This window comes from Rhinolophus hipposideros (genome assembly GCF_964194185.1).
Source record: "Rhinolophus hipposideros genome assembly, chromosome: 8".
Classification (NCBI taxonomy): Eukaryota; Metazoa; Chordata; class Mammalia; order Chiroptera; family Rhinolophidae; genus Rhinolophus; species Rhinolophus hipposideros.
This window is the reverse complement of record NC_138054.1, coordinates 70414050-70486138: the sequence shown is the minus strand read 5'-3', so window position 1 is coordinate 70486138 and position 72089 is coordinate 70414050.

The following is a 72089-nucleotide window of genomic DNA, read 5'->3' as shown; positions in this document are numbered from 1 at the left end:
CAGTGAGATAAGACCCTAGTGTTCCAGCTTCAAACCCCAGCTCTTTCCGTGCCACCAGGATGTGAGGGGCTGCAAGGTGTCTTCTGCCCGATCCCCCATTCCCATCGTGCTCAGGCCTGACCACTGTTCCCCAGCGCTGCCTGCCTCCACCCCCGCCATGAGTCTGTGTGTGGGGGGACTTGTGCCGGCATCGCAATCTGTGCAGGACAAATGACTATCTCTTTCCTATCTGGATTCTATTATTTTTCAGTTTATCCTGGTCAAAAAGCACAAGAGGAACGTCTGGAGGAAAAAAGTATAATTTTTGATAAAATTGAAAATATATATCATTGTTTGGGGCTAGGGACTTGGGGGGCCCTGGAGGCTAGTTCCTCCTGGTTGATTGCTCAAGGTCTGGCTTAGCCCATCTTTGCACACAGGGCTTCTCTGTCCCATTGGATCCCCAGGGGATCTCCCTTTTGTCCTTGGGGCTCTGTCTAGGACCTGGTCTCCAGGATGTGTGTGTGTTAAGGGGCTGGGGAAGGGGACAGAGGTGGAGCCGGAAATCCTCATTCTTTCCTGTGGACATGGCCCGTTTCAGATATTTCTGGGAACTCCAGATTGTTCCCTGTAGGAGAAATACCCACTTCAGTGAAAATCGCTGGGGCGTACTGAGTCTCTACTACGTACAGGTGCTCTTGCACGCACTTTTCATGTGTTCTCAGGAATTTTCATCTTCTTTATTCTCACACCAACCCTGTTTATTAGGGACCATTGTCTCCATCTTATACATGAGGAAATGTAGGCACAGAGAGCTTAAGGAATTTGTCCAAGTTTACGTAGCTAGAGAATGGCAGTACCATTCAAATCCATGTAGTTGAACCCCAGAGCTCACTTCTCAACCACTAAGCTATAAATCCTCCTTTCTTGGAAAGAGAAAGGGAAGAAGAGAGGGAGAGAGAGAGGGAAAGAAAATGTGCACATAAGTGAGTATGTAAGTGATTATAATGTATGTCTCTGTGTAGGACTGTGTATAGTGCATGGTTGTGTGTGTTCCTTTTGTACCTGACTGTGTGTAACTGTATTTGTTCATGCATTTGTCTACCATTCACCCACTCACATCTCTCTCTCTCATTCTATCTCTGTCTCTATCTCTCTATCTCTCTACCATCCATCTATCATCTGTTTAGCCATCCATTATCTACCCATCTATCCATCCATCCATCCTCTATCATCCACCTATTATCTATCCATTATTAGCTATGCTTCCATCCACACATTCCCTCTCTCTCTCTCTCTCTCTCTCTCTCTCTCTCTCTGTCAATCTGTCTATCCATCTATCATCATCATCATCATCTGTTTTTAAGTTTGGGGTCACATGCATGTGGGGATGCTTCGATGTATATTTTTGCACACATCAGAATGTGTATGATAGGTGTCACTATGTTTCGGGGGGCCAGACATATGACCCCCTCCACTCGCTCACTGGAAACCTTTCCCCCACACCTGAAAAGCCACATGAGGGAGAGGCCCAGCCTCAGCAAGCTTGCCCTGGGCCCTGGCTCCCCCTGAGCCCCAGCAGAGAGTTAATTAAATCCCTTTCCCGCCAAGTGTGCTAATTAGTGCTAATGGTTGGGTTTCAACTCTGCTGGCTGAAGAGTTTCCTGCTGCGTGTGTATGTATGTGTTTATGTGTGCAGGGGGGTGTAGCAAGACTTCTCAGCTTGAGAAACTTATAGGATAAGGAGAGGGGGGCTTCAGAGAGCTCTCTGCTCTTCTCTCCTGCGTCTCCTGGTCCTGGCAGAGCTGGGAGTGTGGCAGTCCTTGGCCTGAGGACGCTGGCTCCGTGTGTGTGTGTGACTGAGGGTGTGCTTCTGTGTGTGTGCGTGCTGCGTGTGCCCATGTACACAAGGGACTCTATCTATGTGCCTTGCTGTGCACATAATGACCATTATGAGAGTGACAATGACATGAGTGGTGCCCCCCGGGGCTGTGCAAGGCAGTGGCCCTGATTCACAGACACCAAGTTTGTGTGTTGGTGACATGTGCATGATTGTGTGTTTCTGGGTGTCCTTTGTGTGTCTCGAGGTGCACCTGAATGTGGTTTCAGTGAGTGTGTGCCTCGGTGTGTGTGTGTGTGTATAACAAAGAGTGAGGAGCAGCAGGGCAGCCAACTTCCGGGCCTGACTGACACCCCTTGCAAATAAATGTGACAATGAAATATAGTCCTGGAATTGCTTTGGATGCTCCGTCAAGCAGGCGATGCGGAATAGGTGAAGTTGTAAAATGTTCCCCGGGGAGCCGCGGTGGCTGAGTGACAGCATGTTCCCCGCTCCCGTCTCTCTACCTGGCTCTTCCTCTGTGAAGCCCTGGGGCTGACGGTGCTCATCCTGACCCACAGACGGAGAGAACTGGGAACCCTGTTTTCACGGCCTGTTTGAAGGGTGAAGGGCAGAGTTGATCTGTCAGGTGTTCTTTGTTTCATGTTTGTCTTGTCACTCTTCTCAGAATGGAGAATCCCAGAAGAGGGCTGTGTCCAGTCTCCTGTATCATGCCTCAGACTGGCTCCCTGATGACAGGGCCAGGTCTCCTCCCTCAGACTTGGCTCTCTGAGGACAGCGCCAGGTTTCCCCCTCAGACTGGCTCTGTGAGGAGGGCTACAACTCTCTCCTTAGGCTGGAGCTCCAGAGGGCAGCTCTGTCTCCCTCTCTGACTGGGCTGTAATCCATTAGCCCAACGGGGAGTCTTGTTAAAAGTCTCCCCAAATAGCACAGGCTGCAGTGGCCATAGGTAGAGGCTGTGGTGAGGACAAATGAGAGACACAGAGAGAGAGAGAGATGCTGAAGGACATGGGGCAGGTTAGGGAGGACGCATGACAGGGAGACTCTTTTCCCTCAAGCTGGGTCCTCTGTCAGGGACATATTTGGGGGGTTACTGCCCTTTCTGGGAAAGTTCCTGCATTTCTCTCTCTGCACAAGGGTTTCCAGGCTGTATGCTGAGGCCACACACACAGGCGAAAGTTCTTGCCCCCTGTCCTGCCTCTCCCACAGCTGCAGCCTGGGACAGAGCCCATCTCTGCTCCGAAGCAGGCCATAGCCTGTCCCTTGGCAATGGGGTACCTTCTGTTCAGAGCCTAGGAGACCATGAACCCCATATGGGCCTGGACCATGGCTTCTTCACAGCAACAGCCCCAGCTCCTGGCATATAATAAATGCTCAATAAATATTTGTTTCACAAGTGTTATTTGATACTAGGATCCATTCTCCCATAGCTGTGGCTTCCAGCTTTGTGAATGGCGTGAAAAAAACTAAGACTAAGATTGCTTGGCTGTAGGAATGTCCTGGCGGTTTTAGCAACAGGTAGCACATGCTACAAGATAAATCAACGTCTTGGGTCCAGCCTGACTCAGAGAGAAAGGTTTTCACACAGACACTGTAAGCCTTCAAGGGACAATGACTTTCATATCTCTTACCAATTTCATTTCCATCCAATCTGACATCCTGGCCTCAACAGGAGAGACAATATGTGGCTATGAATTTTGCTTTTTGTCCTGGAGGCTCTGAGCCTAACCTTCAATCTTCTAAATAGTCCGTGAATTGACCCCCTCAGTGCCATCAGCCAAACTTGAAAATTCCAGAATTCTATACCGTGCATACCAGACAGGGGAAAACTGACACATTCTCACCTTTCCACCCATACCCTCGTTTACAGGTGGCCATAGTTAGACCCCAGGCTGGATGCCTCTGGGTTTAACAGAGGGATGCATTCTGGCCAGTTAGTTGGAAAGAAAAAGAACAAAGCCTATCCGTTATGCAGATGTGTGATCATTTAAAACCACTCTGGCTCTCCTAGGAAGACAACGGGGTGGGAGCCAAGTTGGAAAGTGTCTGCCCATGCCCAGGTTGCTGCTGATTCCATTTTACTGTGAGACTAGTGTATGATGAATAATTGTATACCTCCACAGAGCAAATGACAGATGGAAGGTGTGTGCAGGGAGGCCTAGTGCGAGGGGTCAAAAGCCCAGGGTTTGCCTCTTCTGCTTCACAGTAGGATGGCCTCAGATCAAGTTACTTAGCCACTCCGTGCCTTGGCACTTACTGGATAGGGTGTTTTGTGACTATGAAAGGACATGATGTATGCAAGGTGCTAAGTCTATTGTCAAACAAAATATTAGTTATTATTATATTGCTACATTCAGGTATCTGCATGCACGCAGTGTGTGTGTGTGTGTGTGTGTGTGTGTGTGTGTGTGATGGAAACAGCACAGGTGTGTTGTGATGGACATCTGTGCATGCGTGTGCATGTGACGGCCTCTGTGTATGTCGAGGTCTGTAGATGCAAGAGCAGAATGTAGGAAAAAAATACTTGGCTGGGAACTGCGTACTGTGTTTGGTTTCTATTTGTACTCTACACTTATTATGGATGACATGGAGCAGGCCGTTTTACCTGTTTCCTCATCTGTAAAATTGTGCTAAAAATGATCGTGAAGATAATAGTGAGGTGTAGTGAGTGCTTGCTATGTGCCGGGATACTAAACCTTCTCCTGGCCACTCCACAGGGTTGTATTAAGACGCGTGCAAAAATGTTATCCCGACCAAGAGGTCATGGGCATTCAGGAGGGGAGGTCACTGGTTGTAAACATGTGAGTGTGTGTGCACAGCTCAGTGTCTTTCTCTAAATCCATTTCCAGGCCGGGCTAAATAAACACACACTGTGTATAGACAATTTTACCCACCTTGATGTACACACACACACACCCATGTGGCCACACTGTGGTTTTGGTTTCACACATGTGCTCATGCACATGTACCCAAGTCATTGCACACTCATCTACGTACCCCCACAAAGGTGTATGCACCCCTCACACGTGCATTCTGGCACTGGCCCTGTTCCATCCACACACTCACTCACACTTGCTCACTAGCACAGGCACACCCCCGACAACTGACAGAAAGGCTAAACAACAGGCTAGTCCCCGGCTGCCCTTTATAACTAACCAGTGTATTCATTTACTCAGGCTGCTGCCACAACAAAGAACCACAGACTGGGGGGCTTCAACAACAGAAATTTACTGTCTCACAATTCTGGGGGCTGGGAGTCTGAGATCAGGGTGTCGTCAGGGTTGGTTCTCTCTGAGACCTCCTTCCTTGGCTTGTCGATGGCCGTCTTCTCCCTGTCCTCACATGGTCTCCCCTCTGTGTGTGTCTGTGTCCAAATCTCGTCTTCTTATGAGGACACCAGTCATATTGGATTAGGGCCCACCCATATGACCTCACTTTACCTTAATCACTTCTTTGGAGATCCAATCTCTACATACAGCCACATTCTCATGTACTGGGGGTTAGGACTTCAACAAATAAATTTTTTTGGGGGGGCGGGGGACACACAATTCAGACCAGAACCCTGGGAGAAAGAAATTCTCCAGCACAGTGTTCTCTGTAGACAACATCTTGACCCAGCCCTGTTTCACTTTTCTCATCTGTGAAATGGGGATAATAATCGTATCTACCTCATAAAGTTGTTCTGAAAATTACATCAGTTAACCTGTGGAAGTGGTTAGGGTGGTACCTGGTGCACTGGAAGTACTCAATAAACATTAGCAGTTGTTACGATCGTTTATGATTACATATTATTGAGTTTGACATTTGCCACATTACACGTGAGGCGGCACCTATAAAGAACAGTAGGTCCAGGCAGCCAGGACTGTGAACAAGGCCCAAACCTCTGAGGTGGGCTTCCTGCTTAGCCCTGATGGGCTCAGAAAACTGTACCCACCTCTGTTCCTGAGGAGATGACCTTGAAGTCATATCACCTAGACTCTCTATCTCCTTTGCTCAGAGGGAATTCTCTCTGTAACTCCCTGTTAAGCACTTCAGATTTTGTTAGCACACTTCCAGTAATGGGGAGCTCATTTCCTCCCAGAGCAACCTTGACAGAAAGTTCTTTCTGGCTTCTGCCCTGAACAGCAGTATGTCATTCTGCCCATGCTTCCGACTTCTGCCCTCTGCGGCCACACAGCAAGCCTGTTCCCATTTGTAAATAGTTTCCCTTGAACTACAAGCCTCCAATGTATTTTATGTCACATGAGTTGTAGCACAGCCAGGGCCTCAGCCTATCCAAATGAGGCAGACTTTTAAAGAAAGTGTCACTAGCTCTATTATTTTCCTTGATTTAAAAATGTAATACATGATCATTAAAAAATTCAGACAATACGGAAAAATATGAAGAAGAAAGTAAAACTACCCATCACCCCAGCAACCAGAGATAACCAATGGTAACATACTTTAATTTAATTTTTGAACAGGCAATACATTCACAGAGTTCATAATTAAAAATCATAAAAGGGCATTCAGGGAAAAATTTCCCTCCCACACCCCTATCCTCTAGCCTTAGTTCTCCTCCCCACAGATGAAGAAAAAAGTTATTAATTTTTTATGTGTATTTCCAAAGATATTTTAAGATATGTTAAAGGATATTTCAAGATGTATAAGTGTGCACACACACTTTTTATTTACTGTTTTGCTTGCTAAACAGATATGGTGGAATTCTTTTCCTATCGGTTTTCAAAGAGAAGATCTTTTACCTTTTCTTGTTACATTTTATCTTATTAGCCCAAATGCACTGTTTTGGACTTTAGGCATCATTTGACATTCTTCTATTGGTCCTTCCAGCTTTATGACATCTTGTCATCTTCAGATGTATTTGCAATGACCCTCTCCAATGAAATGAACCATTTAATGAACCCTCAGCACCGCTTCCATCAACACATGACAGTATTTTACCCAGCCCACATTTTACAAAAATCAACGTTGCCCTCCCAGGAGAGCATCAAATGCATTTCTGAAATATCTTTAGTGTTCTTCGACTCATCATCTCAGAAATGCTATTCGATTTGGAGGTTAGCAGGACATATGTTTTTAAAGTGAACCATTGTTGGTTCCTGGTGACTGCTCTTTTCTTCCTGAAATGTTCACAAATGACCACGACGACAAAACAACTAACATAGTGAGTATTCATCCCCCTACAAGCCATAGTTATGAACTCTCTACATACGTTATGTTGTTTACTCCCCCAAATAACCTTATAAGCAAGGTACTATCATCACCTCCAATTCATAGGTAAGGAAACAGTCTCAGAGAGGTGAAGTGATTTGCTTGAAGCCACACAGCTCGTAGGAAACTGCACGGTGCCTGGAACCCCGGCCTGTGGGAGCTAGCCCGCAGAGCCCACCCTCTGAGCTGCCCCACTCTGCGGCCAGCATGATCACATCAGCTGAATAATGCGCTGCGGAGTTTTGCCAGGGATCGGCATCACGTTCCTGCCCCTGCATAGCCACCACCCGTTGGGCCCGCTTGGCACAGTGATCCAGACTTCTTCAGGGGGCCTCCTCTTTACCAGGCTTCAGAGGGGGGCTTCCCTCACTGGGTGACCCATGCTCTATCCCTGTGAATTTCCTTAATGTAGTTTTCTGGAAAGAGTTTTAATTCATAGGAACTGCAGTAGGAGGTTCTTATGACCTTTCCTCGGGGCCACTGGGACTGAGGGGCTTGGGTGCAGTGTAGTAAAGCCTCATGTTAAGGTGGTTTGGATTTTAGCGAGGTTTTGCCCTTACTGCTGTGTCACCTAGGACAAGTTACTTAACCTCCCTGGACCTCAGTCTCCTTATCTGTAAAGTAGGGAGACTAACAGAGACAGTGTGTGGAAAATGCTCAGTGTCAAGGAGGCTGTCAGTAAATTCACCATCATCATTATTGTGGCCATGCCAACCTCATTTGTCAGTTGTCAGCTCTCTGTCTCGTCAAATTCCTCAATGAGTTCTCCAATGGTGCGGTTCAGGTCCTAGGCTGGGCAGGGCGCTGCTAGGGCTGTAGAGACCAACAGTTTTGGTTCCATCGTTGAGGCTTCCGGTGTGGGGTGTGATGGGGCAGCCAGGCCTGAAGAGAGGGACCTCCCAGCCCCCACTTGTCCCTTCCCCATCTGCCTCAGAGGAAAAGACTGCTTCGTCTTTCTGGGTTTCTGAGTCTCTCCTATGGAGACACTGGCCTTGTGCCCTATCTCCCTTCTTGAATCAGGGCTCTTCTGGGAAGGGACCCCATAGCCTTCCTCAGACTAAACTCCCCCCTTCTGACTGGGACCTCCATTGGTGGCTGTGTGTCTTTCCCCTCCACCGAGCCCTCCACCCCCACCTCACAACAGGAGTGGGGCTGCTCTGTTCTGACTGCTGTCTTGTCACTCTCATGATGGGGATACCCAAGGAGACAGGCTATGCCTCCCCAGAGCAGGGGTCCCCAGGGACACGAGTTGGGTCTTCCCCTTCAGGCAGCTCCGTAAGGGTCAGAAATGTATCTCTCCTTTCACCCTTGGAGATGCTCAAGGATAGAGGCTGTATCTTCCCCCGCAGTCTGGGGCTCTTGGTCACCTTCTGTTTAGATTGGGGCTCCCCTCCGGGTCAAGTTATGTTTCCTCCCTTGTGCTGGAACTCTTATGGGACAGGCCTGTCTCCTCCCTCCGGCTGGGGCTCTGAGGTTGGGCATTTGTGGCCCCTGTGGCTGCCTCCCCATACCCTGGCTAGCAGTTCAGTGCCAGGCAAGTAATTAAATTCCTGCACAAGTCAATTGTGGAGTCTTAATGAGTCTTGAGTAATCTCAGACCTGTGTGTTAATTAAATAGCTGTCCTGGTTCTAATCCCCCGGAAGTTAATCATGGGGGAATTAGCAGGTGTCAGCTGGGGAACTTCATTAAGGTGGTGAGGGTGGGGACTGGCCAAGGGAGGGAGGGAGCCAGGGCTGGAGTGGAGTCCTAGGACTGGGTGGTTGATCAGAGGGGTGGGAGGCACACGGGGGCAGGCGTCCCAACCTCCTGTGGGCATCAGCACCGGGTGATCACACCCTTAGTCCTTGCTAACCCCTTCAGACCCTCTGTGCTCCTTCACCCCTTAACCCCCAGCCTGGCCCAGCCCAAGCCTGCCTGTCTCCTGCCCTGCCTCAGTTTCCAGTTCAGGAAAGCTCAGGAAGAGGTAATCACATACAGAAAGTGCTGGACACACAGTAGGACGAGCACAGGTGTGCTCTGCAAACATGGGTTGTCTCGATCCTTCTGGTGTCTGCTCCCTCCCCCACCCTGCCTCCAACCCTCTCTGCCCTCCTCTGTTCCTTGACAGACAGAACCTGTAGGGAGGGTGTCACCTGCCCGGCCCCTCGGGCTTCCAGTTGATCTCACCAATGAAGCTTCTGTTGGATGGCAGTCTGTTGGTCCCTTTCACCCTGCCCACACCCCTGCAAACTGTTCAGTCATTAAACTGTCTCCTGGAACCTTTTGCATGAGCAGTCTGTTTCCTTCCAGAGCCCGGACTGAGGTTTTGAACAACCACTCCAGGCTTAGAATGGGGCTCCGTCAACTGTGTTGGTCTCTAAAACATGGCCACACCACACATTCTTTGCCACGCCTCCCAGTGAGAGTTGGAATATATTTTCCTTCCCTTTGAATTTAATCTGGCCCCTGACAGCTTTTACAACCAGCAGCAAATGTGACACTCTGTAACTTTCACGGCCAAATCTTAAAGAGATCTGCCTCTTCTGCTTTTGTTGCTTGTAACGCTTTCTGGTGAGCCAGTTGCCATGTCAGGCGGCTGACTATTCTGAGACCACCATATTGTGAGGAAGCCCAAGCTGTCACATGGGGCAGGGGGGAGAGAATGAGAGAGAGAGAGGGAGAAAATGAGAGAGACAGAGAGGGAGAGAATGAGAGAGAGAGAGAGAGAGACCGTGTAGAGCAGCACGGAGGCACCAGACATGTGAGTGAGGGCTTCTTGGACCTTCTAGCCTAATCCATTTGTGAGCTGAATGCAACCAGTACATGACATCAGCTGAAGCCGTACACAGCAGAAAATCTACCCAGCTGACTCCTGAGTTACAGAAATAGAATAAAGTGTCATAGAATTATAGAAATAATAAAACGCCTTAGTTTCCTAGGTCTGTTATAACAAACGACCACAAACTTGGTGACTTAAAGTAACAGAAATGTGCTGTCCCTCAGGTCCAAAATCAAGGTGTCAGCAGGTTGGTTCCCTCTGGAGGCTCTGAGGAAGAATCCATGCCTCTTTGTCTCTAGTGGCTGCTGGCAACCTTGGTGTCCCTTGGTGTCCCTTGGCTTGGGGCTGCTTAGCTCCGATCTGTGCCTCTGTCTCTACATGGCCACCTTCTCTCTGTATCTCTGTTTTTTCCTTTTCTGTCTCTTCTGAGGCTACTTGTCATTGGATTTAGGGCTCACCTATCCACGATGATCTCATCTTGAGAGCTTTCCTTTCCTTATATCTACAAAGAAACTTATTCCAAATAAGGTCACATTCTGAGGTTCTAAGTGGATATGAGGTCTGATAATTAAGTTCGTGGACTTGTTGCAACGATGTTGCTAATTTTTTTTGATATCAGAGGGATTATTCATTATGAATTTGTACCAACTGGACAAACAATTAATCAAATTTACTATTTTTTTTAAAGATTTTTATTGGGGAAGGGGAACAGGACTTTATTGGGGAACAGTGTGTACTTCCAGGACTTTTTTCCAAGTCAAGTTGTTGTCCTTTCAATCTTAGCTGTGGAGGGTGCCGTTCAGCTTCAAGTTGTTGTCCTTTCAGTCTTAGTTGTGGAGGGCGCAGCTCAGCTCCAGGTCCAGTTGCTGTTGCTAGTTGCAGGGGGCACAGCCCACCATCCCTTGTGGGACTCGAGGAATCGAACCGGCAACCTTGTGGTCGAGAGCCCCCTGGCCCATGTGGGAATCGAACTGGCAGCCTTCGGAGTTAGGAGCATGGAGCTCTAACTGCCTGAGCCACCGGGTCGGCCCAAATTTACTATTTGGAAGTGCTGAAAAGGCTGCCTGAAAAAGTTAGACAACCTGAACTTTTTGCCAACAATTCACGGCTCCTGCATCACAACAATGCACCAGCTCACACGGCACTGTCTGTGAGGGAGTTTTTAGCCAGTAAACAAATAACTGTATCGGAACACCCTCCCTACTCACCTGATCTGGCCCCCAGTGACTTCTTTCTTTACCCGAAGATAAAGGAAATATTGAAAGGAAGACATTTTGATGACATTCAGGACATCAAGGGTACTATGATGACAACTCTGATGGCCATTCCAGAAAGAGTTCCAAAATTGCTTTGAAGGGAGCACTAGGCGCTGGCATCAGTGCATAGCTTCCCAAGGGGACACTTCGAAGGTGACCATAGTGATATTCAGCAACGAGGTATGTGGCACTTTTTCTAGGATGAGTTCATGAACTTAATTGTCACACCTCGTATATCTTTTGAGGGCACAATCCAGCACATTGCGCTGGATAAAATGGCCCACTGGGACTTCCGTGAGGCCTAAGCTGGTGGTCCCACCTGGGACATGACGATCAAAGTCCAGTGACTGTCAGACCACTGCTGATCTGCGTTGTTGTCCTTGGCATCTTTTCTCTCTCCCCTGGAGGTAGAATCAGGGTAATTTCTCTGGCTATATCCAAGCCATGGCCATGTAAGCTGACCCACACAGCCTGACCCAAGTATAAAGCACTTCACTAGATAGGCAGTCATCAAAGGTCCCCTTTCCCCACCACCTCTGTTTTGGTATCCAGTTCCCATAGGAAAACATGAGATTTTGGGTTAAAAGTTCTCTGCTATCCATATACCCAGAGACCCTGATGGCTGGGTCATTCCAAAATAGCAAATGGGGTCATTAGATAAGATGTGATCACACCTTCTCTGACTCCTCACAGTCTGCTCTGGAGTCGGCTGGAGCTTTGCAGGATTAACTTCTCTCTCCTGGGCTCCCTCGGGGCTCTGTGGAAACAGCTCTTACTGCTTATTTTGTTCTCTGCTCTTCTTCCATCAACTCGGAAGTCCCACTCCTGGTCCTGAGCTGGGAGGACGAGGTGACAGCTGGTTTGCTTCAGCTGGGGATTCTTAGCTGAGCTCTGGTACCTAGATGTTGGGAGGGACCCTACCCTGCTCCCAGCCAGATGGCGGAGGTGGCTATTTTGCTGGGCTAGTGCACTATCTCAAAAGCTTCTAAAGCTGACCTGTCATTCTGTAGAGTCTTCCCACTGGGCCTGGTCTACAGCTTTGGCTGTACCCTGGTTTGGATTGTTGTCCTGGTCGATGGCCTCCAGAGACGTTAACACTCCCTATCACAGGACGGGAGAATGCCAGCCTCCTGGACCCTTGGGCTCCTTCCTCCAGACCATTGTTCTCCCTTACCCTCTCTCTCTGTCTGTCTCTCGAGCCTCGCATTCGTCTTCTTCCTGCTCTTCTTTTGCCCCCACCTGTAATCCCTGAAATAAGACAAAAGGAAACTGGCATATGGAGTTGCTAGCAACTTCCATCTTGCCTGATGTCTGGTGGACTGAGCTTGCCCACACTCTCAACACTGCCTGATTTCCACTGCAAATAGCTTTAATGCCTGGAAGAGAACTCTTTGTTTTTTTTCCACCCTGAGGCTTACTGTAGGGGACTGAGATTAGGAGGGATGGTATGGGGGTGGAGGTGACGTGTGTCACTCCTGAGCCACGGCATTTGCGAATCTGAGTGCTCACTCTTCCAATTCTGGGGCAACAGGTCCTGTGTTCCAAATAGTGCAGCTACAAGACGGTGGGGGTGGAGTGGTCTTTCTCCATCAGCCTGCGTCACTGAATTTCACTGTGCAAAGTAGAGACCCTCCTTCTGCTGACTCAGGTTGATTGAGCCTGCAATGCGGCCCCCAAAATAAATCTGATGTGTTATGCCACCGAGGTTTGGGGTTAATTTGTTACCGCAGCGTGGCCTAGCCTTTGCTGACTAACGCATCATTTCTGATCTAGCTTGTACATCTTCAATAGTAGTGGCCCATATCTTATTTGCCACCAGTGGGAGCATAAATTGGTACAACCTTTCTGGGAGACAATTTGGCAGTATGTATATATGAAAAGCCCCAAATAAATGTATTGTCTTTGACTCGGAAATTTCACTTCTAGGAATTTATCCTAAGGAAATAATTGGACAAGTTCAGAAAGTTGTGTGGATAAGGAGGATATTCATCACATAAAATGTGAGAAATTGGATCAGTCTAAATATCCTACAACAGCAAATTGGTTAAATAAATTGTGAGTCGGCCGTACAATAGAATACTAGTGGCTGCCGGTGGCATGGATTTATTGACACAGAAAGAGAGCCACACTCTGTTGCAGTGCAGTGTATGCATTATGTGAGCCCGTCTTTGCTTAAATTATATATGTGTGTGTGTGTGTGTGTGTGTGTGTGTATGCATTTGCATAAAAAAATCTATATGATAGTCTGTAAACACAACAATGGAAATTTCTGGGTGTGCAATCTCTGGTGGTTTTATCTTTATTGTTTTTATTCTGCCTTTATTTAAATTTTTTCTTCAGTGATTTTATGTCATGTATAATTAAAAATTAAAGGGGATGAAAAAATGACGGTATGATCATGGACATGTTATCCTCTACGAGTCAGGATTTCCTTATCTGTGAAACAGGCATATGATACCTACTTCCTTGGGTGGTTGTGAGCATTCAGTTAAATCACGTATTACAAAGCACCTGGCACCTGTTCGATGGAAACCGATAGCCTTTGTTATCAATTTTCAGTGAACTAAGGAACCTTAGAGGTTGGTTGGTTCATTGACTAATCCATCCATCTATCCATTCATTCAATAAGCCTGCCCTGAAACCTACTCTGCCCTGGGCTATGTGCTGGATAAAGATAATGGTAAGAATAACAAATACTTAAATAGTACTTAAAAGTGTCAATCACCATTGTAAGTACTTTACATTTATTAATAATAATGTAATCTACACAGGAACCCTATGGGGGGATACCATTCTTAGCCCCATTTTATAGATCATGAAATTGAAGCACAGAGGGGTCAAGTGACCCTTCTAAAGTCACAGAGCTGGGCGGAGGCAGAGCCAGGCAGTCGGGCTGCAGAGTCTGCTCTTAGACTACACTGCCTGAGGCAGATAGAAGAGTCTGCTCTTTTGTGGGGTCCCATCTGGCTCCCAAGCTGGGAGCAGCAGGGCCAAGGTGGGAGGGGCCCAACTGGGAGAGGAGCAGCAGCTTGGCTGGAGAAGTCAGAGCAAATCCAGGCACTAGAGAGGTGATTAGCAGGATTAGGGGATTCCTATTATTATGAAGCCCCTGACCGAGCTAAGAGATGGCTAAGCCACTGTTAGGGGAGGGAACTTCATAGGACCCTGCCTGTCTGAACTCAGGCTCACGGGAAACTTGGAGTGCCAGCGGCTTGGGGGCACCAGCCTCCTGGTGAGCTGGGGTGGGGAAGTAACCTCTACGCCGGTCCCTAGGTACTGTGCTCACCATGGCCAGGCATTGGGTGCAGCATGTTCATGCATTATCTTATTTAATCCTCATGACAATTCTGAAGTAGCTGCCATTTTATAGAACAGGAAACTGAGGTTCAGGAGCTGAAGTGACTTGCCCAGGGTCTCACAGCTAGGAAGTGGGAAGACTACACCCAAACTAGGGTCCTGAGCTAGAGTCTTAACCACTTGCTAAACATCCCCTGGCGCGGGGCTCCCCTGTCTTTCACCCACCCTCCCAGGGGTCCTGGAGACACCAGGAAACTGGGAGCTATCCTCTATCAGGTACCCCCTCGGTAGCTATTGTTGAGATATGTTCCCTCTATTCCCACTTTGCTGAGAGTTTTGATCATAAATGGCTGCTGGATTTTGTCAGATGCTTTTTCTGCATCAATTGATATGACCATATGATTTTTATTTTTAATTTTGTTAATGTGGTGTATTGTGTTAATTGATTTGTAGATATTGAACCAAACTTGCGTACCAGGAATGAATCCCACTTGATCATGGTGTATGATCTTTTTAATGTATTGATGAATTAGGTTTGCTAATATTTTGTTGAGGATTTTTGCATCTATGTTCATTAGGGTTATCAGCCTGTAGTTTTCTTTTCCCTTTTTTTTTAATAATGTCTTTGCCTGGTTTTGGAATCAGGGTAATGGTGGCCTTGTAAAATGAACTTGGGAGCCTTCCCTCCTCCTGGATTTTTTGGAATAGTTTGAGGAGAATAGGTATTAATTCTTTTTTGAATGTTTGGTAAAATTCACCAGGGAAGCCTTTGGTCCAGGACTTTTGTTTGTTGGGAGGTTGTTAATTATTGATTCAATTTTGTTGGTAGTAATTGGTCTGTTCAGATTTTCTGTTTCTTCTTGATTTAGCCTTGGAAGATTATATGCTTCTAGGAATTTATCCATTTCTTCCAGATTGTTCAATTTGTTGACATATAGTTGCTTGTTGTATTTTCTGAAAAATTTTTTTTTTGTATTTCTGTGGTGTCTGTTGTCACTTCTCCCCTTCCATTTCTGATTTTATTTATTTGGCTCCTCTCTCTTTTTGATAAGTCTGGTTAAAGTCCTGTCAATTTTGTTTATCTTTAAAAAAAAACCAAAACAATGCGTGGTTTCATTGATCTTTTATATTTCTCTATTTTGTTTATTTCCACTGTGATATTTACTATTTCCTTCCTTGTACTCACTTTGAGGTTTGTTTGCTGCTCTTTTTCAAGTTCCCTTAGGTGTAAAGTTAGACTGTTTATTTGAGATTTTTCTTGTTTCTTTAGGTAGGCCTGCATTGCTATGAATTTCCTTCTTAGGACTGCTTTTGCTATGTCCCATAGATTTTGGGTTGTTGTATTTTTATTTTCATTTGTCTCAACATATCTTTTGATTTCTTCTTTGATCTCATTGTTGATACATTCATTATTTAGTAGCATGTTATTTAGCCTCCATGTGTTTGTGTGTTTTTCAGGTTTTTTTTTTCTTGTAATTGATTTCTAGTTTCATACCATTGTGGTCAGAGAAGACGGTTGATCTGATGTCAATCTTCTTAAATGTATTCACACTCGTTTTGTGGCCTAACATGTGGTCTGTCTTGGAAAATGTTCCATGTGCACTTGAAAAGAATGTATATTCTGCTGCTTTGGAGTGAAATGCTCTAAAAATATCAATTAAATCCATCTGGTCTAGTGTGTTTTTAAGGCCTCTGTTTCCGTGTTGACTTTCTGTCTAGAAGATGTGTCCATTGGTGTCAGTGGGGTGTTAAAGTCCCCTGCTATGATTCTGTTACTAGTGATCTCTGCCTTTATGTCAGTCAATATTTGCTTTATATATTTAGGTGCTCCTATGTTGAGTGCATAAATGTTTACTAGAGTGATTGTCCTCTTGTTGGATTGATCGCTTTATTATTATGTAATGTTTTTCTTTATCTCTTATTATAGTCTTCATTTCACAGTTTATTTTGTCTGATATAAGTAGTGCTACCCCAGCTTTTTAATTGTTTCCATTTGCACGAAATATCTTTTTCCATTACTTTACTTTGAGTCCATGGGTGTCTTTTGATCTGAGGTGGGTCTCTTGTAGACAGCATATGCATGGGCCTTGTTTTCTCCTCCATTCAGCTATCCTGTATCTTTTGATTGGAGCATTTAATCCACTTACATTTATAGAGATTATTGATAGGTACACTTATTGCCACTTAATTATTCATATTTTTGATCTTTGTTTTCTCCTTTCTTTTGCTTAAAGAAATCCTTTTAACATTTCTTGTAATACTGGCTTGATGGTAATGAATTCCTTTAAGCTTTTTCTTGTGAAGCTCTTTATCTCTCCTTCAATTTTAAGTGATAGCCTTGCTGGGCAGAGTAGTCTTGGGTGTAGGCCCTTGTTTTTCATTACTTTGAATATTTCCTACCACTCCTTCTGTCCTGCAAAATTTCTGTTGAGAAATCAGCTGATAGTCTAATGGGAGCCCCTTGTTGTTTTTCTCTTGCTGCTTTTAGGATTCTCTCTTTGTCTTTAACCTTTGCCATTTTTAATTATGTGTCTTGGTGTGGGCCTATTTGGGTTCATCTTGTTTGGGACAGTCTGCACTTTCTGAGCTTGTGTGTCTATTTCTTTCACCAGCTTAGTGAAATTTCAGTCATTATTTCTTTAATTAGGTTCTTTTTTCTTCACTGCACATAGACACTTTATTGAAAGCTAGTGGCTGTTTTAGAGAATAAGGTGTCCAGAGTGGCAGACTGGGGTGGGGCTGGCAGGGTGGGGGGGTCTTGGGTTGATCCCTGGCTGTGGCTCTTGGGGCCTGGATATGGGAAGTCTTCTCTCAGGCCAGAGCCAGCTGCCTGGTCCTCCTCTTTGCTCCATGCTGGTGACCCACCCTTGGCTTCATCAGAGACTGAATGTACTTGGACCAGAAGGAGCGTTCAAATAGGTTTTTGGTCCCTTGCTCCCTCTCTTCGCATTATAGGAGTATAATGCGAATGTTGTTACGCTTGATGTTGTCCCAAATGTCCCTAAAACTATTTTCATTAAAAAAAAAATGCTTTTTGTTGTTCCAATTGGGTGTGTTTTACTACCTTGTCTTCTAAATCTCTGATTCTGTGCTCTGCTTCATCTAATCTGCCGTTAATTCCTTCTAAGATATTTTTGATTTCAGTTATTATATCCTTTATTTCTGATTGGTTCTTTTTTATAGTTTCCATGTCCTTCTTTCTGCTTGCTATCTCTTTGTTGACATTGTCATTAAGTTCCTTAAGCATTTTTATTATTGGTGTTTCAAACTCTGTCTCTGGTAGGATGGTTGCCTCAATTTCATTTAGTTCTATTTCTGGAGGTTTCTCCATTCTTTTATTTGGGACATGTTTCTTTGTTTCCTCATTTTTGCTGCCTCTCTGTATTTGCATCTATGTATTAGGTAAGTCTCCTGTGTCTCTCAGTCTTTGCTGCATGCCCTTATGTAGTATATGTCCTGTGTGGTCCAATGGCACAGTCTCCCTGGTCTCTTGTGCATGTTTTCCAGGAGTGGCCCTTGAGTGTGTTGTGTGAGTTCTTCTGTTGTAGTTGAGTCTTGATGGCTTTTAGCACATTAGTGGGTAGAATTGCCTCCCAGGCTGACTGACTGTGATGAGCTGCTGTGTGGGCGCTGACTCTTCAGAGGGAAATTCGCCCCTGTAGGCTCTTATGCCTATTGAGACCACCCTTTGGGTATGCTGCTTGTGGAGATAACCAGGTAGTGCTCTGGTGTGGTCCGAGGCGGGCCTCTGGGTGTGTTGTTTCTGGTGTCTCTTAGGAGAGAGGTATCTTAGGTGTCTTCCATACAGGCCAATTTCAGCCTTGCCTGTTACCAACCTGCGGCTACCTGGTAAGAGCCTCGAAGCTATACATAGTTGGCTGCTGCTTGTGCTGGACCTGGAGGCATGTGGTGGTGGCCTCACTGTGAACTGAGGCTGGCTGCCACCAGTATTGGGCCTTGGGCAGCTTTGCAAAAGGCCCAGGGCACCCCAGGCCTGTTGCCACCTGCTCTCTATCTGTAAGGCACAGCCATTGAAAAAGCCTCCTTAGGTGCAGGGGTGGGGCTGGTTGATCTGGAGTTGAGAATACCCTCTGTGATGCAGCCCTAGCTAGGTGGGTGGGGTCCCAGGGAGTCACAAGGCATGGCCAATAGTTTTTACAAAGTTAAAGCAGATTCAGGTCTCGTGCCATTGCTCAGCCTGTGACCACTTCATAAAGTGCCCCAAGAACACGACAGCTAGTCACTGCTCACCTCTGGGAAGTGCCTGGCCTGTGACCATTCTGCAAATTCCCCGATAACACTGCAGCTAGCTACCGCTTACCTCTGGCTCACAAATCTCTGACAGCTGCCAAGGAGTGGCTGTAGTGCAGGGTTTGGGTCACTGCTCACCACCAAAAGCCCCCCAGGTAGCTGTGGACTATCTGCTGCTATAAAAGGTTTCAGTAGCCTGTGGGGCTGGGCTGGCCACCCAGAGGCTGAGAGTGCCTCTGGCAGTGAAGCTCTAGGTGGGTGGGGCAGGGTTACAGGGCACCACCAAGGTGGTGTGGCGGATTTTACCAGACCAATGTGTTCTCAGATTTGGCTCTTTGGAGGAGGGTTCACTATAGAAAAGATGGTGCACTCCTGTAGGCTACACGAGAGTCAGACTCCACACAAGGAGAATGGCTCCTATCCCTCTAGAACCTTGTTCTGAAGCCACACAATTTAGCCTTTTCTGTATGTTTTTGGTGTCCCTCAAGTTGCCACCCCTCCACCAGAGACCAGCGAGTGTTTGTAAGTGAGTGTGTCTGTGTGCAAACTCCTTAAGAGGACATCGGAGTTTCCAGCCACGGAGGGGTAGATAAAGATCTCACTGATTTTCACTGTCCGATATTGTGGGAACTTCTCTTCCTGGCTCAGGAGTCTGGTGTTGGGGTGGGACCCCTCCGTCTTCTGGGGGATCCTCCACCACCGAGATGTCCCTCCTGGTGTTCAACCACTATCTGTGGGTTTGGGCTCAGGCTATTTCAGGTTCTGGCCCTTCTATCTGTCTCTATGTGGACTCTTCTTTATATCCTCAGTTATAGGGTTTCTGTTCAGCTGGTCTTCCGATGATTCTTGAGGTGGATTTTTCTATAATTTACTTGTAATTTTGGTGTGATTCTGGGATGCGTAGGCACAACATTTAGCTAATGCAACATCGTGGATCTCTGCTACTCTGCTTTATTTTCCATCATAGAACTTCTCCCTACTTGACACCCTGAATATTTATTTGTTCATGTACTTATCGACTTTTTCCCTCAGTAGAACACAGGCTTCACGTGGGCAGGGCTTTGTCTCGGTCATTCTTGGGTTACCTATGGCTAGAACAGTCCCTGGCATATTATAGATGCTAAATAAAGCAGATTGAATGAATGCGTGCTCTTTATGGCCACTAGGTACAGTCTACTTGCTGTGTGACTGTGGACATATCCTGTGTCATCTCAGGGCATGTCCTTTCCTAGTGAGCACTGGCTGAAACTCAGGGCATACTCCTGCCCTGAACTGTGCCCTGCGCCAGATGAACCCTGGGCTTTGCTCTTCAGTGCCTCATCATACTGGAGAGGGTTGGGTCAGATTCCACCAGGGGGCGCTCGATGCTTAGATTCTGGACCAGAGGCTCTGTGCCCTAGCTTCTCTTTGGGTGGGTAGAAGTCACTGTGCTTCACTGCCATTTAGGACCCTTGTATACAGGTGGTGTAAATGAGTGTGGGGAGTACAAAGGCATTTTCAGGAGCCCTGACTCTGGGGCTCAAGGTGTAGGGTCACAGCTCTTGCTAATTACCCTCCTCTGGCTCCCCATTGGTAGATTGACTCCAGGAAATGATTCACCTGTGTCTTTCTGGGAATGGGAAAAAGTGGGCCCACGAGGATGGAAAGTGTGCAGGGTGCTTAGTGGCTTCTCACATGTTCCAGATCCCAAAATCATCTTGTGCCTTTGGACAAGTGAATCTTTTGGCATCCTTGGGGTCTCTCTAAGAGCCAGGAAACTGTCCAACCTGTCCCAGCCCTTTGGCTTCCTTCAGGGCTGAGCCCTTTACTGCCCCTCCTCAGGTCAGGGAAGGCTCTCACCCTGGACTTCAGATTGTCCCTCAGATTCCTGTGGCCCTAGCACAACAATCCCAGGAGTGAAATGGCTCACACACATGCAGGCTCATTTCATTCTCTCAATGAGTTCAAATGTTTTTGCAATTGACCCATATCCAAGGATGGGGAGACTAAGGCCCAGAGAGTAGGAAGGACAGTTTGAGGTCACATATCAGCATGTGGTATGCTTGGTTCTACTGCACCCTGTGTTTTGGGTGTGCCCAATGCCCTCTCGGCCATTCCCTTTCCGAAGAGTTACCCCCTCCAGCTCAAACAGCCTCTGAGCCTTTGCATTTACCATTCCCTCTGCCTGGAACATGTTCCCCTCAAAGCTTCATATGGTTGGCTCCTTCCTGTTATTTAGGCAACAGGCCAGGTGTCACCTCCTCAGAGAAGCCTTCCCTGACCACACCTGGCCCCTCTCTTTCTCACCAGCTTCTATAATTTCTTCTGGAGCACTCATCAGAAATTAGCCAGTTTCCTGGTTTGTGGTTTATGCCTCATCTCCCCCGTCAGAAGGAAAACACTACAAGAGCAGGGACCTTGCCTGCCTTGTTCTCTAATGGGCCACGCCTCCCACATGGTACACAGTAGGAGGTACCCATGGGTGATATTGAATGAGTGAATGAGGGGGATAGAGAGTTGCCTGTCAGTCACCCAGGGCTCCAGATAATAGCAAAACGTCACACTGACTCTCCCTGCAGACCCCAGGCTCTGAAACAGATGTGCCCATTCCTCTCTGGGCTTCTTATTCCCTCATCCACTCCCCCACGAGTGGGCATGCACCTCAGACAGGAAACCGTGGAGTGTTTGATTTAAGAACAAAGGCCAAAATACTGGAGAAGGAAGGAAGGGAGTAGTAGGTCCTGAGGGTGCGGTTCAGAGGAGGGGGGCCCAGAGATTGCAGAGGTGCTGGGTGCCTTTGCTTTTCAGGCTGTGTGTGTGGATGGGATTTCTGACAACAGTGACTGCCCTGTGTGAGAATGTGGGCTTTCTGTCAGAGGCCCAGTCCTGTGAGGAGGCTGCAGAAGGCACTACCCCTCACTGTGCAGGCTAAGTGCTCCTGAGGTCCTCCCAGTGCCATGGAGCTGACTTGCAGGGCAGCCTGGTGACTGGCTGGAGACCAGACAATGCAGCAGGAGATCCACTCTTGCTTTGGGCCAAGAAGATCTGAATTAGAATCCTGGCTGTCACTTCCATGCTGTGCCACCTTGGGCAAGGGACTTCTTCACTCTGAGCTAAGGAGAAATGAACTCTTCTTTCTGGGACTGGCTCTAGAACTCTATTCTCCCTGCCCAGCCTTTTCTGTGTGGCGTTCCTGGCCATCTTTCAATGCCCAGCATAGAGGGTACCTCCTCTGGGTAACCATCCTTCACCCCCACCTGGGGAGTCAGGTTCTCCTTCCCCTGCGGTCACCCTCTTCTGCCTTTATCTGTAGCACGATGGCTGTAGATGGCTCTCCTCCTCCCAATAGACTGGATCCCCTTGCTGGCAGGCCTGGGTCTTTCTGCATTTCTGGATCCTTCCTGCTCAACATGGGGATAGGCACACTACAGAAATGAGGGTGATACCACTGACTGGGGTTCTCAAGACTGGGTTGATTTCTATTCTCAAAGATCCCTCAGGACCAACTTGCCATCCACATCACCCCGATTCGATACTCATCCAGCACCCCCTGCCCCCCTCTACCTCTTCCTCGGGCTGCCCAGAGTGAGAACACATGGTCGTTGCAGCAGCACCTCACTTACTGGGGGGCAGGCGTGGTGCTAAACACTCACATGTATTATTTCATTTAATCCTCATAGCCACACTAAGATACTATTTTATACCCATTTTACACATGAACAAACGAGGCTCAGGAAGGTCAAGTGACTTGCCTGAGATCACACAGCTCCCAAGTGGCAAAGCTGGTGGTATGCTGGTCAATGTTTAACAAAGAGCTTTCTAAACAAAAAAAGCCTGGATTTGTGGTGTTTGCCAATTTTTGTTGATGTAAATGCTCCCCCAGAATTTCAAGCTACCAACATGACTTCACTGCACTTGAAGTTGGGAGAGATGTTCACAACGGGCTCTTGTGAGCAGGTGTGAGCTAGCTTCTGCGCATCATGAGGCAAAGCTAAGATTCAAACCCAGGCTTGTTTGATGCTGACCAATCAGCATTCTATTCTAAATTCCTAAGATCTGGTATTAAGTGAAAAAAGCAAAGTATATACGGGTGTATATCAAAGGGGGAAAATATGCTTACATACAAAAGAATATACTCGTACGAGGTCAATTAAGTTCGCAAATTTATCTGAGAAAAAGTGCTGCCTACCTCATTGCTGAATATCACTATGGTCACCTCTGAAGTACTCCCCTTGGGAAGTTATGCTCCCGCACCAGTGCCTAGTCCACCCTTCAACGCAATTTTGGAACTCTTTTTCCGGAATGACCATCGGAGTTATTATATTACCCCTGATGTCCCGAATGTCATAAAAATGTCTTCCTTTCAATATTTCCTTTATCTTCAGGGAAAGAAAGAAGTCATTGGGGGCCAGATCAGGTGAGTAGGGAGGGTGTTCCAATACTGTTATGTGTTGACTGGCTAAAAACTCCCTCACAGACAGTGCTGTGTGAGCTGGTGCATTGTCGTGATGCAAGAGCCATGAATTGTTGGTGAAAAGTTCAGGTCATCTAACTTTTTCATGCAGCCTTTTCAGCACTTCCAAATAGTAAACTTGGTTAACTATTTGTCCAGTTGGTACAAATTCATAATGAATAATCCTTCTGATCCCAAAAAAAGTTTAGCAACATCATTGGAACAAGTTCGCGAATGTTATTGTCAGAGCTTGTGTGTATATATTTGCTGTGTATATCTTGAAGGATTTGCTGGAAACATAACATCACTGTTGGTTTGTTTGTTTTCCAGAAAGGGGGATAGGTGACTGATAAGACAGGGTAGGAGAGCCATTTACTCTGGATATCCTTTATGCTCTTTGAATTTTGAACCATGTGGGTATATTAGCTATTAAAAAAATGAATAAACAACAAATCCAGACAACCAACCAACCGCAAACAGACACTGGGGCTGCAGCTCTTTGCCAGACTGGTCTCTGGGCCTGGAACTGGCAGGGTGTGCTGAGCGGCTTGGCTGGGGCTGCCCACCAGATACGTTGTCTTTTGGCAGCCCTTGGCCTGTGCAGCCAGGCTAGTGGGGGTGGGGGTGGGGGTTGGGGAGGCCACTGTCTTCCCAGAGCATGAGGGATGGGTGCACTTGTTTTAATTATCGTCCATGCGGCTTGGTCACCGAGACCGTGGCACTGCACTCTAAACTCAATTAGAAATTTAACAAACCTTATAAATCCTCCCCAGCCTGAGCCTTGTAAATCTCCAGAGCGGGGCCAGTTTAACACTTATCCATCTCTGGCTAATGACCTCCCCAAACCAGCCTAAGAATGATTCAGGGCCAGTGACAGGTCTAATTAGTAAGCACAAGAGCAGCCCCAGCGAGGTGAGGAGGAAGAATGAGGCTGGTCCCGGCCCCAGAGGTGACAGGGAAGTGAATCCTGTGCCGTTGTTCAGTCTGGACCTCGCAGCCCTGGCACATGGGAGGAAGGGCAAAGAGGGCAAGGCAGGTGCCTGATTCAGTTTCATTGTTGGTGCTGTCTTACCCAGGTCATTGTTTGGGGATGGCTTTATGGTGTGTCACTCGTAACATTATTGTGCTAAGGGCCATGTGGGACCAAGTAGTCTCCTAGCAAGGCAGTAAGTTTGTGGACAGAGTTGAGGCTGTGTTGATAGCCTGGGTGGTGGGCGTGGGAGAGTTTTGAGGGTGGGCTCTGATCTCCCAGTGCCTGAGGTGATGGTGTTCCAGAACAAAACATGTGAAATCAGAGGGAGTCCAGATAACCCCATTTTTAAGGGTGTAGGGTTCAGGTTTACTGATAAGATGGATTTTCCAACCACCCTGACTACCCTTGTGAGGTAGTGAGCTCCCCGTCAGTGTATAGACAGACCAGGGTCCTCTGCCATTAATGGAGCCCCAGCTGTGTGCTGAATCCTTTACATGTCATCCGATGTGATCTTCAGGCCCCTGTTTGACATTCAGAGGGGTTATGTAACATGTCCCAAGTCATTCGGAACAAGGATTTGAATGCTGGCCTGCTTGGCTTCAGAACTTGTGGCTCCCCTGCCATGCCTCCCTGCTCTCTGCTGAGACCTGCCCTTTACGCTGCCCCTCACCTAAGAGGATGCTCATGGTGATTCTGGGCACAAGTGATTTAAGGCTTCAGCGCCAAGAGCCACAATCTCCTTGGCAACATGTGCTGCCTTTGACAGGCTGTTCCACCATGTTCCATGCTGGGGTGGGAAGATGTGGGTCCACTCTGCTCTCTCTACCTCTTCTCTTTGGCTCATTCTCTGGTCTCATTTTCCTCTCTTCTCCCAGCTTCCTTCTGGCCTATCTCTCTGGCCTTGATTCCCAACTCCCACTAAGTTATTTGCCAGGAAGTTGGGGGGGAATGGATCTGAGTCCCCCCTTTTTCCTATCATCCCCAGTGCTCGGATGCAGGAGACAGAGCTGGCACAGTTGCCTTGGGTGACAGAGGCCAGCTGCTGCCCCCACCAGCTCCTCTGACCCCCTCCCTGCCCGTGACCTGGGAGCGGTCACCAGGAGGAGGCCTGGGTAATTGGTTCCATCCAAGCCTTGTCCTCAGTGGTACAAAAGGGAAAGTTATAAATATTTTTATCTATAAGTCACAGCGAATAAAAATTTAATTACACTGAAAAATTTAAATTTCATAAGAAATAAATATTAATCCTGGAGAGTGACTTTTGCGGGAAGTTAACTTTCAAATGTCATCAATCTGGAGGTACTTGGGGTCTGGGAGGGAGGGGAAAAAGCCTCCAGTTCCAGCTTCTGGCCTGGGGTGGGCTGACTGAAGGCCCCAGGACTCAGGTCTCTCCCAAGGGAAGAACCTGCCTGCGTCCCCTCCTCTCTTCAATGATAATTGATTACCTATCATGTGCAGACATTTTTCTAGGTGCTGGGGGTAGGCAGGAAAGGAGACAGACAATGTTCTTGCCTAAGATCATACAGACAGACAATAAACGAATAACCGCCAACACCACTGCCCAACTAGTACCTCTCTACTGGCCACAACTCCCCCTTTCCCTGCTTGGTTTTATTTTATTATTTTACTTTAAAAAAATTCAAGTGTAACACACATATAAAAGAGCACAAAACACAAGCATGCAGCTCAATGGATGATGACCATTTGTAGGAAGTCACAGGCCAAGAAATCTCTGTCAGTCCCCACGCTGGACAGTTGGGGGAGGAGAAGGCCCTTCTTCGAGGACCTTTGAAGACTGCCTGATGGGTGATCTTGCTGCATGAGCAGGGAGAGAACGATTTGAGAGTAGGGTGCCCTAATGTTAGTAAGATCACAGTGATAACCCTGGTCACAGTGGTAAAGCTAACCTTCTCCACGAGCTGCTCTGGCCCATGCGCTGAGGGGGCAACCGAGCGAGCCATGTGTCTCATCCACTCCTCCCTGCAAGTCACCTCCCTGGGAGGCGGGCCCTGTTGCGATTCCCATCTGATGGGTGAGGACACTGACATCTCAGGAGGAGCCTGAAGAGAGTGTGTGGTCAGATAAGCTGCCTGTGGGGAGTGGGGGGCTGCCCCGGGCATGGAAGTGAGGGCAGAACTGGGACTTGCATTCCAGGAGGGATGCCCCATGAGCAGAGGGAGGAGGTCGATGTGTATTTTTACGTTGCGGGTGTTTGGGGGCAGGCCGGGTTCTGAGCTTCCCACTTCCCCATTCCGTATGGGCTAAAGCTGAGGCCATGCTGGGCTGGGGCTGCACTGCTCCTGGGTGCAGGAGGGGACAGTGGGGGTGAGAACTCGGACGTGAACCTGGCAAGCACAGTCCTTGGCCCTTGAGCCTGTGACCAAGGCTGAATGAAGGGGGCAGTTGGACCTAAGTGCCAGGTTGGGGCAATGAGGAGGTGGCCAGAGGGTCTTGTCTTGTAGCTGTCAGCAGTGTGGCTGGATGGGACAACCATGGGGCCAGGGGAGCCCAGAGGAGGCTGGGCCTTAGGGGTCTACTTACCTCCTTTATGATCTTCCATGGAGGTGGGTGACAGAGACCGACAGTTCTCCAGGGAAGTTGGACCAGGTCTCCCTTAGTTGGCTGGCCCAGGACCCTGAATGGGGTACTTTAGGCAGCCGGTGGGAAATCTACCTTCCATAGCCAAAATGCAGGAATGCTCCCTCCCCGCAGATCCACACATATACACATTCTCACATATTCAGACATGCACACGTATGCAGAATACATGTGTACTCTCGCAGACACGTGCACACACAGGTGCTTCTACGTAGGCACCTACACAACCATAGACAGATTCCCGGGCGTATGGTGTCTGCAGCATCCACCCTCCCGGAGGCATTCTGCTGATGGAATGCTGTAATTTTTTTCTATTAAATGTTGCATTTGTTGTGCCTTTTAGTAGCTCCCCTCATTAAAAATGATATTATCCCCATAAATAAGCCGATGCCTGAGACGAGTGCCTGACTCCATTCCTCTTCCTAATTGAGACACTTAGCTTTGATTTGCACATTGGCACGCACCGAGTGGATTAATTTTCAATTAATGCTCCTGGGTGGGTGGCTGCAGGCAGTGTGGGCTCGCAGCCCGGTGGCCTGGGAGCAGGGCTGGGTGGGGAGCAGGAGGCCCCAGCCAGGGTGTCTCTGTGTTCCCTGGCCATGGGAAAGAGAGCCCTGGGGCTGTCTGGAGCCTCATGGTTTGTGTGTGTGTGTGTGAAAGTGGACCCTGGGGGCCTCTCCTGCAGGAAGTACCCTTCTCCCTCACTAGGTGCTATTGACTGAAAGTTTGTGTCCCCCTAGAATTCATATATTGAAGCCCTAACCCCCATGTGATGGTATTTGGAGATGGGGTCTTTGAGGGGTGATTAGGTCATGAGGATGGAGCCCTCATGATTGGGATTAGTGCCCTGTAAGGAGAGACATGAGGCAGCACGTTTCCTCTCTCCGCTCTCCAACCATGTGAGGACACAGCCTGCTACCTGCACATCAGGGATTAGGCCCCACCAGACTCTGGATCTGCCAGCACTTTGATCTTGGACTTCCCAGCCCCCAGAACTGAGAGGAATAAATGCTTGTTTAAGCTACCTAGTCTATGGTAATTCATTAAAGCAACCTAAACTGACCAAGTCACCAGGAAAGGGCCTTGAAACTTCGGTTTGAACCTGTGTTCTGCAACCAGACAGGCCTGGAACCACAGTCCTGCTGGCTGGGCTACTTCTTAGCAGGGTGCCCTTGAACCATTCATGTTTATCTTCTTAAGACTTCATTTCCACATCTGCAAAGTGGGGATGATAAGATTAAGGGGCTTAAAGGTTGTTGTGGGGATTAAATGAGATGAGGCAAAGCAGTGCTTGGTGCTCAACCATGTCAGCTCCTTCCTCCCTCTCTCCCTCCTCCTCCTCTTCCATGTCTGTCCATAAGGCTGGTTTCCCACCTGTGCCCTGCCCATCTATCTGCCCCGACTCTTTGCCTTAGACCTGCAGCTGAGAACAGGAGCCTCCCTGCCCCAGCTGGGGGTGGCTGCCCTGTGGTATTTCCAGTGGCTACTTATATTCTGTACCAAAGACCTATGTCCCCTTGGTGCCTGTGGGTCGTCGGTGGCTCAGGGTATAGGATGTACTTGCTGGTAGCCTGGGAAACTTTCCACTCCACGTGGAATGGGCAGGACATCGTCTCACCTGCCCGCCTCAGGGTGTGTGCTCAGCACCCTGGCAGCAACCTTCTGGGCCTGCCCTCGACCCCTGATTGGCAGTCCCCCTGGGCCTTAGCCTCCTGTGCCTTTGGCCTTCCTTGTAGGACCTGTACAAAACCAAGCCGCTGCATGGCTCAGTCTCTGCCTGTCGGCTCAGTCAAGGACACAACAGTCTGGGAGCCAAAACATGGAAAAACTACTTGAATGTTCACTAAGGTCTTTTGAAGAACACTAAGGAAAATTCTGTTCACAAAAAACAGCATTGCATCTTAAAACTCTAGTTGCTGCCATCTATCTATCTATCTATCTATCTATCTATCTATCTATCTATCTATCTATCTATCTATCTATCTATCATCTCTCTATCTATGTATCTATCTAACAGGCATGGCTGATGCCCTTTGAACTTCTTTCAGGAGTCCCCCATACTCTCCCCCAAACCCATCCTGTGCTGGCTCTGGTCCGAAGGCTGCAAAATGGTGACCCAAGGGCATAGCTTGCTCATAGACTTATTTGATTAGGTCTGCACAATATTACATATATATTTTTTGCAATAGTGAGTAACATTAAGAAAGTGAAAATTTCACATAAAAATCTGTATTTCCAGCTTCGCTTGAAAAATCAGCCCTGGCAATACTGGGCCCTGGTGGAGCCACGTGCTTTCCAGCTTGGGCCACCTCGCTCCCTCCCGATACCCACCTGGCCCCTCCCCCCCTTTTGGGGCTGATTTCTCTCTGACAGTGACCCTGCCTTGCCCCTTTGGCCAGCCAGCTCCTGGGGCCTCCTCCGTTCTCCCCCTCACTGTTACCACGAACACTGAGGAGCTGTGCAGGTGAAGGCCCCTCCTGGGCAAGTGAGCAGAAGGGTGTGCGCATTCCCACATTGTATTTTTCCTCTTGTGGTACTTGCAAGTCGTCCCATAAGCCCAAGGCCAGGGCCAGTCCTCCCAGCTCCTGATCGCTGAGGGTGGGGACTCTTCCTTCTCATCCTGGTCCAGGGCCTCTTCCCAGACCAGTTAAAAATTTCTCTCTTCAAAGCAAACCAACCCCAGCTCAGAGCTCTCCCATGGAATCAGGAGACGTTTCCAGAACCAGCATCTCTCTCTTCTGGACACAGCAACACCTGCTTTTTGAACTGCACCTTCTTCCCCGGCTGAGACTGAGGTTTCCCTTGAAGATCCCAACTCCTTCCTCACGTCTCCTGCTGTGGCGTCATCCTCGGAGCTGCTCCACCTCAGAGCCTCACACCGGTGTGGCTCATCCAATTCCAGGTCGCTGACTTGTCAGGCAAATGCTGGGAAGTGGTCGAGCTCTGGGGCGACCTGGGCAACTTCAGGATACTGGGCAACCTGTGCTTGAATCCTGGTTTTTCTGCTCTGCTCTGTGACCAAGTTATTCCGTCTCTCTGGTACTCAGTTTCCTCTGTAAAACAAGGATGATAACAGCAGTACCTGTTTCATAGGAGTGCTTTGCCGGTGAGATACAGCACGCAGCATTGCTACCTCCTGGGTGCTTATTAGAAATGCAGAGTCTCAGGCCCCACTCAGATGCCCCGTGTTCCTTATGCACGGTCAAGTTTGAGAAGTTCTGATTTACCACACGTCTTGGCATGAGGTAAGCACTCAAAGGGGGAGCAGTCATGACTATTAGTCTAATAAGAATCCCTTAGAAGTCAGGCACTGGAGAGAAGACTGAGGGCTCCGATCCTGGCTCTTCCAATTAGTATTGTGTGCCCATTTCCGCCTTGCTCCCCTCGGTCCCCATCTGTAAAATCGGAGACAATGAGACCATCTCCTGGAGCTGAGTGGAGAGTCAAGTAAGATGAAGCTGAAGGGGCTTCCGAGCATTGTGGAACGTGATCTTTGTGGAACGTGATATTGAGGTATCAAAGCTCGAAAAACAGTTTTGCATGTGTGTTATCTACTCTTCCTGCTACTGTTCCCATTTTCAACATGAGAAACTGAGGCATTTCAAAACCATGTGATTACTCCAAGCTCATTTAGGGAATCAGCAACCACATTGGGTCAAGTCCAGGGACCCAAGGCCACGAGCAGGCAGGACCCCTTGGAGAGTGCCACAGATTAGGCCACAGTGACTCCCGGGACCCTGTCATCTGCCCCTCTTACCACTGAAACCCTCTGGGGTTTCCTCTTGATGTGTTGTGCTGTTGGTTGATTGCTTCTGTTTTGTGTGTTGAGGTGGAGGTGACTGCAGACCAGAGAGGGGGTGGGGACAGGAAGGATGGGGCATATCCAGGATCTGACAGTTAATTAAAATGTTCTCGCAGGTGATCAATCCTCAGTCAATGGCTTGAATCCACAATGACCCTCCCTGGCTGAGCAGAAGGCTGGGCTGTCCTCTTTCTGGTCCTTGCGGCCCGGTAGGGGACTTGCTATTGATGCTGCCTCCAAAATATTCCCATCTTGTTTCTATAATAGCTTCTGTCACCACTCTTGACAGGCCAGCCATTAAGTCTTTGGCAAAATTGTAAGAATTATTAACATATGAGGTTTTATATTATTCGACAGCTGTCTGCTTCTTTGGAATACACATCACCCGGTCCCCTCCCTTCCCTGCCCTCCTACCCATCAGCATCACCCCTCCCCACCACAGAAGGATGGGAGGGGCCTCCCTGTCACTGGAGAACCAGGAGGAGACAAGCCCATGTCTAACTTCACTCACCATGGGTCCTGTGCCTCTGTGGGGTGTTCCCTGAGGCCCCACAAACCCCATCTCCCGTCCTAACCTGGATCCTTCCTCAGCGTGGACCTACCTCATCCACACCTTAGCTCCAATGGCTTCAGTGACGACTCCCAAGCCTCCATTTACCTCCCAACTCTGCCCAGACCCACACACTCATCTGCCTCCCGACATGTCCTCTCTGATGCTCCAGAGACCCACCCCATCCTGGCTCTTCTTCTTAAGTTTCCACTGAGGCACGTCGTCCCGTCATCCACCCTGTCTCCCAGGCCAGAAATCCCTAGTCCCCACTCCCTCCCAAACCCTCACAGTGTCTGGCTCCCAAGCTCTGTCCGCTCCCTGAAAACCCCTTGACTCTCCCCTGTACCCACATCCCTCTTACCTTTGCCCGCATCTGGGTCCTGAGCTCTCTGACTGGGCCACCACATCTGCGTCCTCACTGGTGGGTGCCCGGCCCAGATCCCCTTGGGTCTTCCCACGTAGTGCATGCCTGTCCTGCTTCCAAAGCCTGAAGCATATCTCTGAGGCTGCAGCCTGCTCCGTCCACCCATAGGCAGGAAGTGCTGGAGAAGTGATGGCCCTCCCTGCTTCTCCGGGCCCCCCTGGAGTTGTGGAGGAGAGTTGGTGTATAAATGCCCCAGCTCCTTCCCCTGTGGGTAGGATAACTGAAGCCCATGGTCTGCATGAGTCCCCTAGGCCCCCAGTGGAATGAAGCTCCATTTCCCCACTGTAGTCACTGGCTTGATAAAGGTATGCTTCTCGGTTTCCTCCCTTCCTGGACTCCCACCACTTCCCTGCTAGGGTTTCCTGTCATTGTCTTCCCCCAAAAAACCTGCTTGCACTCAGATCCTTGTCTCAGAATTGGCTTCTAGGGGAACCCAAACCAAGACAGGACTATGGTCTTTCCATCCTGCACACCCAAGGGTAAGCCTTGGGATGTGGACATCTGGTAATTCCACTCCCTTCTTGAGATGGTAGCAGGGTGATGGTGGCGGTGGTGGTACTGGTCCTGAGTGCTGCAACTCTGGTTCCATCAGGCTGCAAAGGACTGCTTCCTGATGCCTGTGAGCTTGGATCTAGAAAACCTGAGTATATATAATATTTGTGGACGGCTACTTACATTTCAAAAACAGTCCCCACAGGCTTCAAATAATAAACTTGCATTTATACAGCCATTAAATAACACAGATACAGGGCCATCGAGTTTAAATTTTTGGCCCAGGTACCAAAATATCTCACAAAACTTTCCTAAATAAAACTTGTGTTGTTTAGCACAAGAATTAACAAGTGAGCAAAGGTGTCCAAGGTAGGACCCTAATAAATGATAAAAGGGGTATTTCAAATTAGTGTAGAAAGGGGTTCATCATGAAATGGAGATAGACAATTAGTTAACCATTTGGAAAAAATAAAAACACTACTTTATGCAAATTCCAGATGGATAAAAATGTGAATATAGAGAATGAAATCATAAAAGAACTCGGAGAAAAGGTGATTATCTCAGGATGAGGTGGGTCTTCTGAAGAAAACAAAGGAAGAAACTACAGACAAGACTGTGATAACTAGTGAAATAAAAATAGGGAACCTCAAAGTTAAAAAGCAGACCAACTGGGAAAATATATGGACAGTATGTACTACAGAAAAAAAAGAAAAGAAATGGTGTAGGGCTTATTCAAATCAAACTCCATTTTAGTTTGTGCTTGATACCTAGTATTAAAAAAATCAGCAAAATCTAGCACAAATCCTGAAAAGGCAAACATTTGTGTTCTGTTTGTGAAAGTGCTCACCCTCACGATCTGGAAGTTCTTCCTGGTGTCCAACCTGCATTCTTCTTGCTGCAATGGGAGCCTTTTCTATCCTTCAGTCCTTTGGTAGTGGGAAGGCCTTCCTTTGAGGTGACTTCACACATTATATGTGGCTCCTGGCCATCTTTTTCAGTCACAGTGCAAAGTCCAGAAGAGTTCAGGCTTAGGTGGTTCACGGGATCTTCAGCCTGGACACACGCCCCATCGCTGGCCCTCATCTCATGCAGTCTTCCTCCTGACCCCATCTCCCTCCTGAGCCCACCCTGATACTACCTGGACCTCGTCCTAAGCACCATTTTGAACCCCATCTGGATCCCAGTCTCGAGCCATCTCTGGTCCCCGCTCTACCCATCCCGGGCCTTGGCCGGAGCCCCCACAGCCAGGTCCTGTGCCTGCCCTGCCGCTTCAAGCCTGGCCAGCTGTGCAGGGAACAGATGGGCTCCCTGTGGACGTGGCGGCAGCACAGAAGCTAATCCACTTTTATCTCGTTATGGTGACAGCCACCCTGTTAAATGGAATGGACTATCGATTCGGGGCTCACTTCCAGCCCGAGGATTTTCCATCACAGGCCTGAGTAGAATAGGAGAAAAGCAACACTTATTAACTCGGGTGCCAGTCAGAGAGAGGCTGGGGTGGGGGCCAGGGCTAGGCGGTGGGCGCAGGCGCCAGGACTGGCAGCCAGGCCCCAGGGGCGCTGGGGATCTGGGCTCAGAGCAGGGTCCCAGGAGCCCCTCCCGACTTCCTCCCTCAAGGTGCACAGGGAGGGGTGGGGGGAGGGAGCAGAGATGTATGCACACACTGGTATGCATGTGAGTTCAGTGCTGACACACACACACGCAGCACTGACACATACACTCCCAACACCAACACACCCCATGCTGACACACACGTGCGCACACAACACTGACATACACACGTTCGACACTGACACACATATGCACACAAAGCTGACATACATGTACACATGCAGCCGGCACTGACACATATACACCCTGTCACGGGCACGTTGGCGCTCACACACACACACACACACACACGCACACACTGCTGACATATGTAAACCCATCATCAACACGTCTATACACATACACAACACTGACACATGCACGGCCTGCTGACCTGCATAGATGCCCTCGGCTCATGCAGATACGCTCAAGTACCCTGACGTACAGCAACGTACACCCATCACGGACACACACAGGAATCCACCATTGACACACATCTACACCAACAGTCAACAGAAACACATACACCCGCCATGGACACTCATTTCCCCCGAATGCTGCTACGCAGACACGCACAATCCTGAGTTACGTGTGTGCTCAGTGCTGACACACACACACACACACACACACACCCCGGCACACACACGCATTCAATACACACACACACACACACACACACACACTGACGTATTTGTGCTCCCAGTGCTGATGACACACTCACAACATTGATACACACACAAACATACACTCTCTGACCCACATTCTATGGACACACCCAGTACCCACCAGCGTCCACATCCGGGTGACGCCTATGTGCCAACTGAAAGCTTAACACGGACAGACCCCAGCACAGTATATACATGTGTGCCATCTAGCACTGACACACAAGATGATGGGCGTATGTATAACACATACACACCTATACACAGCACACACATACACACACTCATGAGCCATCTGGTAGTTCCTTTGTTCAGGTCTCCAGTCACTCTGGGACATCTTTCCTGCTATGTCCTGGGCAGGTGCTGGCCGGACAGAAGAGGGTGACTGGGTGCATGCCCTCCAGGAGCTTTGCCTTGGAGGGGGGATGGGCACACAAACGGACCATACCACACATGGCAATCACAGCTAACTCATATAGCACTTATCATATGCTTGTCACTGCTCTAAGCACTTTACACGTCTAAACTTTTAACATCTTCACAACCTGGGCACAGAGAGGCTAAGTGACTTGCCCCAAGTCACACAGCTCTGGAGTGGTAGAGCTGGGATTTGACCCCAGGCCATCAGGCTCCCCAGTGTGTGTAACCTCTACATATACTGTTTCCTCCCATCAAAAAACAAGTGTCTCACCATCACAGATCCAGAATCATGGTACTACTTGGGATGACCCTCCTGAGGGAATCCACCAGTTCCTGGGAGGCTTTGTGCAGGGAGGGCACAGCCTGAGGACTTCAAGGTGGCCTGCCTCTGAGGGGAGGGGTAGTTTCCCTGGAAAAGGCCCTGGAGAGGAGTCCTGAGGGCCAGTGTAGGGGGTTCTTTTCCAGGGGTCTTGTCTGAGCAAGGCAGCTCTCCTGTCTCTTGTCTTTCCAGTTCCTGGGCCCCTTCCTCTACCCATGTCCTAGATCTCCTTTGCACGTCACCAGCTCTGGCTGCTTTATGCAGCTGGGTCCCCCAGGGCCATGGCCTGGGGGAGGAACTGCCAGGCAATGAGTGGCCGCTGGGGGACTGGTTTTCTCAAACAGGGAATGAGGAAGGTGAGTCAGGGAGCGAGACAGCAGTGAACTGGGTCTGGAGGACGTGCTCCTTGGGACAAGTTCGGGAAAGGTGCTTTGGCTGCAGCCTAGTGATGAAAAGCCTGGAACTGGACTGAGCACATTCAATCCTTGACTGCTTTTGTCTGATCCATCCCTGTGGGCAGGTCACTTAGCCTAACCCTCAGTTTCCTTGTCTGAAAAATGGAGCTCATGTAATCACTAGACACACAGGATTACTGGGAAGGTCAAATAAAATAACAGGTAAAGTACCTGGAGCATGGGCTGGGACATACAGGCTCCCCTGGCTGCTGAGTTCTTGGGATCTTTGCTGAGGACTCCTGTACATCTGTGGTTACATACCCCTGGTTACGCGCCCCTGGTTACACATCCCCCCCGATTGTATACCTGTTGCTAGGTCTGCAATCTGGGAAGTTTGGCTCTCCTGGGAGGGAATGCCCCAGAGCCCGGGAATTGCGATGGATTGAATTCTGTTCCTCAAAACTCATATGTTGAAGCCCTAACACCCCATGTGATGGTATTTGGAGGTGGGGCCTTTGAGAGTAATTAGGTTTAGATGAGGTCATGAGGGTGGGGCCACCATCGTGGGATTAGTGCCCTTATAAGAAGAGACACACCAATGAGCTTACCCCGCTCCCTGCCAGCACACAGCTAGTTGGAGGCTGCCTCCCAGGCAGGAAGAGGGTCCTCACCGCAACCATGCTGCTATCCTGATCTTGGACTTCCAGCATCCAGACCTGTAGTGTAAGCCCCCCAGTCTGTGGTATTTTGTTCTGGCAGCCTGAGCTAAGACAGGGATAGAAGGCTGCTGGGGAGGGCTGGTCTGAGGCTCGCACCGAGATCTGGCTCTCTCACTGACCACGTGGTAGCTCAGGGCTTGTCTTACTTGTAAAATGGGGGCCTGCATTGGACTCTGTCCAAATACCTGCTCCATGGTACTCTGGAATGAGGGTGTTTCCCAGCTCCTGGGTGAGTCTCTGGTAGGGAGCGGTGGGAGGCATGCCAAACGCCCCCGCTGCCCGCCCTCCCAGCCCAGTTCCCGGAGTTGTAGCTCTGTGGTGGGAGGGCGTGAGGGAGGATGTGCCCATCCGTGACCTTCCCCTGTCCGGAGGCGTCAGGGGGACACTCTAGCCAGGCCTTCCCAGGGTATTTCTGGAAAGAGGGATGTGGGCCAGTGGTTTATGTCCAGGGTCTCCAGGACCTGGACACTCACTCACACCGCCCTGTGGCTCTGTTCTTCCCCCTCAGCCCAGCTGTCCCCCCCTCAGCCAGATGTCCCCCCCTCAGCCAGATGTCCCCCCCTCAGCCCAGCTGTTCCCCCCTCAGCCAGCTGTCCCCCCCTCAGCCAGATGTCCCCCCCTCAGCCAGCTGTCCCCCCCTCAGCCAGATGTCCCCCCCTCAGCCAGATGTCCCCCCTCAGCCCAGCTGTTCCCCCCCTCAGCCAGCTGTTCCCCATCTCAGCCAGCTGTCCCCTCACTTCAGTCCAGCTGTCCCCCACTTCAGTCCAACTGTCCCCACCTCAGCCAGCTGTCCCTCTACTCAGCCCAGCCGTCCCCTACCTCAGTCCAGCTGTCTCCCCACCTCAGCCCCAATGTCCCCCCACCTCAATCCAGCTGTCCCCCAGCTAAGCCCAGCTGTCTCTTCACATCAGCCCAGCTGTTCACTCACATAAGTCAGCCACTCTCCCAGTGCAGGCCTATCTGTTCCCAACATTAGTCAAGATGAACTTCCCATGTCAGCCCAGCTGCTTCCCAACACGAGTTTAGTTGTTCTCTAACATCTCCCCTTTCCCCATATCAGTCCAGATGTTCCCCATGTCACCCAGCTGTTCTACCTTATTAGACCAGTGGTTCTGCCCTCACATCAGGCCAGGTATCCTGCCCCATCTGCTCAGCTGTGCTTTCCCAACATCAGCCCAGCTATTCCTTCTCACATCACCCCAGCTGTTCCTCTCCACATCTGTTCGGCATCTTTCTCCCATCACATCAGCCCAGCTGTCCCCTCTCCCCCAACAGCTGGCTCTTCTCTCTTTATATTAGTTCAGTGGTTCTCTTTTCTGGGACCCTTCTCAGGGAGTGGGAGGGTTATACTAGGTATCCCCAGGTGACTTCTCTGGCATTGCTAGAGGGTCCCCTGGCTCTGCTCTAACTCCCCTCACCCACGTGGGAAGCAGGGGCATAGCTTGTGGTGTCTAACCCAGCATTATACCCTACTCTTCTCTGAGAGGGACAGGGGAGGGAGGAGGAAGCACCCAGCCCTGGAAGAGCATAGAGAGAATTCAGGCATTCCCAGTTTCCTATTGACAGGAGGGACCTCTGCATTATTTCCAACCCCTTCAAAAGCCAGAGGGAGTACCTGGCATTACCCCATCCCCAGACAGGCAGGAGGAACCCCAGGCATTTCACAGTCACCCCAACCCAGATAGGAGAGACACTCCTCATCATCCCCTTCCCCACACAGACAGGAACAACCCCTGGAATCATCTTCTCCACCCTAATCTGAACCCTCAGAGGAGAATAGACAGATTCTGATTAAATGTGCAAATTTAAGCAGATGGTGGAGTACAGTGATGGACGGCCTGTCAGAAGAGCATGCCACCACGTGATGTGTGTGCCTGTGTGTAAGTATGTGTCTGTACCATTAGTGTGGGTGACACTGCATGGACACTGGCACTGCCTCTGGAGGGTGGGGCTGGGCTGTGCAAGGTGGGTAGGCTACGGGATGGGGAAGAGCTTCCATAGTGGGCCAGCCTGGGACCTCCCCGTGGCCAGGTCTCCAGCCTCTCCAAGCCAGGATGCTAATTTTAACAGATCAGGGCTGGGATGGGAGGGGTTTCATTATTATAATCTGTACCTGTATCTCTGCTCTTGCCATCGGCCAAACAATAAAACACACAATATTTACACAACTTACTAGAGGAGGCAATATTGGGCCATTGATTTTGTGTCCCTCGGATTTTCATGGTCTAAACCTTAATGGTTTTTAATCATAAAATATTAGCACCGCAGGGCACTTAACATGGGCACCCCGCTGGTGAGGTATGGCCCTCCGCCCCTCCATGGCTCCCAGGGGAGCACCCCATGGAGGAGGGGCCAGTATCCCCTCCACATGCACACAGCTAACCAAGGCAGCAGGCCCTCCAGAAGTCTGTTGTGGGATTGATCCAGGCCTGGGCACAGTTGGGGGGTCCCTGGAGAACAGGACATTGTATGATCAGTCCCCCCAGTTCTAGAGGCAGAGCAGGAGTGAGGACATCAACTAATCCTCAAAAAATGGAGATTTGCCTCTATCAAGGGTGTTTAAAACAAAAGCTTTTGCCCTTGTCTTTTCCTCCTCCAGATACACCCTTCACCCTAGCTCAGTTTGGGGATTCTTCCCATTTGTCAAATCTCCTAAGTGGGGTGATCCACAGGACAGGACCAGGTATCATCATTTCTGTATCTTTAGCACCTGACCCAGTGCCTGGAGCCTCCTTGGCACTCAGTATTGGTTGAATGAATGAATGAGTGAATGTGCTAGACTCTGAAGGTAGGTTTCAAAGATAGGTTTTTCATTTCATTCATTCTTCAACAAGTATCTCCTGATTACCTACTATGTGCCTGATCTCACAGATGGATCCAACTGAGATCCTGCCCTCATCATAAGCATGGTGACTGGGGACGCCCCGTATGCTGAGGGTGGGCTCAGGGAAGGGAGCCTGGAGAATGAGATGGAAAAGGCTTTTCAGCAGAGACTTTGACTCTCCTGAATGAAGTTTAGCCTCCCAAGGGGACCATTTTGAAGCACTAAATGTGTGAGATCTTGAGATCTGAACACACCGCATCTCAGCCCTTTCTTGTCCCTTTCAGGGAGGGTTTCCAGATGGGGCTTCCTTGGAGAATGAGGTGTGGCCCTTGTGTATGTATGCGTGTGCGCGTGTGTGTGCGTGCTGGAAGGCCTGCTGACTGCCTGGGAGAAGCTGATTTCTCCAGTGCTGAGGAAGAGGTGAGTGGGGGTGATTGTTGCTATTGTTTATTTTTTCTGAAAAGGAACACACTGCCCACCCCACCCTACAACTCCCCTTCCCAGTGCCTGTGGGGAAGTCAATAGCAATGGATTAAACAGCGAGGAGAAGGCTAACAGCACAATTGGAAGAAAGATAAAGATAATTAAAACTAATTCCAACTGCTCCTAGAGAAATCAATTTCATAACTTCAGTTCGTCCCTAAACTTGTCCCTGAGGCTCTGCAGCGCTGAGCAGAGGGCAAGCGGTGGAGTATGTGGTGTGCAGACACAGGTGTGTGTGTGTGTGTGCGTGCTTGTATGTACCCATGTGTGTGCTTTGTGTGTGTGTGTGTGTGTGGCTGGATGGGCTTAGGCTCTCTCTCCTATTCCAAGGCCCTTCCTCTTGCCTGCTTTAGAGGCTTCCTGGCTAGTCCAACTCCCCTTTATACATATGTGGAAACTGAAGCCCAGAGAGTAGAGTCTCACCATGGTTCATGCAGCAAGTGAGAAGCAGAGCTGGGACTAGAATGCTGGATTTCCTCTCCTCAAGGGCCATTTGGGTGGGGCAGCCAGGGATGGAGGGGGAGGTAGATATGACCTTGTATGGCTGGAAGCTCCCTCGGGAACAGCCCCTCATTCACTCACTCACTTGTTCTTAAGACATAAACTGAGCACCTGCTGCAGGTTCTCAGAGGAGGTGATGTATAAGAAGTGCCCAGCAGATGGCTTTCTCTTCTTACGGGCCCTGGGTTTCCTGGAGGGGATCACCCAGTAAGCAAGGAGCCAGGAAATAGTTCCAGGCCACACGGCTGCCTAGAATCAGGGCGATGGATGAGATGACTTCTCCCAGGGCCTCCAGAGCAGGGTGTCTGGGCGTCCCCATCCTTGGTCCCTCCTCCCATGGTGAGTCTGGGAGTGAAAGACCTCTGGAGCTCCAGGGCCAGACACTAGTTCCTGCAGTGCCCCATCTCATCTCTAGATGGCAGCATTGGCGAGCAGGAGCCCAGTAGGAGGTGACAGGAGAGAGCAAAGCTGGCCAACTCTGGTTCTCAAGCCCCGGCCCTCCCCACTGAATATTTGCACAGGACACAGTATTTTACATGCATTGTTGTTTTGAATGCTCATAACCAGGATATGGAGACTTTGAGGGGTGAGCGATTTGGCCAAGATAACACACCAAGAAGCAAGAACTCAGATCCAGGGCTGTCTGAGGTCAGCACCTATGTCCTCCCAAGTCATTTCCATCGGGTCACCAGCTCTTTCTCTGGAGGAGCTGACACTCTGTTCCTGATGTTTCCCAGGAGGCTTAGGGGTGGGTGCCATTGTAGGGTTCCAGATTTAGCCAATAAAAGTACAGGATGGCTCCTTAAATTTGAATATGAAATGGCAAACTTTTAAGTATAAGTATATTCCATGCCCTGTTGGGGCCATACCTATATTAAAAGATTATTTGTTGTTTATCTGGCAACCTTGGTCAGTAGAATGCATTGTATTGTGCACTTACTCACTGCCGGGCGGCAGAGAGTCTGTGTGGAAGAGAGCATGGCCATGTTTCACTCACTGCTAGGCGTGCCTTCTTGGGTTGTTTCCTCATCTGCAAAATGAGGAAGAAGAACCCCTTTCCCCTTCTTTCTGCGGAGGATGGCAGCATCCAGTGCCCAAGGGGATGTGGATGGCTTTGAAGATTCTAGAGAGCTTTGCCAAGACAAGGCCTGGTCTGGTTGGCAGTGGGTGTGTCTGTCCCCAGACCCCTCCCCATTTCCTGGGCACCCACCACTGAGCCTCCCTGCCCCCACGCCCAGCTCTAGGAGAGGGCTGTATCCTGATAGGGCTCAGCCACGCTTCACAGGATATCAGGGGTCCTTACATCTCCTGGGCAGTTGCCCCAGCCAGTGATGGGCCTGAGATGCCTGTGTTTGCAGCATAAAGCTGCTACTATCTAGCGTGGGAAACCTCTCAGCTCTCAGAGTCTCAGTTTCCTCATCTGTGGTGCAGGGTGAAAAGGATCTCCGTCTCACAGGTGGTGGGGACAGTGCAAAGAAATGACAGAGAGCGGGTGTGCAGGACATGCTGGCTTTGCCATACCCCAGCTCTATCTTGGTGCCAGGGACACAGATCATGTCACAGCCTGGATCATCTCACTTAACAGGAAGACTGGCCACCACCACCGTCCCAGTCACCTGCCATAGGTGATGTCTGTGTGAGGACCATGGTTCCCAGTGGTCTGGGCTGGGGGTAAGTGACACTCGGATGTGCTCCCACCGACAAATGGGCACAGACACTTTCAGACAGACAGACAGACAGACAGACACACGCACACACACACACACACGCACACACACACACTCGCAAAGAGAGGAGGCTCCTCTGATTCACCGCCCCTCTACTGTTTGCCCAGGGTCTGCCTTTCTCTCTGTGAAACATGTAGCGTGATATTTACCCTACACAGGCCTCGTCCATCAGCGAGGCTTCTCTCTCACATACTTCTCCTTGGACTTCTGCTCCCACCCGCAGAGTTACAAGCTTACAAAGGGTCAGTTGTCCTTTCCAAATCTGTTTCTGCAAGTGGCACTTGTTATTGGAGTTGTGTCCTTTATATAAATAATAAGTAGACCCAAATATCGTGAACCCACAAAAAGTTCTTGTGTCTATAAAACTGAGTCGAAGTCTCTAGCAAGACGAATTGCTAAAAAAATTGCTGTCAAATTAATAGATGTAGATAAACCACTGTAACGTAAGACTGGAAACAACATTGTAAAAATCCTGAGGATTCGGCACTCACATCGCTCTACAAGTGTTTTTTAAGTTCCTGCTTCACTTTAGAGAAATTGCAATTGGAAATTGAGGATGACGTGTTCCGGCTTTAGTTTACTTGACAAAGAGGATGCACCTCCCATCAGCAAACCCATAGGCAAAGGGAAGACTTTGGTTCTACGCTAAAGAAAATGAAAAAGGCAAAGAACTTATAGGCTGAAAGTTGAAATGAAATGTTGGAGTTGTGAAGGTATGTCATTTTTAAAATGGCTTCTCCCAGTACCCACCTTTTTGATTAACCTGCTGCCCCAAATGAATGGTATTAGTTTATCCAGAAGGCTTTTCCTGTACTAAGGGATGCGTCTGAACACACTCACTGTCACACACCCTCCTAAGCATGTCTATGCACACACATACCCCCACGCCTACACATATACAATGCCGTGCACACAGAGATACACAGAGATACGTACACTCAGCCAAAACACGCACTTACACACAGACATTTGGGTACACACACTCTCACACCCCAGGCTCCAATGGACACATGGATATGCTCACAGGTATCTAGTCACAGGCGTACCCTGCCCTCATCGGTAATCCGCACACACGCCTGAACACACACGTGTGCTCACACACAAGCTGCACCTTTTTTTCCTGCAAGAACAGTCAAGGCAATAAGCAGAGGTTGGTTTTTAATCAGAAATTCACACCTTGTTGTTTTTCTCCCCTTGGCCCAGTGAGGGGTTAGGAAGGCTGGTGGAGGGAAGAGCAGGGAGGATGGGGAGGGACCCACTGGGAAGAACCAGGCCTCCAGGCTAGATTTATCTACCTGGCACCTGGCTGGGGAGACATGTGATGGAGCAGGTGAGCTGGGCTCCAGCTGCATTATTGAGTGAGTGCCTTGTTTTGCTTTTATCTAAAATGTAGCCAGGACTGCCTGAGGAGGCAGCCCTTCTGGAGCTTCAGGAGAGAGCTGGGGGCTTTGACTCCCGGAAAAAGAAGGGCAGCGGGCTCTGTGGCCATCCATGGCCTATTCAGCCCAGCTCCCCCCTTGCCAGACTTGAGAAGATCTGTTGGGGTTCTCTGCTCCGGGGCTTCCTAAACCTGCCTCAGATGCTCTGCTGTCTCAGGCCTCCTGCGTTTGAATCTCAGGAGTCAGGCTAAGGAATCTGCATTGTTCAAGTTCCCCAGGTGATTCTGATGAGCTGCAAGGTTCAGAACCCCTGACAGAGAACGTCCCAGTGCCATAGAAAGACCTCCCTCAGGGAATCCCCAGAAACATGGTCTCCTGGGTGTCTTCTGTTTTCAGGACCCTGTGTGACCTTGGCAGGGGTGGGGAGATTTCTAAAACAAGGAATAGAGAGAGGCCTGCAATTCTGGGCTGGAAGGAACCTCATGCATGGATCCTCTGTTTTTATCAAAGAGGAGGCGGAGAACTTGAGGGAAAAGGATTTGCCCAAGGCCATTCAGAGAATCAGTAGTGTTGACGGGATTTGAACCTGGACCACCGGGCTCCAAAGCCCACATTCTGTATATGAGTTCTCACGGGCCAGGTTGTGTTGCCTTAGCAAACAATCCCCAAGTCTCTGTGGCTAACAAGGGTCAACAGAGTCTCTGTTCATCATAGCCACTCTATTCATCGCCGTCAACTGGCCCACAGAGCAGCTGCCATCTTGGATTTTGCCAGTTGCTGGGCAGAGGGAAAGAGAAGTCTGGAGGCGGGTTGGCACTTAAATGTTCTGGCCTAGGAGTGACCACACGTCTAGCAGAAGTGGGCAGAACTAGCCTCATGCCTCACTTCCAACAACAGGAAGTGCAATCCTACCCCTCTCCAGGAAGGGGAAAGAATTGGAAACATTTAGTAAATCTTGTCTAGTTTCTGCTAATTGTATGTGATGTGGGGTCCAGGGCCTCTTCTGTGTCCTTGAAAAGGGCCCTGTGGGGACAAAGCCCCCCAAAACAGTTTCCAGGCTCTCGGCCTCACATAGAAGGGTGCTGGCTCAGGTAGTAAATGGCCATCAACTGTGATCAGATGGCCAGTAGCTGTGGCTAGTTGGCCGTCAGCTGTAACCCGTAAGCCATTGGCCACTAATATAACGGCTGTGGCTACGCTAGCAGAAAAGAAATGGGGGCTAGCAAGAAGGTGGTGGCTGGCAAGCGCGGACTGCTGTTAGGCAGATTATGTAGATCCTGCTTCCTGTGTCTCCAGCCCAGCCGCCAGCGAGAATATATTGGTTTGACTCCCCTATCTATGGCTCCGTGGGTGTTCCTTTTTGGCCTTACCGTGTCCTGCGTTCTTATGTGGGGAGCGGGACCAGAGACCCCGCCGGACGCCCTGCACGACAGGCCCTCTAAAGTGCCAGCCTGGGCAGCCCTTCTCCTCCCCTCTTCAACCCAGTCCCAGCCTCTCCAGCTTTGTCTCTAAAACTCCCAGTTTCCTCACCTCTCCCGTCCCGACCCTCGTGGTCTCTTACGCCTACCATCGCCTTCTCCTTATGTTCCAATCCATGAGTTTTAGGTTCCAGTCCTGGTTGCCTCTAACCTACTGTACTGGGTGATCCAGAGTCCATCCTTTCTCATCCAGTGGGCCTCAGTTTGCCCATCTGTATACTGGGACTCTGCCTCTGAATCTTGGCCTCCACTGCCTCTTGTGGGAGGTGTTTCTGGAGGCCTCTGCGTGTTGAGACAACAGACCTAGGGGAACAGACTTTGTTTTTCCTCCTTTCCTATCCCTGTTTTTAGAAGATCCTACATATGTTGGGCCTGAAAGCAGCCCACGCGTCCTGGGAGCTGAAGGGGTTGTTGCTTCTGCCAGAAAAAATCCCTTCTGGAGGTGGGGAGCTCTCCCCAGAGTGGGGTCAGGCCAAGCCTCTCCCCTCCTCCTCTTCCCTTCCATGGGGTGGGGGCTGTGTTGCATTCGGCCAGTGTATCCGGCTGTGTCTGGGCAGAGAATTCTGCCAGCTCTTCTCCTTCTCACCTGGAGACAGCCCAAGAAGTGAGCTTTATATCTCAGGGGGTTTAGATGTGGTGTTGGGGAACACTTCCTGGCAAGGACGGTTACTGGGTGGAGGAATGAAAGACAAAGACATCTTCCTGATAGAGATACAATTTTTAATTAATTACAAAGCTTAAACATTTCTCCTATTTTACGAGTCGTTAATATCACCAATGAAATGCATCCTGACTAAAAGCAACAAAATGCAGAAGTTTCTAGAGCGTGTACATCCTTCCCTCCACCAGGCCCCCTCTCCAGGGGCAGTCAGCAGTTTAGTGTTCTTCCTGACCTGTCTCCATATACATCCAAAGGAGACCATAAGGTTTTATGATTTTCCTTTATAAAAATGGGATCGCGGTTTTGCTTGTACATACACGTCTAGTTCTGTCACCCACTAACCCACTCTTCAAATGCGTACTGAACCCTTGCTGTGTGTCTGGCCCTGCACTAGGCTCTGGGCTCTTGCATGAACCTCCCTGCCTAGATGCCTTAGCGTGGCTGAAGGGAGGCCACCCCTGACGCTGGGAGAGCCTGGGTCTCTGGAAGAGAAGCCTACTGGTCCGTGGGACTGGTGGACAGTGGTCTCACCAGGCAGTCTCTGAAGCAGAGAGGGGGCAAAGAGGTTGTGCTGGCTTTATCACAGGACAGTGAGGTGGTGCTGGTGACTCCTCCTGTCCAGGAGGTATGCGCAGGGAACAGAGTCCAGGCCAGACAGGATCTGGGGTAGCCGAGATGGTCTCTTCTCAAGCCAGGAAAGATTGAGTTCATTTCATGGACTCCTGAAGCCAGCTGTCTTGGGTTTCTGGGTTGGGGAGATAGTGGGGCCACAACATTCACTGAGTGCCCATGGTATGCCAGATGCTTTCTCACACATTAGTGAATCCTCTCTCTACGCAGCCTTTGCCCATTCTAGAGTTGTCTGAATTAAATGTCACCTCCTCCAGGAAGCCTTCCCTGAGGGTTGGTGCGTGGGTGTCTTTCTCTTGCTGCTATTATCCCCTGTGCTTTTTTCACTCCTTTATGGACCCCCTTCAGGTTCCACCCCACCCCACTGGACTGTAAACAGCTCCCTGAAGACAAAGACTATAGTCAGGTTAGAGGCTGTATTCACCATTTCTAGCCCATGGAAGACACTGGCTCTCAAAATGACTGCAGCTTCCTGATGACCCCACACAGACACAAGACTTTGGGTGGGACTTGGGGTAGGAGCTATCCCTCCCCAAACCTTTCCTTTCCTTTCTCTAGAATGGTGACAACTCTCCCTGCCCTCCTTTACTCTCTATCTTGCCCCAACCATCAGATTCTGCATAAGTATCTGAGGGTGGACTCAGTACTTTGCTAGAGGGCGTGGTGAGTCTCTGTACATCCTTGTCACAGCTTGAATAACTTCTTTGATGGGGGACTCACCACCACTCACAGAGCCCCTTCCTGTCTGCCGAGAAGTCCTTCCTTGGAAGGAGGAAAGGGACTTGCAAGTCCCTGAGATTGGGAATCATAGCCAGTCAGCCCCAGATGGACCCTGGACACCAGCCAGCCAGCTCACCCCACCTTTTACACGTGATTGAACTGCCTCCAGAGAGGTTAAGTGACTTGCTCAAAGTTACACAGCAGTGAATAGAGGATTGAAATCCTTGCTCGTGATTCCTCGCTCCTTCCAAGGGTCCTGGTTCCGACCTCTGGGCCTCACTGGCGCAGGGAGCTTCCTCTGCTTCAGGGACTCGATGAACTGAGGCCATGATGTTGGTAGCTTCCCCATCCTGACCACCCCTCCCCAGACTGTCTGTGTGTCTGTCTGGTCCCTGGGACAGAGCTGAAAGGGATGGAAAAGGCTGCAGTTCACCCTCACCCCCTACCTTGCCTCCTCCTTCCCCAGCTCCTCTCATTTTTCCTTTGAAAGGAAAAAATTAATAGAAAATGTAAGTGAGCAATCTCGCGGACGAGGCGGGTTTTCATTATTTGCGGCTGGGGAAGGCAGGCTGGGGCGAGGATCCCAGTGAAGCATGGATTCTGCCAGGAGCCTCGGGAGATAATTGAGCGGCAGCGGCAGAGGCGGCGAGCACAGGGCGGGCGCGGGCGCTGTATTATCATTAGAATTTACATGACACATTAGCCAGAAGTGGCAGCGTTCATCTTTCTAACCAAATCCCATTTACCAAATGAGCAGCCGACACTTATTTTATCAGCTGGCTCTGTTCCCCATGTGCCTTTCTGCTCAGAGCTCTCCGTGTGGGCTGCTGGCCCTTTCGGTCAGGGAAGGAGTGGCCACCCACATGAGTGCCCGCTGTGTGCCAAACGTGTTCCTTGATCCTCATCATACCTCTGTGGGCAGGCAGTGTTACTACACCCATTTTCTGGACAGGGAAACTGAAGCTTGGAGAGGGAAGGCTATGCTTTTGCATTGTTCTAGCAATAATAATAGTAACCTCTGAAGGTAGACTTCCCGGGTTTGAATCTTAGTTGCTCCACTTGCCAGTTCTGTGGCCTTAGGCACGTTAGTTAACTTCTCTGGATCGCCCTGTTCTCACCTGCAAGATGGTATTTCTAATAGTACGTATATCAGGGCTATTGTAAAGACTAAATACAACACTGAAAGCCAGATGACGCACACTGAGTGAGCTCTTGCTATCTGTTAGTTATTACTATTATTATTTTTATTGCTAGCGTGTATGGTGCCCCCAGTAGATGCTAGATGTGTGCTAGGCTCTCTCTATTCATGATAACATTTGATCTTCCCAACAGCACTGTGTTTTTTCTGATGAGAGACCTGAGGCTCAGAGAGGTGAATTGGCTTGCCCAGAGTCACCCAGCTTCTGAGTGGTGACGCTGTTTGCTGGAATCGGGTCTTTTTGAGACCAAGACCTGTGTCTCTCTCGCTGCATCAACTGCTTTCCTGGCTCAGAAGAGAGTTTGCTCTCGGGTCAGGATGGTAAGTCCTTGACAATGATAGTACACTTTGAGCCACTCCCCTCAGCTGCCCCTCTCTGACTTGGCTCCTCCCCTCTGTAGCGTTGAGAGTAGGGGGTATCTGCTCACCCCCCCACTGCTTCTGCTCCCATCATTCACATGGGGTGGTGCTGAGGGCTAATGATGGGGAACTCCTGATTGAGCACCTACTATGCACCAGGCCCTGGGGTGAGACAGAGACGAATGAGGTGCAGCTTCTAATGACAACACAAAGGATACCGCCAACAGAACATGATTAATTGCAGAAGGAACGACACAGACAACAGCCGGGCTAGAGTTTGCAGGCGGGGGAGCCCTGCTCTGAACAGGGAGCCAGAGTCTCAGATACTGTGAATGGCAGGCTCATGCATTGGGCAGATATTTATTGAGTGCCTACTATGTGCCAAGCACTGTTCTAGGTGCCTGGGGCTGTCTCTAGGAATAAGCCAGACAAGGGCTCTGTTGCCATGGGGTTTAAAATTATAAGCAGATGCCAAAGAACGATGACACAAAGCCATACTAAGCCAATTTCATTCAGATGGTAAATGCTCTGAAGACAATGAAAAAGGCTGATAGAGTAAAGGGAGGTGTTGATACAGAGGTCAGAGGAGGACTTCTAGGGGAGGTGACACTTGAACGGTGACCTGCATTAGAAGGAGCCAGCCATCCAAGGATCTGCAGGGAGAGTGTTCCAGGCAAAGGAAGACAGGGGCTGGGGGTGGGGGTGGGGTGCGGCCAAAGGGAGGGAACGAGCATGACAAGTCGTACAAACAGACAGAAGCTGCGTATGGTGAGGGGACTGGGGCAGGAGATGAGGTAGGAATACAGGCCCCAAACCCTGGTAGGGGAGCGGAGGGAGAGAGGCCATTCACATCCACAGTGACCCATCTCTTCTCTGAGTGGCCTTTCTCCCATCCTGGTTGGCCTCTTTGCTTCTCTTTGTGGTCCCATCAATGTCCCTTTCTGCTGGAAGGCCCTCTGGAGACACCTCACGTGTCACAGCTGGCTCCTGAGACCGGGGCCTCCGTAGTCCCTGGGCTCAGCTCCTGCTGCCCTTCAGGCTTTGCGCTGTACACCTCAGGTTCTCTCACACCTCTGGGCCTTTGCCCGTGCTGTGCCCTCCATTTGGGATTCCTTTCTCTGTGTCAGTTTGGCAAGGGAAGACTGACAGCCCTCCTCTGTATCCCTCAATACTCGTGCTTCCTGTCTTAGAGCACAGCACATACTGTATTAGAATCGCCTGTTGCCCACAGTGGAGGCCTTATTCATAAAGGTCTGTTCAAAAGTCGAAAAACATGTCCATTTTTGTCTGTGGCTCTGTAATTTCTGGGTACTCCTGGCTGGGATTGCAGCTGTGGGAAGGGGCTCAAACGGGGATTTCCTCACCTTGTTCCCTCCTCTCTCCCATGGGGGGTACCCAATGTAGAGACCTAGCTTGGGAGGCAGAGCGGCGCCTGGGCTCAGGAGTCTGCACTTCTGTGAGCCAGGAAATGACTTGGAGATGCTCTGTCAAGCACAAGATATAAATTGCAGGCAGTTTTTAAACGTTTGGCGAGATTGCTTTTTGAGTGGCAACCTGCATCTGTGCTTATCGGGAGGGGGCGGGGCAGAAAATCATTTACTTTTTCTCTATTCTCTCTCCTCCCCAGGGCGCAGTCACTTCTTGGCTCAGCAGGACCCCAGCTCAGGCTTGGAGTGAGAGGTAGGGGCTCTGGACACAGTGGGGGACAGACTGGAGGGGGTGTCCAGGTTCAGCCTGTGACCTCCCCTGGCCGGGAGCTGGGTGAGGTGGCCAGGCGGGCAGTCATGGCCGCCCTGCTGGCGGGCAGAGCCTCGCCCCCACCTCCCATCCCAAACACAAGAGGTTTGGGGGCCTGGCATCAATGCTTCTCTGCTACACTGACTTTCGGGGCATTGGTTCGACTGCGTTTTCTTCCGTCTCAGCCACACTCATCAAATCCATGGAGGCCCCAGCTCTGCATAGACTATCGAGGGCTGTGCAGGTTGCGGCATTGTGTTGCAGCCCTCTCCACAGATGCTGGGGGTTGGGGCTGATGGGAGATAATCTGTCAGCCGGGGTGATTGCAGTGAGGCCAAAGACTGACCCCAGAAACAATTATTTATTTGTTTCTTCGTTCATTCATTCATACAAGAAAGAAATGTTGAGTGTTTCCTCGATGTTAGGAATGGTTTGGGACCCCGGGGATACAGGGGTGAGTTAAACTGAGATGTGAATGCCTTCATGGAGTTTACATAGGAATTTGTTCCTTAACCTCAGCTTCAGCGCTTGCTTTGTTTTATGGCGACACAGTGTGCTCACCACATGGGGAGGTTTGAGGAGTCAGTGATGCTAAGGCTGTAAAAGCCCCAAAAGGCTCAGTCAGGACTTCCGAGATGGGGACTGTACCCCGAAGTTTGCTGCTATTTTATTCCCACGATGTCTGGTCTTGGTGAGGGAGGAGCCCGTGAGGAGGTTCCCGCTGCTCTGATGCCCAAGCCCTGTGACTGGCCAACGGAGGTGGACACGGGGCAGCAGCCAGGGACACGAGGGGACTCCTCATTTCCACCCTAGGAGGAGGACAGGGGGAGCAGGGGCTCCTGGGCAGGGGTCAAAGATTTGTGGTCAAACCCATAGGGAATCTATGTCTTGGGAGGTTGAGGGCTGCTTTCAACCACAGGCTTTGGGCCATATTGTGCTACCTGCCCCAGTGGCCCTGCAGCCATTTCCCTTCCTGGGAAACGAGCCCTGCAAGGTTGATGCAGTTGGCAGCAGGGCAGGGGTTTCTGAGGAATAGTGGGCTCCTGGGCATGCGATTCCCACTGTCAAGCTGGAAAAGGGGCCGCCAGCTTATCCACAGCAGTCAGGAGTGCTCCCCAAGGACCAGGCCTCCTGCTGGTGTGGAGAGCTGGTTATGGTTTGAGTTAATGCTCCTTAAAAGGAGCCAATGGGTCCCTTCGGGGCCTTTCAGGAGATTATAGATCGCATTCAAACCAATTCACCCTGGAGACGGAGAGGGAAGCGAGTGCACTAAATCAGCCTTGCAGTCCAGAAGCCAGGAAAGTGGTAGAGGGCTGAAGTCAGCATTAGGGCTGGGGTTACACAGTTTTAGAGCAAACATGTGCTAGTGAACCGTTGTTTGTTCTGTGAACTCAGCCTCACCACCCATGACCTATCAGGTAGGTTCTATTATCACGCCTATTTGACAGAGGAGGGAAGTGACAGCAGAGAGGTTCAGTAACTTGCATAAGGTCCCAGGGTTACCAAGTAGTAGATCAGAGATTTGAACCCAGGCAGCACGCCTCCAAAGTGTGGTTCTAGAACAAGAGCTGGCGCTGCAATGGGTGGTGGATCCAACCTGGAGCTTGTGCTGACGCTGAGACCTGGGCTGAAGCTGGGTGGCTGGGAGCCGGCTGCAGCTCACACCTGCAGAGAACACTCTCTTTTCTCTGTGAACAACAGGCCTATGCGGGAGATGCCAGGCTCACCCTTGGAGTCTCAAGGGATATGGGTTCTGAGAAATGTGCTACCTTCCTGTCTTCTGGTTCGCCCCTGCCTGGATGGCTGGCCACCCTGCCTGCCCCAAGGCCCAGAGACTTGTGTCTCGGGCATTTGAGGAGAAGCTCAATCAGGGCTATGGTTCTCCTGCTCTGGGCCGGGATGTCTCGGGGGTGGAAGCAGCAAGAGCAGCTGCGTCAGGAATAGCAAGTTTGGGGTTCTCGGCAGCTCTAGCTCCTGTTCTTGGGTTCCTGGCTGTGGGAAATTACAAAACCTCCTAACCTGGAGTCAGAGGATGAATGGGTGGGTGTGGCCCAGAAGCAGCCAGAAGCCATTCCCCTGATAGACCAAGGCCTCCCCTCTCCAGCTCTCTTGACCCCCAAGGTCTCAGGTACCTGAAGTCCCAGGCTACCTTCTTGCTTAAACATTTTCAATGGTTTGCAGTTGCCTGCAGAAAAAGGCTCAGTTCAGTCTTCATACAAATTCTGAAGTTCTTTTGTCTCAGCCTCCTGTCCTGTGGCTTGTGAGGAGTAGGAGATCTCTAGGAAGGAGCCAGGAGGTGGTGTGGGCTCCCTGGTGCCCCCCCCAACAGTGTTGCTATTGACTTGGTTACTTCTCCGGACACACCCTCCCACACCCCCCTCAGGGCCAGGGCCCAAATCTGTCTAATCCGCATGGTTCCACGTACAGGTGAATCCTGTCCTTACGTTTTCTCTGTACTTTCGACTGTCTCGTCCCTCAGAATCCTGGATTTGGCAAGTATAGCCAATACATTGAAAAACTGCAAATTACAATTGCAAATTGATGGGATATAAACAAAACGTAACCTTAGTTGTGTCTCCCATTGTCCTTTTAAATATTCTCCCCATGGCTTGTTGGCTTACTTTTAGGTAACAAGTCCATTTTAAAAAGTCCCTTTCAGGCATAAAATGGGTTTCAATTCAAAAATTAGAATGTATAGTATAGCCCCAGATAATAATTCCCGTTTCAAATTTAATTCAATGTCAAATCTTTCCCCTCCCCAAGACAGAACAGCTTCCAGGTTGTAGGGGACAGGAGATGAGGCTGCTGTAATGGCCCCTTCCTGGACTGGGGAAGCAGATGGGGGAAGGGAAGGGGGCAGTAAAATGGCCGTCTTGCTCTGGTCTGAGTAAGGCTCGGCCGTCTTAAGTGCTGGCTGGTGTACATCCTCCTCTGATTCTCCTCAGCTTCCTCGGTCTCGCTCGGGCCTCTCCACACACACTTTTGCTGTTGAGTCCCTGCTCTTCCTGGCAGGACTTCATGTGGCCCCAAGGTCTTCTCTCTTTCTTGGCTCTGCAGTAAACACCTGCACAGCCTTTGGCCCCACAGGCTCTGGATGTGCAGGCCAGTCTGGCCCCTTAGAGTTCCCAGGTGGGAGTTAGACCCCAGGACTGAGTCTCGGCCAGGCCCGTCACTTGGGCAGGAAGCATGTGTTGTATGTTGGTTCTTCTGTGAAAACTTTTTGTAGCTCCCCATGATATGTGTAAGAGGGCAGTTTTGCCTCCTGTCTATCACTAAGAGAGTCAGCAAAGGGTGTGCAGTGCCCGCCATGGCCAGCTGCCTACGGGTCCCAGCTCAGGCCTTCCCCACCCAGAGGCCATCAGACTGACAGGAAATAGTCAACCTGGGTAAACTGGAATATTGAACCCCAGCTCCATTCCTAACTCGGTGTGTGACCTTGTGTAGCTGAGTTCTTTGTGCTTCAGTTCTGTCAGCTGTAAAATGGGATAGTCGTACTTACCCCATAGATTGTTGAATAAATGAGGTAACCAAAAACACTTAGGGCAATGTGCCCGGCACACAGCAAACACCCAGTAAATAACAGTTTATCGTCATCACCATCATCATCATCATCTATGGGCTCTGGAACTTGGGAGGCAACAGGAGAATGGTTAAGGGTGCAGGCTGTGGAATCTGGAGTGAGACAGATCTGGTTAGAATCTGGCTCAAGTTTTGTGACTTTGAGCAAATTATTAATCTTCTCTGAGCCTCAGTTTCCACAGCTGTACAACGGAGATTTCACTCTCTTCATTTTGGCCTCAGAGCTGTTGGGGGGATTTATTGAGATAAAGTTTTTAATGCTCTGAGCTCAAGGTTTCGTGTATAGTAGGCAATTGATAAAGGAAAGCCATTGTGTTCTATTAGTGATGGAGACAGATTTCTCTGGAGATGTAAGAAGTGCCAGTCATCACCAATGGCCCTTTAAATCAGCCAACCTGCCCTGACTTACTTCTGATGCTTTAATCACCAAGGAAACAGTGAAGGGGTCTAGGAAGCCCTTGATTTATAATTCCTGCACCTCACAGGCAGTAACCACGCCTTCAGTAACCCCACCCCCATCCTGGTCCTGCATGTGGGAATGCAGCTCTCCATTGTCAAGCGCTGGGAACTTCAGCCTCAAAGTAAATGCAAACAGATGAATATCTCCCATCTGTGTTTTACGCTGAGTCTCCAAACATTCTGGAGAACAGGAGTGAAGGGGAGACATCTCCGGCGGCCTTGCTAATGAGCAGGCTCATTTTCCGTGTCCTCCTCCTGCCATACGGAGAGAAGAATTGTTTTTCTGTTTGGCACGCCAGCATCAATATTTCCAGAGTGATATGAAGACGAAAACAACCCCTGGCTTTCTTAGTCCTCTGGTGGCTTCAGCAAGACAGGCAGTGAGGATTGCTGGGGACATGGCTCCCCTCCCACCTGCTCTCACCTGCCGCCCCCCCCCCCCCCCCCCCCCCGCCGCAGAACAGCCAAGGGAGTGGAGGTGAACTAGACCCACAGGACAAAATGCCCCGTGGAAACAAACTTTCTTGCCCAATCCTCTGTACATAGAGCAAGGAGTGTGCCCAGCTTCCTAGGACAGAGCTGGGGCTGGGACCAGGCTTTCTGGCTCCCGACTCCATGCTTTTCCCGCTCAATAGGGATTTTCAAACTTTAAAAAAGCTAGAGTCTTTCAGAAAGTGAAACATGGAAACCCCAACGTAAAGCAGACAGAGTGGGGATGTTCTGGTCAGTGGGAGGAAGCGGGGGCAGGAACCCAGTTCAGTGACATTGTGTACTCTGGTGACAACTCCTTTTGAGGGTCAACCTGAAGGTTCTGTGGCACCCAGCTGAAAACTCCTGCAGGAAACTCTTGTCTTGATTTTCAACCTCTGCATTTGGGGAAGAAAACTTGGAGCTTTGGACTCTAGTTTTTGAAACTGACCAGGGACTTGTGATGCTGCTTTTGTTGCCTCTGCTCCCAGGGTCTGGGCATGGACCGGGAATGGACCAGGCACCTGTCCTCCTGTCTCACCAGAAATGGTCACGAAGAGACCACACTCCTGAGTGGGTTGACATGCTCTTCTGGGAAGTGCCGCCTCTCGTTGGGAGATGGAAGCCTGTCTATGAGAGACCGCCACCTCGCCCTTCTGGGCCTTGGAAGGGGAAGGACCCAGGAGGTCTCAGCCCAGGGCTGTTGAGGGCATCTGTGTGTCTATTGTCAAGACGATGAACTGTTCTAAATTCGGTCTCCTCACCTTTAACATGGGACAATAACCTCACCTAGGTTTTTTGTGAGATCGTATCAAATCTTTTTTCTCAAAGCAAGAAACTTTGAAAAAGAGTAAGGATGGAGTTCTTATTATGTGCTGAGAACTGTATTAGTACCAGACAGTCCTGTGATTCTATCCTTATACCCATTGTGCAGCAGAAGCAATGGAGTCAAGGAGGTTAAGTAAGGTGCCTCATGCCACAGAGCTTACACGAAATTCCAATACACAGAGGAGATCTAAATGAAGGTGAGGCTCTGGCTTCTCCTCGTATACCTCCCTGCCACACAGTCCTAGCACATAATTCAAACACATGGAGGCGGGTCAGTGCTCCCATTTGAAGAAAAGGGAAACGGAGGCCCAGAGAAGCATAGACTCGATCCCAGTGTCGTTCCGCTAGCCAGTGGCAGAGCTGGTACCTAAGCCCGGGTCCCTGGACTCCCAGCTCAGGGCCTGCGTTAGGGAACACGGAGCATTATTCTGGCTATGTGAGATCTCCTTCGAGAACTTTCGTGAGGCCTAGCTCTCCCTTTGGTGGTTTTGGGCAGGGTTCGGCTGACCTGGGCTGGGCTCTGCTGTCTGGGATGTTGAGCAGATTGCCCCTTGACCGTCAGGCAGCCCCCAATTCAGACTTCTTTTGTTTTTGAACTTCCCCAAGTTACAAACCACACAATGAAGGGCTGGCTAATAGGCCATTCTTGTCCCACAAAGAGGAACTGCAGGCCTCCCGAAGGCTTCCTTCTCCTCTGGGAGGGAATCAATGCCTTATCTCAGCCTGGCCTGTGTGGAGAGCAAGGAGGGAAATGAAAGCACTTAATTAAGGGGCACAGGAGTGGAAAGGGAACACTGCGTCCTCCCTGGCTCCTCACTCCCCTTCTGCCCCCCATCTCTCCTCCGAGGGCAGTGGCTCCGGAAGCAGAGGAGGCGTGGAAGAGGAGAAAGACTCTAGGGGGACCCCGCTGTCTGGCCCTGGGCAACAGCTGGCCCCAAATGGAAATGCTCATCCTAAGAAGGCTGGGCCCTGGCCACAGGCAGTGGGGAGGGTGGTAAGCAGCAAGAACTCTGCCTGAAAAATACCCTTCCTGGGCTTGGATTTCTACAATTTCAGTGTATTCTTTCAGGTAAGGAAAGCCTTCTGGGCTCTAAATCCTCTATGATTGTAAATGCTTACAGAAGGGAGAGCCCCTCACGTGCTTTGGGAGAGAATGACAAATGCATGGGGTGGCTTTCCCTTCCCTTCCTCTCAGAGACCATCAGCCCATGAGCAGACTGACATACTTTTTCAGAGCCCACTGGAAGGCCCTGGAAAGGAGAACGCCAGACAGAGATTCTGAGATAGTTTCCTGCTGCTTCTCTTTGTAAAGGATCAAGATGGTGGGCTATTGGCTACCTCCCAATCCCCTGCCTCTTGAATCCTTAGAGCTCGGGCCCTGTGATAGAGATCAATGGTGTGTTGTCATGTGCAGAAACATCCATGTGCTTCTATGTGTTTCCCAGCCTTCCTTGCAGTTAGATTGGGGCCATGTGACTGGTTCTAGCCGGTGAGATGTGGGCAGAACTGATAGAAGTTACTTCTAGGACGGCTCTTGAAAACATCTCATGAAATTATCTAGCCCTTTCTTTCCCTTCTATGACAACAATGGAAGACACAACTTGAGGGCAGTGTTGCACGACCGAGGAGACTGGAAGCCCGAGTCACCCCTGGAGAAGAGCCACTTAGGAGACCCACATGACCCACTGGGTTAGGCAGAATTTTGGACCCACATGATCTTTGCCTCTGATGTATGTCCATGAATATGTTAAATTACATGGCAAAAGGGACTTTGCAGGTATAATTAAGATTAATGATTAGGTGACCTGAGATAGGGAGATTATCCAGATGATCTAGGTAAAACCCAGTGTGATCACAAGAGCCCTTGAAAGCAGCAGAGGAAGGCAGAAAGATATGGGGAGGGGAAGTCAGATTTGTAGTGTGAGAAGGACTTGATGTACCGTTGCTGGCTTTGAAGATGGAAGAGGCATGAACCAGGGAATGTGGGAAGCCTCTAGAGGATGAAAATGACTCCTGGCCAACAACTAGGAAGGGAGCGGGGCCCTCAGTCCTATCATCTGAATGAGCTTAGAAGTGATTATTGCCAGAGCTTTCTGAGGAGAGCGCTCCCTGCTGGTCAACCCACACCTTGCTTTTGGCCTTCTGATACTCTCAATAGAGGACCCAGTCAAACCTCAGCTTGGACATCTCACCTATTATGAGATAATAAATGGCATTTTTTAAAAGCTGCTAATTTTGTGGTCATTTTCTATGGCAGTAATAGAAAACTAATATACCCACCTAGGATTTTGTGTGCATAAGAAAAAATCCTTCAAGGCAACAAGCCTGTTGTACCAGCTTCCTCTGACTCATACCGGCCCTGCTAGCTTCCAGTGTGCGGGGACCTCCACGCTAGCTGGGAGGCAGAGTGGGAAAGGGACTGGTTCTAAGGTCCTGGAGTGCGTGTTTAGGTCTCCCGGGGAGCTGACAGTCTCAGCAGAGATGGGGCTTAAGCAGCAATGAGCTGAGCCCTTGAGAGTAGAAAGTGGTCCAAACAGAGAAGCCTACTGGGGGAAAGGCACGTAGGTCTCCAGGCTCTCCCAGTGCTGGCAGAGCTGAAGCTAGGCCCTGGCCTCCTGACTCCTAGGCTTAGGCTCCTTGCCCAAGCTGGGTGCGGGTGAGATTCTGCACGTGAGTGTGCGTGTGAGCTCCCAGGGCACGTGCTTGGTCCCCGTGTGGGCTTGCCCTGAAGGATGCTGCTTGTCCAGCTCCCAGGTCTCCAGGGTTAACGCTCTGCTCAGGAGCCTGAGAAGTGCAGCCTCTCCACTTTGGTAATCGAAATCAATTTCTCAGCCTTATCTTTCGGAAACCTATATGGTCTAGACTATAATCTGAAAGCTTGGGCTCGGGCAACTTCTAAATGAAATCCCCTCTGTGAGGGGGGAGAGGGAGGAGAGAACAAGAGGTTCACCTCTTTCCACAATTTCTCAAAGAGCCTATGACGGTGTAGGTGATGTGTCTCTTTCTCTGTGGGTATTTGGCTTCTGACTATGTGAGAATGTGTTTGAAGATGTGTGAGCATATGTGTGTGAGGATGTGAGTGTGTGATGGTGTAAAGTGTGTTAGTGTGTATGTGTTAGGATGGGGGAAGTGTGTGTGTGTGTGTGTGTGATAGGACACACGTGATGGTCTTCATGTGTTTGTTTTTGTCTCTGAGCTTGTCAGTGCATGGATGGAGGAGATAAGTGAGAGTGTGTTCACAAGTATAAATGTGTGTGTGCAAGTGCCTGGAGCAAATTCATGGGCTTGTAAATATTTGTGGTATCAGAAGATGTATTTATGGGTCTCATTTTAGAAGGCATTTCCCAGTGGTCCTCACCTCTGAATTCCCTTGGTCCCAGGAACAGTTTCTTTTCATGCTTTGAGTGGCCTTACTAAACTTCCCTCATCCCTCCAAACCTTTATCCTGACCCTCCAGCTTTCCTCTGGGCGCCCAGCACGAGAGCCCTCAATTCGACTGCTCTGCAGAGGTGTCTCCAGCATCCCTCCTCTTCCCCCACCCATCCAGGTTCCCTCAGGATAGCTCCTCTCTAAGGGTTGATGTGCCTGTGGGCAGGCGGCGTGGTTTGACTAGATCCCACAGCCTCCAGGTGAGGCCTCCAGGTATCGGGCCTGCCAGGTAGATGCTTCCTTGCCAAAGCTGTGATTCTAGATACAGAGGCCCAGGCAGGTGAGGGTGGCTTCCTCCCTGCCCCTCCCCTTAGCAAAGCCCCATGGATTTCTCATTTGAAGTCAATCAGCCTTGAAATCCCTGCCAGTGCCTGCAGGGTAATTATGGGGCTGGTAATCAATGCCAGACTCTCAGCTACCCAGGGTGGGTGTGGCAGAGGCACAGCTTTCCCTGGGCTTCATGAAAGACTGGAAGTGGTAGCAATAGCCGGGATCAGGAGGGCCTGGCCTACAGCTCAGCTGGGGAGGAGTTGGGAGGGAGGGAGTTTGGGGGCTCCTGCCTCCAACTCAAATAGGGGAGGAGCTGGGAAGGAGGGAGGTTGGTGTTTGAGCACAACTGCCTTCCAGAAAGGCCCAGGGGCAGGGGTGGCTGTGGCATCTGTGAGGACAGGTCTTTTATTAGCTGGAGGACATAGAGGAAGCCTTGGGGAGGGGAGGGAAGTGCAGGCGCTGGCAGCTAATCTTGGCTCAGTGACAAATGAGTATCAGTTTATGAAGTGTCTGAGATCGGGACTTCTGACTTTCTTTTTTTTTATTTTTAAGATTTTATTGGGGAAGGGGAATAGGACTTTATTGGGGGACAGTGTGTACTTCCAGCCCTTTTTTCCAAGTCAAGTTGTTGTCCTTTCAGTCTTAGTTGTGGAGGGCGCAGCTCAGCTCCACGTCATTGCCTCATTGCCGTTGTTAGTTGCAGGGGGCACAGCCTACCATTCCTTGAGGGAGTAGAACCGGCAACCTTGTGGTTGAGAGGATGCGCTCCAACAAACTGAGCCATCCGGGAGGCAGCTCAGCTCAAGGTGCCATGTTCAATCTTAGTTGCAGGGGCCGCTGCCCACCATCCCTTGCGGGACTCGAGGAATTGAACTGGCAACCTTGTGGTTGAGAGCCTACTGGCCCATGTGGGAATCGAACCGGCAGCCTTCGGAGTGAGGAGCACGGAGCTCTAACCGCCTGAGCCACCGGGCCAGCCCTCTGACTTTCTAACTTAGTCCAGTTCCCAATGAAGATATCTGAACACGGAGGAAGTGCTTAACAAAGGCTTTGGTAAGTGACAGTGATGGCGGCGATGGTGGGCGTGGTGTTGGGCATGATGAGTGGTGCTGATGAGGAGGTGAATTGTGCTGTTGGGAGTTTGCTGTTGTTAGAGGTGATATGAGGAAGGGGAGGTGGAGATGGTGGAGTTAGAGGCCATGGTGGTGATGGTTTTGGGGGATTGTAATGAAAGTGGTCATTTTCTGTGGCAGTAATAGAAAACTGACATACCCACCTAAGATTTTGTGTGCATAAGAAAAAATCCTTCAAGGCAACAAGCCTGTTGTACCAGCTTCCTCTGACTCATACCGGCCCCGCTTGCTTCCAGTGTGCGGGGACCTCCACGCTAGCTGGGAGGCAGAGTGGGAAAGGGACTGGTTCTAAGGTCCTGGAGTGCGTGTTTAGGTCTCCTGGGGAGCTGACAGTCTCAGCAGACTTTGAATCTCAGATCAACTGCTTATGAGCTGTGTGGCCCTAGGTAAACTGCTTAACTTTCCTGAGGCTCAGTTCTTTCATCTGTACAGGTATGGCTCTCTCACATGTCAGAAGGACTGAAATGATGATAACTTCTAGTGGTTCGTATGGGCTGGGCGCTGTCCAAACATTTTATCTGTGCTAACTCATTTAATCATAGCAACAGCCCTGTAAGGTTACTACTATCATTATCCCCACTCTATAGATAAAGAAACTGAGGCACCCAGAGGTTAGTAAATTTCTCAAGCTCACAAAGCTAACACATGGCAGAGGTCGGAATCAAACTCAGGTGGTCTGGTTCCAGGTAGTGCAGAAATGGCATTCAGCACAGACCCGTTTAGTAAATTAGTGCCCATTACTACTAGTTCCAAGTCTGCAGTTGCTGGAGAAATTGGCTGCTCTAGTCTCTTTTCCAACCAAGAGTCTGTGCCCAAATAATGAACAGCAAAGGTGAGATGGCTCCTACCATGAAGGCATAGGGCAGGAGAACATCCTGGCTTCTTGTGGCACGGAAAGGGGAAGGGAGGGGTGCAGCCGCTGAGCTGAGCCATCAGAGGCACTTAGGGTTGTTTGCAGAGAATAAATCTGCGCGTGGGACTGTGACCCAGAGCCGGGGGTGTGGGGGTCGGGAACACAGGAACACATCTGTGCATCTCCCTGTCATCTCACATTTTCTATTTACTTCTGTAGATGAGATTTCATCATGCTCGATTATGATTTTGTTGGTGGTGATGGTTAAGGTGATGGCGGCAGTCGTGGCGAGATGACAGGTATGATAGTAACTGGTGTGATAGTGGTGATGGATAGTGTAATGAAGGATGGTGATAACTTTTGAAAAAGTAATCAGATGTAGGGTTGTGGACACAGTACAAAAATGGGGTTGAGGAGATAGTGAGGGGAATTGAAGCAGGAGACGAGGCCTGCAGGTGAGGGCCAAGGTGGAACCAATTTGAACCACGTGAGGTGCTCTAGTGGGAGCAGACGTGATAAGGCATCAGTGGCTACAGTCTGGCAGAGTCATGAGTTCAGCAGCCAAATGGTACCATAGGCCCCCTTGGAGCATGAAAATTTGTGAAGGCAAAGCTTGGATCCCAGAGAAACAGAAAGCTCAGCTGGAATCAGGAACCTAAGCAGGGAGATGGGCAGGTGATAGGAAGTTCAGCGGGGATTCCCAAGGCCACTTGTGCAAAGGCTGGAAGAGGATGTTCTAGTTGGGCTTTGGGAATTGAGAAATACACATGAGCAGCATGGACAGAGGCCAGTGATGAAGGATGGGGACCCATGCTTAGATCCAAACTATGTGTTGCTTGGCTTAAAGTATAGTATATGAAGAAATTCTATCCCATGGAGACAAACTCAAGTTCCCTGAATGATGGAAGAGTGTGGCAGGGTGGGTATGGGGGAGGGATTTCATATATTAGAATAGCTTTGAACCCTGTCCTAAATAAATCAGAAAGAATGGGAGCCCTGAACCTAGATGGAGACGCCAAGAAGGAGATGAAAGCGTCCTTAAAGAGAGGTGACTGGCAGAGGGGAATGAACACTGGTTTGGTAACCAGGCCGACCTGAGTGCGAATCCTGATTCTCCCATTTATTAGCTATAAGATTTTGGGCAAGTTACTTTCCCTGAGATTCAGTTTTCTTCCACATAGACTGGAAATAATAATACTACCTGGAAAGCATGTTGGAGGGATGACATAAGCTAGTGTGTGTCAAGGCACAAAATGGGTGCCCAGTAGATTCCTTCAAGGTAACCCTACTTCATAAATATCCTCAAACCTATCCAGGGGAAAAAAAGGTCTTCTATGAGATCCAAAATGCAGAGGTAGGTGGGAGTCTATGGACAGGCTAGTATTCTTGTTCTTGGTAAGAGCTCCAAGTCAGCAAAATTAACGGGGGCTCATCCTTGCAGTGGTGGTCACGATACCAGCCTGAGAATGGAGTGAAATGTCCCTTGGGCTTGCTGTATCTAGGGCTTCGCATCCCCTATGGCCCCTACACTGGTGCCCTGAGATGTTCCAGCCCTTTGCACCCTTTGCTCCTCTAGAGAAGTTTGGTGTCAAGGTCAGACCAATGACCAATGAGCCGGGTGCCTGTTTTGCTGCTCAAACAGACTCAAAACCCAGTGTCCTAGGAGAGGCTGAGGGCACTACCTAGTCTCTATGTGAAAGCCTTAGGCTCCTGCCAAGTAGGTGGCTTGGGCTTACATCTGCTTTCCCTTTTGTGGTGTTGTCCTGTGGAGCTCAGGGTGTGGAAGCAAACAGACCAGGCTTCAAGTCCTAAACCTGTCTCTTTCTACTTGCGTGACCTTGGACAATGTCTCCTTTCATGTAAAATGGGGGTGGCGTTACCAACGTCACAGGTTGCTGTGAGGATTGTGTGGCAGACACTGAAGTGCCTGCATAATTCTGCCCTCTTGGAATTCATGTCCTTGCGTAGACTCCTCCCCTAGAGTGTGGGCAGGACCTGGGACTTGCTTCTAATCACCATAACCATCTTATGTAATATAATTACCGAAGTGACATCCTGTCACTTTTGCCACATTGTATTGGTTAGAAGCAACCCTTGCTTCGTCAAAGCAAGCAAGGGGGAGAGAGTCTCAGAGCCAGATGGGAGGGGATTGAAGGAGGGGCAGGAGGAGCGGGAGAAGGTGAGGTACGGGGGTCAGTGCGGGCCTACCTATGGATGCCAGGTGGCCACCCCCACAGCACCCCCGCCCCCGTCCATGGTCCAGGCGGGATGTTTGGTGTCCCCCTCCCAATGCCACCACAGTCCTGAGGCTCTGCACAGGCCACTGTACCCAGAAATGAGGCCCCCGTGTGACCCTAGGACAAGCCTCAGTGCCCACATTTAAAAATGGCACCTTGGGGGGCCAGTGTCAGGCTTAGGGTGACTCTGTAAATCAGAGCTTTGATGCATAAAATCTGGAAACACGAGTCTATGAATTGTAATCGAGCATGACGAAATCTCATCTACAGAAGTAAATATAAAATGTGAGATGACAGGGAGATGCACAGATGTGTTCCTGTGTTCCGACCCCCACACCCCCGGCTCTGGGTCACAGTCCCACGCGCAGATTTATTCTCTGCAAACAACCCTAAGTGCCTCTGATGGCTCAGCTCAGCGGCTGCACCCCTCCCTTCCCCTTTCCGTGCCACAAGAAGCCAGGATGTTCTCCTGCCCTATGCCTTCATGGTAGGAGCCATCTCACCTTTGCTGTTCATTATTAGGGCACAGACTCTTGGTTGGAAAAGAGACTAGAGCAGCCAATTTCTCCAGCAACTGCAGACTTGGAACTAGTAATAATGGGCACTAATTTACTAAACGGGTCTGTGCTGAATGCCATTCCACACCAGGATGGGCTTCCTGCACAGCAGCACCCCTCTAATCCTTACCATCACCCCAACGGCCTGCATGAGCCTCCTAAGGAGCCAAAGAATGGCTTCGTACCATGTGGTCCAAAGTGTGTTCTGCTGGACTTGTTCAGAGAAAAATGGTTGTGTGGACAAATAAGCTTGGGCAGTGCTAGTTAAACCAAGGCGAATAGGTTTTCCTCTTGCAGGCCTTCTCAGAGCCTTTGCTGTGCCAATCTATAACACAAAATTCCAGGAGGGGGTGGGAGCAGTCAGGTTTTACAAACTTGTTTGGCCATAGGCAGCTTTCTAGCCACTGCTCACCCTGGCTCCAGCATCCCTGAGGGTTAATATTCCCTTTAGATAATGTTGATAGAACGCCAGAAGGCCCATTACCTGATTAAAGGGCCACATAGGTCCCACCCCAGCAGGACCTCAGGTTGGGGGGTGGGATGGGTTTCTCAGACGTCTGACCTCCTTTTGGAAAGGGTAGTGACTTTGTAATCACATGGCAGGTTGGGGAGGGGATCTGCCAGGGGTGGCTTCCTTCTTGCCAAGGAGCAAGAGTGAAATCTGTTCCTGGACAGGCTGACCCTGTCTCACAGAGTCAGTTGTGCCAGAGTGTATATGTGCACATGTGCGTGGGTGTGTACACATGAGTGTGTGTGAGTCAGTTATAATGATAATCCAGCACCTCCATCATGCAGACCTGATACTGAATGGAGCCCAGGGCATGGAGCAGATAGTACACAGCCCACTTTGGGAAGCTCTTTTCCCGATGGGAGCACTGAAATCCTAATGGAGGAAGCAATTCTGGCTTCAAGGGGGGGTCCCAATCTTTATTACAGGAATCTGCCTTTGGAATCTTCCAGTGGGAAGAAAACAGCCCACAGAAGAAGCACATTCCTGGACACACACATATATGCGCCGCTGTATTCGATCATGTGTACTGACAGAGCCAAACTTATGTATATCCATACACACTATGGCAGGCAGCATTCTGAGATGGTCCGCAAGAGTCCTGTGCCTCGGGGCACACACCCTGTATAATCTCCTTCCCTTAGGTATGGGGAGACCTGTGAAGAGGATGGGATATTACTCCCAAGACTAGCTTATATTTTATGGCAAAAGTGAAGGCATTTTTCAGATGTAATTAAGGTCCCTAATCAGTTGACTGAGTTAATCAAAAGGAAGATTATCCTGGGTGGGGCTAACCTAATCAGGTGAGCCCTTACAGGAAGGTCTAGCAGACAGAGAGAATTCGGGACTCTCCTGCTGGCCTTGAACAAGCGTGCTGCCATGAGCTGCAAGGAAACGCATTCTGCCAACAACCGCATGAGCTTGGAAGAGGACGCCGAGCCTCACATGGGATCACAGCCCTGGCCTACAAGTTACCTGCAGCCTTGTGACACTACGCAGATGACCAGGTAGGCTGTGCCTGAATTTTCGACCCATAGACATTGTGAGATAATCATTGAGTGTTGTTTTAAGCTGTCAAGTTTGTGGTAACTTGTGGTATTGCTATACAGCAACAGAAAACGAATACTCAGGCATTCCATCCAATGAAGGTACACAAATACATCCAAAGATATAATGTGTACATAGACACACATATATGCAGATATCTAAACATCCACACCTCTCCATTTCATGTACACCACGCTCACAGGCATAAAAAAACATATTTATATCTGTAAACATATATACATGCATAAGCACATACACGGTTTTAGGTACACATATGTACACATGCTTGCAGGCATGTAAACAATCTATACGTCCATATTGACATGAACACTCAGACACAGTATATGCACAAGTACACACAACAGTAATGATGACAGACATTTATTGAATGCTTTCTATGGGCCAGGCACTGGTCTTATTTCTTCATACATATCCACCCACTTAATAATGACATAGACATATGGAAGCACACGCATGATATATGCAGGCGGACCTACCTACCACCGATCTTCTGTGAAACGCCATACCACCACACACCGCAGGAGCAGTTTCTCAGGGAAGGTGCTGGTGGAGTGTTGTTTCCCCTTCTTGTAGTGCCTGGCAGGTAGATGAGTTAAAGTCACCTTTGCTCCTTTTTCCTCCCCAAGGCAGGGCCCAGAAGCCACCCTGGTGCTGACTTCAGTCCTTCCACCAGGTGGTGCTAGACCAGCATCTTTGGGTTTGATGGCCGGCTCTGGGGAGCAGGGTTTACATCTTGGGTGAGGAGAGACAGATACAGGAAAGAAAAAAACTTATCTGGACACAGAAGCCCATTCTTCATTGTTTCTTTTCTGTTCAACAAAGTTCAACATGTCATTGGCGCTCCAGGATCCTTGGTATCGTCCTCAGCGGTGAGCCAAAGCCCAGGTGACTGCTGGCCAGCCCTGGCCTTGTCTGATACCTCCCTGAGAGCATCCAGACATCTAAGCCCTGTTCTTCTTTCATTTCAAGACTTTATTCATTTATTGAACAAACTCTGCACACTATGACCTAGACACTGCCCTAAGTTCTTACAAATATTCACTCGTAATCCTCATAAGAATCCGACGAGGTAGGTACTATTATTATTGCCATTTAAAGATGAGGAAACTGAGGCACAGAGAGGTTAGGTAAATTGCCCAAGCTCACACAGCTAGTTAATAGCGAGAGGAAGGAGAGAGGGTAAGGTATCTTCACCCCATTTTACAGGTGAAACTGTAGCCCAGCTCCGATGCCAGAGAGTCACTAGAACTCAGAACTCAAGCCCAGGGCTGGGCTTTTCTTTCTGGATCCGGGTTGCATGAAGATTAAGGCTGGGGCTGCAGTTGTATAGTAGGTTGTGACAGGTGTAGAAGACACCCTCTTTTGCATGCTCTAATGACCCCTCTGTAGGGTTTGGAGTCCAGGAAACAATTCCCTGGCCAAGTGGGGCTCTCTCTGGGATTTCATGTGGATTCCACAGAAAGACATAAAAGGTAGGGCCAGCTTCCAGCTGATGCCCAGCTGCATGCAAGTCTATAGACTCAGATGCCGGAACGGGCCTTTTACAAGATACACAACCCATTCTACACTCAATTGCATCCCATAAATCAGGTTAACCTTTTCAATGCGGCTCGGAGAAAATTAATTACTCATATCGGAGCACATGACCTTTTTCCCAGGCAGGATGAGCTGAGCTGCTTCTAAGAGCTGGACTTCCTGTTCTCTCCGCTGCGGCAGCTCAGCCCTTAAGAACCACACATTCAATCCAGGCCAGCCATTACCTATGTGCTTCCCAGGGGGGACCATGCTGGGCTACTCCGTGTCCCTCCTTTTCACTGGGCCATTTGGGGCTGATGATGGGGAAGGAAAACCACCCTGATCCTCCTTGCAAGCCCTGGCTTGGCGGGCCAGGGGAGGGAAGAAAGGAAGGGAAAAGCATTTGAGGATTCTATATTTCTTCCCAGGAGAGTTTTTCTAGCCCCAAGAGAACGCCCACTAGGATCAGAGGGTAAGTTTCCCACTCAGGGAATGCCCCCTCGCCTCACCCCACGTGATGATACCATCCAACCAGCTCTCTAACACTCAACGAATTAAACATCCCACCATCAAAGCAACCAGCTAATAATCTAAGCACACAGTCGATCCTCCACTCACCTAAGCAGCCATGCAGAGAGTTTGTACTGAATCCTTACTTTATGCAGCTCCGAGGAATGTGGAGAAAAAGACAAAGGTGCTGCCCTCCGGAGGCTTACAGTTTCGTTGAAGATACAGGACTTGAAGTGGGGAACAAGACCGAACAGAATTACTGAGTATGTGAGGACAGGCTTTAGCTTCATCGTGGAACTTTTTTGTTCTTGGAGGGTTGGTTAGCTTTGGTCTGTTCAGTACCTGTAGTTGTCAGCTGCTGGCAACAGAGGGCAGACAATTCAGTAACATGCAGTTATCCCTTGACCATTGTCCCAGCCTTAAGGCATGTCCTGGCAGTGAGGACAGGGCACAGAGGCTCAGAGTTCTAGCTGTGAAGTTGAACAGACTTTCTATATGAATCCTGGCTCTGCCACTAATTAGCTGAGAGTCCTGGGGTAAGTTACCTCACCTTTGAGCCTTCACTTTCTAGTCCGAATAAGACCTGTCTTACAGGGGCTGTAAGAATGCAGGGAGATGATGTCTGTGGTGTGCTTCACGCAGTACTTGACACCTAGTAAGTGCTCGTTAAATGTCAGCTATAATGTTATTGTCAGTTGCCAATATGATTCCTAGCAAACCAGTGAACCCAGTACTTAACCTGAGGCTGGAGAGGTCATGAGTGCTCTCAGGGACACACTGAAAGTGCGCTGACAGTCAGTTTGTTTTTGGGGATTCTGAGACCGAGTGACCTTTATTGTGTCTTGAAGCAAAAATGACGGAGGAGCTGGGATTGACGTGTTTGTGCTCTTGACTGTGAGCAGGACCCGGCATCTCACTGGCCTTGCTTCATCTGAAGGAAGGACACTCAAGCACCACGTCTATGAATGCAAGAAGCCCTTCTTCCCATTCTTGCCGTGGTTGGAGTCTAGATTTCATTAACAGGATCGCCTGCCTCAGAGGGCGCTGATGTTTATATGAGTACCACTGTCTGTGTCCCCCTATCTGGGGATTTCTTAGGTGATGACATGATGTAGGGTGTCAGGGGCCAGGATACGTGGAGGTGAGAATGAAGCCAGGAAGAGGTGAAATGGCATGCAGGGATTGGCTGGCACAGTGTGGTGGCAGCTGTTTCCTTAGAAGGCAGACAGGACGGTGGTGCTTCTGGGGGCAAGGTCCAATGGTGCCACTAAGCTGGGGCGTGGTGGGCTGTAAAGGTGCCGATCCCATCAGAAATGAAGAGTGCTGGGTCCCGTCCTCAGCCCAGGTGATCTCATGGGCTCCTTCCGTGTCAACATCACTTACATTTTGATGACTCCTCGATGGACAAACCCAGAATATTAGTCAGCTCAGGCTGCTATAACAAAATGCCATAGACTACACGGCTTAAATACCAGAAATGTGTTTCCTCACAGTTCTGGGGCTCCCACAGTCCAAGATCAAGGTTATGGCCAATTTGGTTTCTGGTGAGGACTCTCTTCCTGGTTTGCAGATGCCTGTTTTTTTGCTGTGTTCTTACATGGCTTTTCCTTGATGTGGGGAGATAAAGAGGAAGGGAGGGAGGGAGGGAGGGAAGGTAGGAAGGAAAGGGAGAGAGAATGAGAATGAGTTCTTTGGTGTCTCTTCTTATAGGGTCACTAATTCTATCAGATCAGAGTTCCACCCTTAAGACTTCATCTAACCTTTAACCTTAATTACCTCCTGAGAGGCCCTATCTCTAAATATAGGCACACTGGGATCAGGGCTTCAACATGTGAATTGGGGAGAACACAATTCAGCCCATAGCACCCACTGTCATCTGCATGCTTGAGTTCTAGGCCTGTACATCCAGGTGCCAGCAGGACTTCTTACCTGGCTGACCCTGTGTACCTTACTCACCTGGCCCAGCACTCAATTTCTTGTCTCAGACCTTTTGTCTGAGAACTGCTGGGCATACGCAAGGGTTGGTGCTTGGAAGCCATGTTTCTATGTGACTCCAACCCCAGCCAATGCGGATTAGACCAGAGGTGGACAGAGAGTGAAGAGGAGCCGCTCCTGTGAGAGGAGCAGTACGGAGACCACAAAAGGTGCTGTTGGCTCACAGGGAACAAAATGTGAGATTTCCTCAGTGCCCGTTGGCCAGGCAAGGGTCAGGGCTCTCCGAGACACAGATCTGCCTCCACGAGACCTGCCTCTGTGGCCACACTGCAGAGCCGGGCAGACGCCCACTTCTGGTCTGGGCAGCTCCCTTCTCTCTGGCTGCCCCCTTCCCATCCACCTGTCAGAATGGCGGGGCCTGGATGGAGCCAGGGCTGGAGAGAAACCAGATCAGGCCCTGACTCTGACCTGTCTCCTGCCTCTGCCCTGCCGCACCCTCTCCACCCCCACACATTGGCACACACAGCCATGCTCTTTCTTGCACATACACACACTTACAGACACACTGACACACATATGTACAAAGCACAGAGACATACCTATGCAGACATAGCCCAACACACACAGCTTTGCAGATTCACACAAACATATAAGAACACCCACAGACGCAAGGACACACAATGGCCTAGAAACACACTAGCACAGACAGATAAACCCACAGACACACTCACAAATGCAGATAACAGATACACAGAGGCGCAGACCCAGAGATTCAGATATATTCAGATAGGCATGCAGATACTCATCGACATGCAAAAGCAGATACGGCAGCTGAGATACACGAACCTAAGCACGCAAGCGCAGACAGACGCAGGCACACATACTGCACACACTCAACCGCACAGCTCCGTGCAGACATGCCCCCAGCCCTGAGGTCAGCCGGGCTGCGTGGTAGCAGAGAGAGCCCATGTTGGCTGGACCCTCAGGCGTTGTTCTCTAGTCAGTGCTCTCATTTATAATGGGGGAAAGGATCATTTAGGGAGGGGAGGTGACTGTCCCCTGTGCACCTGTCTCTGGGCATGGGTCTGTGCTGAACAGGCTCCTGGGAGCAGAGAGGGACACTGTTCACACTGGGCTCCAGGAGAGGGACGGGCTGTCATAAGGCTCTTAGGCAGGGTCAGAAGTGGGGAGAAGCAGGGCAGGGGTAGGTGGGGAGCAGTAGAACCCGTGTCCCCACGAGGGGGTGTGGGGAAGCTGAGCTTCCACTCCAAGCTGTAGGTCAGGCTTGGCTTTCACTGGCTTGAATCAGGCACAGAGAGCAGGGGCTCCAGGGGCCTCCTAGGGGCTGTGGCTTTCCCAAGCTCCAGCTCAGAACTGGGAGCCCTTAGCCCACCCTGGTGATGTGGCTGATTGTGTACGTGTGCAAGTCTGTGTGTCTAAGTGTGTGTGTGTTTGTGGGCACATGTGTCTGTGCATATAGGCATGCCCACACATGTATAGGTTCTCACATGTGCACACATGACACACGTATAGGGTATGTTTGCATATGTGCACGGACACATGTAGGCATGTGTGTGTATGTGTGCATGCAGATGTGCATGTGTGTGTTTGTGGGTGTATGGACATGCGCGCCATGAGAGTGCTGTATTCTGAGCTGTCACCGCTGCCACTGCTGCTCTGTGTGCCTCAGCCTGGGGCAGCTCCAGATGTTGTTCCAATATTCCTCATTCACTGCAGAAAATCAAACAAACAAATGAAAAATTAACGCCATTGTTAGCCAGGGACCCCCTGAGCTGACTCCGCCTCTAGCCAGCCCAGCTGGAGCAGATGGTGGACGCTCCAGGGCTCACCTTGGGCCTTGGCACTGGTATAGACAGGCTCCTCAGAAAGCTGGTCGGGAGCCAGGCTGCTGTAGGTTGCGTCCTGATGTGACTGTAGGAGGCTGTTGGGGCCTCAGAGGAGTGTCTGTTTTTCCTACCCATCCCCCCCATCCCAAGTGCCGACTCAGGTGTGTGACCCAGAGCCGGAGGGCAGGGGAAAGCAGAGGAAATGCGCATGCATTGGGCACCTAGCGTATAAGAGGTGCTCACTAAATGCTATTGCTTGAATTTACATACAAGTCCTCACAACAGCCTTTTACAAATCAGAAAACTGAAGCTCAGAGGAATTATATTGGTTGCCTAAGGCCATGCAAATTGTGAATTGAGGACTGGGATCAAACCTGTCTCTCTTGCTCTCTTAAAAGCAGGGTCTTTCCCTGACGCTGTAATGACTACTGCAGGGCCATACACGCGATGGAGCATTTCAGACGGCTGCAACATTTCCTCCACTTTTCCTGTTTAGAAGTGTGGAGCCTAATTCCTTTCCCTGTGAATCTGGCTGGGCCTAGAGACTTACTTGTCCTATAGAATGTGGTGGACATATGTTCTGGGACGTCCGAGGCTTGGCCATAAGAAGCCTTGCAGCTTCCAGCCCGTTAGGAAACTCCCTGGGATCTCTGAGCCACCCTGGGAGAAGTCTGATACCCTGAGATTGTCCTGTTGGAGAGGCCACAGGCAGTGTGTTAGCTGAAAATCTGGCAGAGCCCAGCCTTTCTCATCCCCACCAAGGTACCACACGTGTGTGAAGCCATCTTGGGCATCCCAGACGACCCCGCTCTCTAACTGAATATCACCACTTCTGTTCACACTCCATGGAACAGCAGATGTACCCAGCTGAGCCCAGCCCAGATTTCTGATCCACAAAAACATGAGCTATGATAAAATGACTGTTGATTTAAGCCACTAATTTTTTAGGGTAGTGTGTTATACGTTAGTAGAAAAGTGGAATAGACACATGCATTCACATCAGCACACCCACAAAACACAAACACACATGCTTGTAGACACACATACAGAACAAGAAATTCACACACACACACACACACACACACACACACACACACGCACGTAGGTCCCTTTCTGATTCCAGTTCTTCCTGCACACCCCATAGCAACATTCAAGTTTCTGTGTATAATCAAGTTCCTGTTTTCTGGGGTCAGAAGTACTCAGATCCTGAGAATAGACAATGGCTC